Source organism: Thamnophis sirtalis, unplaced genomic scaffold, assembly GCF_051295495.1.
Source record: "Thamnophis sirtalis isolate CommonGarterSnake01/CBP01778 unplaced genomic scaffold, rThaSir2_p1.2 scaffold_5, whole genome shotgun sequence".
Taxonomy (NCBI): domain Eukaryota; kingdom Metazoa; phylum Chordata; class Lepidosauria; order Squamata; family Natricidae; genus Thamnophis; species Thamnophis sirtalis.
In genome coordinates, this window is record NW_028261385.1 from 137827720 (window position 1) to 137899808 (window position 72089).

At 42.3% G+C, this 72089-nt stretch overlaps 2 protein-coding genes across 2 annotated transcripts; both read left to right on the top strand.

Annotated features, from left to right (window-relative positions):
* Positions 1–26347: 26347 nt before the first annotated feature.
* NT5C1B (5'-nucleotidase, cytosolic IB) lies at positions 26348–35498 on the top strand. Its single transcript, XM_087716979.1, has 6 exons — positions 26348–26509; positions 26984–27151; positions 31064–31193; positions 33213–33335; positions 33953–34137; positions 34878–35498. Exons 1-6 carry the CDS (start codon positions 26351–26353, stop codon positions 35238–35240), a joined length of 1128 nt encoding a protein of 375 aa, XP_087573105.1. The 5' UTR covers positions 26348–26350; the 3' UTR covers positions 35241–35498.
* An 8867-nt stretch (positions 35499–44365) lies between these two features.
* Positions 44366–50387, top strand: RDH14 (retinol dehydrogenase 14). The gene is made up of 2 exons (XM_014056261.2): positions 44366–44821; positions 49377–50387. Exons 1-2 carry the CDS (start codon positions 44441–44443, stop codon positions 49992–49994), a joined length of 999 nt encoding a protein of 332 aa, XP_013911736.2. The 5' UTR covers positions 44366–44440; the 3' UTR covers positions 49995–50387.
* Positions 50388–72089: the final 21702 nt, after the last annotated feature.

Below are 72089 nucleotides of genomic sequence, written 5' to 3' on the forward strand. Positions count from 1 at the left end.
GCCACTCCCACAAAGGAGGCCACACCCACAGAGTAGGTTCGAACAATTTTTGAAACCTGCCACTGCTTTATAACATATTCTAATCTGTAAGAATATATTTCATTACCTACTATCACAAATGCAAATTACAAAAGCAAAAAAAAACAACCTAGAAAACATTACCAGTAATAAATGATAACTGGTGGGCTACTGTGAGACATGATCAGTGAAGTAAAGACAAGGATAGAGAAAGCTCGAACAGCATTCTTCGAAATGAAAAAGGTCTTCTGCAGTCACAAAAATAAACCGAAGACTGAATATCAGGCTTGTCAGATGTTACATCTTTTTCTATTCTGTTCTTCGGAGTTGGTCTCTGACAGAAAACCATTTGAAGAAACTAGAAGCATTTGAAATGTGGATTTACAGGTGGCTGGGTTGACAAAATCACAATGCGGAAGTGATAAGCAAAGGGAAATCATCAAAGCCATTAAAAAGCAAAAGTTAGAATATTTCAGAGATGTGATGCGACACCAAGAAAAGTATGGCATACTTCACTTAATCCTCCAGGGAAAAATTGAAGGCAAATGAGGTCCAGGCAGAAGAAGAACATCATGGCTTCAGAATCTAAGGCACTGGTTTGGACAAAACTCAGCAACACTTTTTCATGTGGCTGTTGACAAAAATAGCAATAGCAATAGCAATAGCAGTAGACTTATATACCGCTTCATAGGCCTTTCAGGCCTCTCTAAGCGGTTTACAGAGAGTCAGCATATTGCCCCCAACAATCTGGGTCCTCATTTTACCCACCTCGGAAGGATGGAAGGCTGAGTCAACCCTGAGCCGGTGAGATTTGAACCGCTGACCTGCTGATCTAGCAGTAGCCTGCAGTGCTGCATTTAACCACTGCGCCACCTTGGCTCAGGATTGCCAACATGATCTCCAATGTCAGATGATAGCTAAGGCACAAGAAGAAGAAGAAATGGGTTACTAATAAGAAACTTTTGGTATAATGGTCTTTTTCTATACATCTTAATATTTATAAATTCAGTTTGTATTTTAGAACCTATTTACTAAAAATGAGATGAAAAATGTATGGGACTCCTGAGAAAATGTTTTCGTTTTGAAGCCCATAATGGCACATCCTCTGAAACCTTGCATCTTTCCCAAGAGACCAAAACTGTGATATTTAGGAGTTTCCTAATTGTACATTGTTCAGCAACATTTTTATTATTAATGAACCGGAATTCATCCTATATACTTTGGCATTTCTCGTTTTGTATTTCTGAGAAATATTACCCAAATTGGATCCCCACCACAATACTGAATAATGAACCCATTTAGGCTACTGATAGTGGTTGATTAGTTGTGTTATTATGGCTTTCCTAAACCACACATATTGCTTGAACTTTCTATGGGTTATAAAGAGGGGTAAAATCCAAAGATTGAGAAAGGGAGACAAATATTTGGGGGGTGGTAGAAAAAGTTTCAGATTCCGGTTGATGAGGTAGCTGGGTGGTCTTCCTGTCCTCTCTTTATTGCAAATAAAAGCAACTTATTACACACTTCTCGGTTGCTTAAAAAAGGAAATTGAGAACGTTGAGCACAGTGACATACTGAGCCATTTTGAAAAGATGTTTAAAGCAAGCAAAAATTAGCGTTGACTGTGGTGCCTTGCAGGGGTGGGTTCCGGCAGACTACTGCCAGTTTGCTCAGGGATGAACTGCATGTGTGCACGCGCTTGGTGCATGCTGTGAGCGCATGCGCAGTACAACTAAAATTGCTCTGAGCATGTGCAGAAACAAAAAACAAGATGGCACCGCCTATGGCGTTGTAGGAGAACTGGTTTGGGGATGTGGTAGGCCTGGGTCTCTGCCGGTTCCAGCGACCCAGGCCGCCAAGCTTAAGCCACCTATCGGCCGAACCGGTATAAACCCACCAATGGTGATGTGTGATTTTATACACTGAAAAATTTAATACAAAAATGTTGTCATCCTGTTTGCCATTTGTGTGGGCTTTCCTTTTCCTTTAGCTGTGTACACAGTAGATAACGTCATTGGTCTACCAGTGTGGTGGCATCATATTTCTCAGCCCCATGTCATGTAGTTTGGCCTGTGAATAATGTATACTAGCATTGTGGTTTAGAGGTCAGTACTTCTGGAAAATATCGGTAGCCCAGATTGAGACTGAAATCAAGATAAGGTATTAAATAATTTTTTTAAAAAATCACACCCTTCTCATTTCAATGCCCTTATTTTCATGGTAAATAAGGAAACACTAATCCTGGAAAATATTCAGCCTCTCTCACTATATTCTTCTGGGATGAAATAAGTTAAGAGGTTAATTATATGGTCCACCGTGCTATTTACACTTACTGGAGAACAAGTGAATTTGTCTTGGATGAAGGACCAACAAGGTCTCAATGTGTGTTTGGAAAGTTTGCTTTATTTATGCTACACTGGCAAAACAAGTAAAAACAAACAGGCTTTCATTCAGCAGGCAGTGGTCCAATCCTTAGCTGCAACTTCAGGCAACTCTCTAATATCAGCTAATAAGTAGAAAGTCTAATCTCCTTGCTGTCCCCCCCCCCCGTCCCCAATCTCTCAGAGATTTTCCTAACTTGGTCGAATGTGCTGGACAACATATTTCTGAGCCAATGGTGACACTTCATAGCAACTTTGTGGGTTGACATCCAGAATATCTGGAGGGCAACTGATAGGGGAAGCTTGAAAAGAAATCTTTCCCAGCTGAACTGAAGTCCTTTCGGTTCCACCACAAAACTGCGGACGACAAAATCGCGGTCGACGAAAGCGTGTATGTGACGTCATCACAGGGCGACGAAAAAGATCGAAAAATGTAAAAATAAAGCGAAAACCTTACCCTAACCCCCCCAAACCTAACCCTAAACCTAACCCTAACCCTTAACCTAACCCTAAACCTAACCCTAAACCTAACCCTTAACCTAACAAAAAACCTAACGCTAACCCTTAACCTAACGCTAAACGTAACGCTAACGCTCTAAACCTAACCCTAACCCTTAACCTAACCCTAACCCTAACCCTTAACCTAACCCTTACCTTTATGTGAATCGGCTGGCTGTAATTTAATTTTTATTTCAATTTTTTGATCTTTTTCGTCACGTTGTGATGACGTCACATACGCGATTTCGTCGACCGCGCTTTTGTGGAACGCGGTTTTGACGGGTCACGGTCCTTTCCACTATGAAGAAGAAATAATCATTCCAACATAATATAAAATTTCAAACTCTTGATGTGCATTAATGATTCATACCTGCTTCCCTCCCATGTTTGTTCCACCTCTGCTGAAAATACGACTTTATAAAGATTTGATGAAAAACTTGCAATTCTTACATATGGACAGAATGGCTGGGATGTCTTTTCCATTCTTTTTATGACATTAAACCATCCTGTCCTTACTTGAGTTTCAGCAGTTGTAGCCTTGGTGTATTTGAAGGTATTCGGTTGGACAAGGGTATTTTAAGCAAGGTAGTACAGAAGGTAACCTTAGAAAGAGACTAAACAGTGTAAGTGGCTTAGCGACACAATGGAGCTTTCAGCATCTGAGGGAAGAGGGGGAAAAATAGCATTGCAGAAAGCAGGAAAGAGATTTGGAAGAGGCAAAAAAGAGCAGGACTTTTACAAATTGTTCTTTTCCATCTGCAACTCATCCAGAAAAAAAGGGCTTTGATTCAACGAAGCTCCATCTGAGAGCTCCACACTCAGGCAAGCAAGCATCTGCTGGTAAAATTAATGAAATATCATTTCTTAAAAGAAAACTAAAGGGAGACCCTTTTCAAGGTTGCTGCTTCTGTAAAGTTTTAGCCAGGCAGCTTCAAGGGCTTTACTGAAATGCCTCTTTGACGTTTTACTCCAGCACCTCGTTTTAAAACAGGGGTAGAAGAAAAGGCAGTCCAGCAATCTCCCGAATTCTTCAGGAAAGAACTGATTTTAAAGCTGTGGAGAAACAAGGAAGAAAAATGTTTAAAAATTAAATTTTTGAAAGATCTGAAACTTGTCTTTTCATCGTTTGTTCTTCCGGGTTACCATGCTTGTTGACATGCTTATTGGCAAGGTTAATCTCTTCTGCTTATCATTCAGTATTTGTTATTAGTACAACATTTTTTAAGCCTGAAAAGGTATGGTTTGATCTTAAATATAAATCATGGGACGTAATAATCCTAATCAGAGGTGGGTTCCTGCCAGTTCGCACCTGTACGGTAGAACCGGTTCGTCAAATCTACCGAACCGGTTAGAAGAGGTTCCACCAGTGGACCCGGAAAGCAGGCCACACCTACAGAAGAGGTTCCAAAAAAATTTGAAACCCACCACTGACACACAGACAGACAGACAGACAGACAGACAGACAGACAGACAGACTCACACAGAGAGAGAAAGAGAAAGAAAGGAAGAAAGGAAGAAAGAAAAAAGAAAAAAGAAAAAAGAAAAAAAGAAAAAAGAAAAAAAGAAAAAAGAAAAAAAGAAAAAAAGAAAAAAAGAAAAAAAGAAAAAAAGAAAAAGTGAGAGAGATGAAAGAAAAAAAGGAAAAAGGGACAGAGAGACAAAAGGAAGGAGCGAGAGTGAGAGAGAGAGAGGGGGAAAGAGGAAGGAAGGGAGGGAGAGAAAACACATGGCTGGCAAGCCACTCCTACCAGGTCACATGGCCGGCAAGCCACTCCCACAAAGGAGGCCACACCCACAGAGTAGGTTTGAAAAAATTTTGAAACCCACCACTGATCCTAATTCACTCTTTACACTCACACACAGAGACCATCTCAAGCCCTTTATCCCACTTTTGAAGAGAGATTGAGACAACCCTGAACAAGTTCACTGAAGATGATCAGGTATCATCAGAAACTATTCTGAAAAGAGAAGCTGAAGGAATTTTTCATATTCAGCCTTGAGTAGGAAAGGCTGAGGAAGGATTCATATATCTGGGGACATTTCAACAAAAATATAACATGCTATGAAGATTGAGCATGATAATCAGTAGAGAGCTTCCACCAATCAACATTTGCTTTTTTTTTTAACCAATAGATGAGTACTGTTTTTGAATTATCTATACAGAGAAAGTAATAGATGAAGTATCAATCAATAAATGCTCAGCTATCAATCATGAACTGATTGTATTGTATTGTATTCTACTTCGCTCATCCCCAGAGTTCACACCCACACCCTTTTCCCGTCTTCAAAATAAAAAGAAACGTATTTATATATGCACTCATCCTATACGGTGAGGTGAGGTGAGGCAGGGGGTGGGTCAGCTACAACGGGAAATGGTCAGCCACCCTGTGCTCGCCATTCTTTGTGTGTGGGGAAGGATGGTTTCTGGAGGTAACCCCAGCCTGTCAGCCTCTTAGCTGGCTCACACTGCAGCTCTGGGGCCTGCTGCCACACTGGGCTAGCTGTCCATACGGACTGCTGGATGCGCTTAATCCATCCCACTGTCCGTTTTGGCTTGCGGTTGGAGAGCAGGTCACCACTGGTCATCTCCTCGGCCCCCTCAGGGGTCTTGACTTTGGCCTGTACATGCACAGCCATGCCTGATGCACCTCGGCCACACTGAAAGACTCTCAGCACACCCAGCCAGCCTGAAGCAGGCAAAGTGGCCAGCTAGAAGGGCCGGGTAGAGGTGGCAGAGCATGCTCAGGCCCAAGAGGCAAAAGATGGCCACTGCGAGCAGGGAAAGCCAGATCCCTACCGACGCCATTGCCGCACAGGCCCTGCAAAGATGTGGTGGAGGTATGCTGGGCCTGGGTGACCATGGCACCTATGGGGATCTGGCTTTTCCCACTCGCAGTGGCCACTTTTGCATACTGGTCCTGGGCGTGCTCTACCACCTGTACTCGGCCTTTTTAGCTGCCCACTTCGCCTCCTTCGAGCTGGGCAGGCCTGGTGCTTTAGGTAGTAATGGCAGTGGCGTAATGGACCTATGCAAGCTGTCGATGGCCTCGGTGGTGGCAGTGGCCCACAGGGGTGCCAAGGTGTGTCAGGTGTGCAAGGGGAACACACTCCACATGCGGGCCAAAGGCAGGAGCCACAAGGGGGGCGAGGAGATGACCAGTGGTGACCTGCTCTCCAACCACAAAGAAAAACAGCCAGAATGGGATGGGATGGGCCGAAGCAATGTGAGCCAGACCCTTATCATTTCCAGGATCACCACACAGGCCGAATCCAACCACATCACAGGCAGATCTGGTCCATGGGCCTCTGACCCCTGCCCTATACCATTTCAGGTATGATAGCATGTCTCTGAACTCTTTTAACATTTACTGATAATGGCATACCAATATAATACATTTAAGCATTTTTTTTAAAACTAGTCCAGCCAACCAGCCACTCTGGTCAAAGAATAGGAATTGGGAGACAGGTGAGTTGCAAATCTCCTCCAGTAATAATGCAAACTCTCCCTTCATATGCAAGAAAGGGAGATACATTCATCCATGAAATATTATATAAGTGATACCTATTCTTTGATTGACAGAAAACGGGAAAGAGCAGAACTTCTCACTTTGCAGTACCCTAGCTATGGAGACATTGGATTTTCAGAGCAGGAAAGCAGAGGTCAACGTGATTTCTTATGAGAGCTGCATCCTTCCTGTCTGGAAGAGAATAAAATATCTTAAATTGCACAAGGGCTCTCCCACAGAAAGAACGAGCAAATATTCTGAAGTTCCCCATTTTTTAAAAGTGTAAAATATGTCTGTTACATTAAAAAAAATTATATTTAAAATCTCAAAACTCCCATGACTTCGCTTGCAAAATCATCTGTTGATCAGTTTGAAGAATGTTGAAGAATATAAAAGGAGGACACAGGGCATCCCCTGTGATTTGATCTTGGCATCACCTTTTGAGCCAAGGTGGCGCAGTGGTTAAATGCAGCACTGCAGGCTACTGCTAGATCAGCAGGTCAGCGGTTCAAATCTCACCGGCTCAGGGTTGACTCAGCCTTCCATCCTTCCGAGGTGGGTAAAATGAGGACCCAGATTGTTGGGGGCAATATGCTGACTCTCTGTAAACCGCTTAGAGAGGCCTGAAAGGCCTATGAAGCGGTATATAAGTCTACTGCTATTGCTATTGCTATTTTGACTTTTGCATACGTAGGTGGATGGAAGAAAGGAAGCAGAGAACAGAAGAGATACCGTTTTGTGAATATAAGAGTACACAGGTACACGCTCAAAGGCAATTTGATTCTTCCAGATATTTTAGACTACAACTCTCATAACCCCTAATCATTAGCTATGCTACCAGGATCTTGCTTAATCTTAAGAATGGACCAGGATGAAGAACTTGTGACCTTCTAAATGGTACTGAACTAGAACCTCTAGCTCCTTTTATTGCCGGGTGGAGCTGCTGGGAGATGAAGTTCAACATTATCTAAACAAGATGCTATGACACCAAATTATGCAAAACAGTAGGATGGGAACTCCCCAGAGCTTCAAAAATTTTTTTCCAAAGTAGGTAAGGGAGACTTATTAAAGACAAATACAGCTCATTTTTTAGTCAGTGTAAAGAGATACACACTGGAGAGAGAAGCAAAAAGAAGAGATGAAACTAAAGAACGCATTCTGCAGGGAGACATTGCTCAGAGAGACAAATCAAAGAAGACCTGAAATCTTCTTGGACAACTCAGTAAAAGCTTCAGTTCATTGTATAACTGCTGTAAAGAAAATGGGGTTATTAAGAAAATTAATGATCTTGGAATATGCATATAGTATGGGGCCACTTTGCCTCCAAAATGTTGTTACTCTGAAGTTTGGAAAGATGATGAAATTGGTTCAGATAAACTTAATGTCAGCATTCCAAGTATCATGTAGACATGGCGGACATAAACGCGAGACGCCTGGCCTGTCAGACACAGCAGCGAGAACGTCCCTGCCGCTGCCACGCTCCGCCACCTCCCCCCGCCCCCTGCCTCCTCCGACCCTCATCCACTGTGACTTTGGAGTCTGGCAGCAACTACCTTAGTCTTTTTCCTTTTCATTATTTTTTTATTTTCCTCATGACACTAGTGAGGCCCCGCCTCCCCTGCCTCCCCTGACTGCACGTCCCTGCTACAGAGATATGATATGGTAGATCAGGGGTGGGTTTCTCGCCCCGTTCCAACCGGTTCGGTTGGAACAGGGGCGGCAGCGTCCTCGTGCACACGCGCAGTGCACGCATGCGTACTAGCGTCTGTGCGATGCTCCAGCTGCTCCTGGAGGATCACACATGCGCTGTATGCATCCTGCGCATGCATGGAAGCGCAGAACTCATCAAAACTGGGTAAGAAACGCGGGCGGGTGGACCCTTCGGCGTTCCCGGAAGTTACTTACTTCCGGGTTCGCCGACCAACCGGTTTGCGGGTTCGCCGACCAACCAGTTCGCGGGGACCGCCGCGAACCGCCTGAAACCCACCCCTGGGGTAGATCCCCCACCTATACTGCTGCTTTCTGGACTAGTTACAATTTCTGGACCATCACCAAGGCCCATCCCACAAAGACCACTTTGGAGTAACCCAGCCTTGGATTAGATTCATGCAATAGTGGCTATTTCTTCCTCGGTGAAATCAGGACTGGCCACCACTTTTGGACATTCTCTGTCCCACTTCATTATTTTTATCTTACTTGGCTAGCATGCTGCAAAATAAGTTCCAGCCACGAGCATCTTTTCCTCTAATCCCACCTATGTTTAGAGCAGTCTGGGGAGGCAGTTCAAACCTGCTCTGTGGGTGTGGCCTCCTTTGTGGGAGTGGCTTGCTGCCCGTGTGACTGGATGGGAGTGGCTTGCCACCCATGTGACCGGATATGAAGATGCCGACGACACTTGTCAGAACCACCTTAAATTACCTCACACACAGCACTGGCATGCATAAGAATAGGATGTAAACTTGTTTTTTAAAAGGCATCTTTGGCTTGCGTTAAAACAACTTCAACACACGCAATGTTCTGATTGCACCACAAACGCAGTAGTCATCCTTACCTTTCACAGAGGCACTGAGTTTTATAAATATGAGCATGATAGAGTAGAATAATCATATCCAAGGACCAGTGGTGGGTTTCAAAAAAATTTGGAACCTCTTCTGTAGGTGTGGCCTGCTTTCCGGGTCCACTGGTGGAACCTCTTCTAAGCGGTTCGGTAGATTTGACGAACCGGTTCTACCGAATAGGTGCGAACTGGTAGGAACCCACCTCTGGTTCAGAAACACTCTTAGAAAATCAAAGGTGCAGCCCAAAATTTTCCTTCAAAATAGGTTTCTCTGCCCAGCAAAAAGGTAAGCAGTACAGAAGCAAAATGGGGTGATAGGAAGCAACCACACCTATTTGCATTTTAAGAAATAGGTGTTTTATGCCTGGTTGCTTCCCACAATGGTGTCACCTATAAGAGTCTCCACAACATGCTTCCTAAATCCCAAAATATCCATCAGCCTAGGAAGATTGGGGACGTCTAGTAAGACCTCTGGCAAGTCTGAGCTTCAGAAGCCCCCTCATCCCACAAGAGATTTCTCTGTAACTAAAGTTCCACCAATTTCAAATTAAAACACAGCTCAGCTAATTTTTCTGCCTCGTGAACTATTCATTCATTCTGTTTAGTTGAAAGTTCTTTCCCATCTGCGGATGATGACAGCTGAGTCTTTTGTAAACAAAATGAATGAGAGAAGAAAAAAAAAACCCAACCCACCCGACCACTGGATTAACTTCTGAAATGAATGCTCCGTTTCATTCATGTGTTGCAATTGCTAATTTTGTCTGATTTCTTACCCTTGGTTGCTGGCAGAGGAACTGTTGTGGCAATCTCCTGAAAAGCTCCCTGTTTTCTCCATGGAAAGCACTTGATAATTTGCAATGCATTTCAGCTATTAATCATTTTAAAGAGCTTTAAATGAGCATGGAGCCCTTTGAGCCCCTTCTGCATGTTACAGGCATGGATCAGGGACCTTATTACAAATTGCTTTTGTCTGGCCTCCTAATGCCAAATCAACCTGAGAAGGGGAGAAATATATCACCGTTGAGTTTTATTACGAGGCAGAACTATTACAAACACATCCCAAGAAATGTCTTTGAACCATTCTGCTAATAACGGCGAGGTCTGATTTCTTGGTTTTAACTTACCTCCATTTCACATTTTCTGTGATATTTTCCAGATATAAAATGTTATGATGAAGAGTCGTTCAAGAGAGAGGAAAGCTGCAATTATGTTCTCTTGCACCCCCTTTCTTAAAAAAAAGAGATGGAAGAAAAGAGCAGTGAACAGAAAGATTGGTCTGCATACATCAGTGAAGGACAGTATAACAAAGATCAGTCTGGACTATTTCCCCCCCCTTCCCCCCCTCCCACAATTGACTTATCAGCAACAGCCAATGTAGCAGATTTGGAAATTACATAATAGCCAGGAACCATATATATTTAACTTGGCACAGCCTTGAAGTGTCGCTGATTTATTATTGTAAGAATTTTGTTTTAGAGAAATGAAGAAGTCTTTAATAAAAGAACAATAGAATACCTAGAATACCAGTAGAGAGTGGTGCTTTCAAAGGTACCCTTATCGTGACAGTATAAATAAACTAGGAAAATTATTCAAGATGGCAAAGAAGACACAGCCTTCCCCGCAAGTGAAAACAGTGACATCATCAAAGTTTTATGTTAGTCAATCGTTTGCAGAAGCTAATCACGAGAAGAAAGCGACAGAAAATATTATTTACCAGTTTGGCATATTATGAAGTCTTTTAGAGCCAAGGTGGCGCAGTGGTTAAATGCAGCACTGCAGGCTACTGCTAGATCAGCAGGTCAGCGGTTCAAATCTCACCAGCTCAGGGTTGACTCAGCCTTCCATCCTTCCGAGGTGGGTAAAATGAGGACCCAGATTGTTGGGGGCAATATGCTGACTCTCTGTAAACCGCTTAGAGAGGCCTGAAAGGCCTATGAAGCGGTATATAAGTCTACTGCTATATTTTAATTAACTAACTTGAAGCACCCATTCTTCACTTTTGTGCTTTTTAGCAGGTTATTCAATCCCAAAGGGTGAAAGTTGCCAAAGTTTAAGCCAAGTGAATGTTTTTATTTATCTCATTTATTAATTAAACTTGTTTCCCCTGCAGGGTGACAAACATAAAAAATGTTTGGAAAGAGTGAAAAATATATCTAACAAGATAGTGTTTAATTTACTGAAAATTATTATAAGTACTTTTGTGTCTCCTACTACAAAAATGCAGCAGGACCAAATAATTTGCAATCTCATTGATCAAAAAGAGGAAAAAAAAGTCCTCTTTTCAAAATGTTTTTGCTTCCAATTCATCTAGAAACTAAAGTTTTGTTATTTCTACTTGTAAATGCCACTGAACGGGCATACCTACATTAAACTGCATGTCCCAATGCACACATACTTGGCAATTATTGAGAATGTCACCAATTATGTTTTTGTCAATTTTTAAAATATGGCTTAATAAAGATTATGGTTTTGTATGTTGGTTTCCATTTGTATTTCATTCATTGTTTTTTAACTGTTGTGAGGTACCCAGAATCACATCCATGAGATTTTTTATTTTTTTTTTAGATTTAAAGTTTATTTATATGCCGCCCTTTTCCCTGGGGGGACTCAGGGCGGCTTACAACTTAAAAAGGGGGGGGGAGACAAACTTTTAACATATAAGACAAATACATAATTAAAACACGACATTCATACTATTCGGGCGGGTTGTAGTCTTAACCCCAGGCCTGACGGGATAGCCAGGTTCTGAGGGCTGTGCGGAAGGTCTGGAGGGTGGTGAGGGTACGAATTTCCACGGGGAGATCGTTCCACAGGGTCGGAGCTGCCACCGAGAAGGCTCTCCTCCGCGTAGTTGCCAGTCGACATTGACCGGCAGATGGGACTCGGAGGAGGCCTAACCGGTGAGATCTAATAAGTCGTGTGGAGGTAAGATACCCCCCCCACCATATAAATTGAACAAATAAATAAAAAGAAACCTCACAACTGTGTCTAATAGGACTTCCTACAAGGTAAGAGATCGGGATGCTATGGCCTCCCAAAGTGTTGCTGCAGCTTCAGCTAGCATGGAAAGTGGTGAGGAATTCTGGGAGCCGTAGTTCAGCAGCATCTAAAAGGCAAGAGTTTCTTTATCCTTGCTGCAAAACGTGCAGTCTCAGTCAGTATATCATAAACCAATCAAAATAGGCAGTGGGATCTTCTTAATTGGTGCTACGACTGCTATCTTAAGAGATCAGGTTTTGCTGGTTATATCAAGGCTCTTTCTCCCTCTCTCCAAATGGCCAAAAGGAAGCCAAGGGGGTTAAAAGTTGAACTATGTAGATGACTTAAAATGTGAGCATGACAGCCTCTGCAGTCTGGGAATATTATATAGATTCATGTTTGACAGGGACTATATGAAACCCACAGAATCATATGTCTGGAGTACAGGAACCAAACTCTTGGCTTTGACATATTTAAAAATGCCAGGTTGTCAAAGAATAAGCTGAAAGGCATGCCCTTTGTGATTCATTTTCATCAGAGATTTATTTTGGCAAATTGTTCAAGAGAAGGATTTCCTTCCTGATAAAGCACTCTCTAGGCTGGGGATAGAATTTCCTGGAAATATAGGCATTATCTTCTCTTTAATGGTACCTTGTATTTCCCAAGATGATCAGTTTCAAAAGTTGATGAGGCTCTCAGCAGTTCAAATCAACATAGCCGCTCTCTTTCCCCTATGACCAATAATGTTAAAGGGAAGAGTTACACAATGGTGAGCCAAGAGAGACCAAAATGCAAGCCAAGCATAAGTTGGTGGCGCAGTGGTTAGGGTGCAGTACTGCAGGCCACTTCAGCTGACTGTTATCTGCAGTTCAGCGGTTCTAATCTCACCGGCTCAAGGTTGACTCAGCCTTCCATCCTTCCGAGGTGGGTGAAATGAGGACCCAGACTATGGGGGCGATATGCTGACTCTGTAAACCGCTTAGAGAGGGCTGAAAGCCCTATGAAGCGGTATATAAGTCTAACTGCTATTGCTATTGCTATTGCTATTAAAATGCCAACCTGGAGAAAGTGGACCCAAAACATTTCAATGGAGATATCCCGCCCCCACCTTTGCCAGTACTGTGACACATTTTTAAATTAAGCCCAAAATAGAACTACAGATTGGAATCCTCTGAAAGGTAAGTACAGCATTAAATTTTCCATAACCGGGCTTACTCCCTTGCAATTATTGTGGCCCAGGACTCAAACTTTGAAGAAAGGGTCCAGCTAAACCAGTGGAATGTCAGCCTCGGAAGACACCTGGTCAACACAGGCACCAACAGAACAGCTGGAGCAATCAAATAAGGATGTATTGCATCAAAGCTCTTAGATTCCGATAGCAGAATAAAGACATTCAATAAGGCTCCTTGCCAAGGACAGGAGGAACAAACAGCTGACTATAGCTTCATTTAAAAGATAGCCCTGATCTATGATGGAAATGAGCTCCTGATTTCCAGTTCTGGGGTATTATTCTGTGAAGTTTGCTTGAGAAATTCTGACTCTGGACTGTTGACAAACCCTACTGGGCTCTCTGAATTTTGGACTGGATTTTGACTATTCTTTAGCGTGCTCATTTAAATTGAAAGCACTCAGACAAGCTTTCTTTTCCAGAGACTCTGTTTTGATCTACATTCCTTTCCTTATCTGCTGTTGTCTCTTCAGCCTTGGGTAAATTGCTACTGTCACCTAGTGAGGCCAGTGAGAGTTTGAAACTTGAAACAGGACAAGAGGGGAACTTAGGATGACTGATTATGTGCCGTGAAGTTGTTTTCAACTCCTGGCAACCACATGGATTTTCTTCATGATCACCTCTAACCCCTTTAGTTCTTCCAATGATGCACTGTACTGCCATTGTAACTGGGTCTACCCATTTTGCTTGTAATCATCCTATACTTCTTTTTTCTTCTGTATCTTCCTGCATTACGGCCTATTCTGCCAAATATAACCAATATAGTGGGCAGGTGGTACATAACTTCCAAAGTTGAAGTATGTCCCAACGTTCCAGCCCAGCTCAAGTAAGTTGAAAACTGCACCAACATGCACTAAGACTTGCTAAGTTCATTTATTTATTGCAATATTACAAAATGCAATATAAAATAGCGTATTTAAAACAATAAAACATTAACTTTTAATTAACACTAACTTTTTAAATTATTAATTAATTTTAATTATTTACTTGAGTTATTTCCTCTAGATCAGTGGTTCTCAACCTTTGGGTCAGAACCCCTTTGGGGGGTCAAACGACCCTTTCACAGGGGTCGCCTAAGACCATTGGAAAACACATATTTTCTATGGTTTTAGGAACAGAGATACCAATTTTATGGTTGGGGGTCACCACACAACATAAGGAACTGTATTAAAGGGCCGCGGCATTGGGAAGGTTGAGAACCACTGCTCTAGATCAAGCTGGCGTAGAGGTTGTGCCTTTACCTTGCAATTTCCCCAGAAAAAGTAGCTTTAGAGATTATAATTAGCCCAAAGTACCGGTAGCTAGTGAGCTCTATGGTCAAGTAAGGCCTTGAACCCAGGCCTCCTTTGTCCAGGAGGCACCTCAGCTCAAGATTATACTAGCATTTCTGTTGTGGCCCAGCAGGAGCCATTGGAACTGCCACCAGACTCCGACAGCAAGGGCCCCTATGAGTCGGCCCTGGAGGATGTGGAGGACCCTGGACAGGGTTCAGACTCCGAGCAGGGCACAAAGAGACTGGTTGGCCACCAGGTGGCACCTGAGCCTTGAATCAGTGGGGAGGAGACAAGGGAGAGTGATCCAGAAACCAACAGTGAGTTGTTCCTGGATGCACGCCATCGAAGAGCTACTCGGTGTCAGGAGCAATTACGTAATTACAGGAAGTAATTACGCTCAGCTGATGGTCATTTGGCTCCTCTCCAGACTATAAAAAAGACTGCTTGTGCCACGCCCTTCTTGCAGAAGTCAACGCTTTGACTAAAGAGAAACTAACTTGGCAGGCTGGATTGCTGCCAAGATTTGTCTGAATTGCTGTCAAGGTTTGTCAGACTTGCTGCCAAGGTCCTTATCTGTTTGTTTACTTGGCTGTCAGCCACCGAGATTCTGGTCTTGTTATTAAAGGACGTTCCATTTAAGCTTGTCTCGGCTTTCGTTACTGGATGGGGGAGGGGGTCAGAACACATTTCTCTCTTGGCAAAAAATGTAAGAAAATTATTTTTGTGAAGTTAGATAGGAAGGTTCTGCCCATTGAATCTATGACCATAATTTATCGATGTTCAACTCTTGAATGATATTGATTATGGGGGTGCCTTGTGGTTGGAAGCTTAGGCGGTTTAGAAACTGAAAAGGCTTAAATGCTAAAATATATCTCTATTGTATATAGGGGAAATGTTAATACTTGCCCACATCCTGAGATTCCTTAACTGTAAAGCAGAGACAGCAGAAAACAGAAAGCAAAAGACTTATTGCTGAAGAATTCCTAGACCCAGAAAGCACAGTTCATTGTGGTCTTTCTAGAGTGGAACAAAAATGAGCAAGCACCTGTAATAAATGCAAACTTTTCCCTAGAGCAAGAGGTTTCTATACCCAAAGTATAAGTAATATATTAGGGGGATCAAGAGAAGCAAAGCCAATTTAGGTTTGCAGCAACTTAAATACAGGCTGCAAATCCAGTGACTTATGATGTTGCAAAGCTTTGTGGCTTTTTCTTCTGAAATGTGCAAACCAAATTTCCTTTCATTCCTGTTACCCTTTGAGACAGCCAGTCTTATGCTTCATATTCTCCACATCCCCTTTCTCAATATTTTGTAGATCTTATCCGATTTCTCAATGCCTCCCTTGCTCAAAGTTTGGAGGGGAAATTGTTCTCACCTTTTGTGTTCCTAGTAAAAATGCACAAAGGTCCATTTTTATGCTACATGAAATATGTAAATTATTTCATTATTCTAAATTCATCCTAAAATGATTTTTTAATGATAATATTGCAGCTGAACGTATCTATGAAGAAATTTAGATACAAAGTGGTCTATAAATCCTATTAACACATTTTATTAATTTTCTAGAGCAGCCCAGAGTCATTCTCTTGAATGTCAATCTAGTCATCTTTAGCATTCACAGGTACGTGTGAATAGTACCTACCTACAATTGCAACTTAGTCAATAAATGAGGGATCAAGCAAACTGTGATATAGAATGCTTTGTGAACCCAGTGAATAATTAGGTAATTATTATGCTTAAACAAGGAATGACTTATAAAGAAGACATGAATCAGGCTTCACAGTTTTATGAGATTTCCCCTCAGAGTCAAACAAATAAATGTAGATAGCCTTTAGGCAATCCCAATAATACTGCTGAGAATGAAATGGGGAGAGGGAGGAAAACCCCATACATTTCAATGGTGACTAAGATAAAGGTTCCTCTCACACGTATGTGCTACTCATTCCCGACTCTAGGGGGTGGTGCTCATCTCAGTTTCAAAGCCAAAGAGCCAGCGCTGTCTGAAGACGTCTCTGTGGTCATGTGGCCGGAATGACTAAATGCTGAAGGCGCATGGAACGTTGTTACTTTCCCATCAAAGGTGGTACCTATTTTTCTACTTGCACTTTTTACATGCTTTCGAACTGCTAGGTTGGCAGAAGCTGGGACAAGTAACGGGAGCTCACTCCATTAAACAGCGCTAGGGATTCGAACTGCTGAACTTTCAAATCAACAAGCTCAGTGTCTTAGCCATCTAGCTAAGACACTAGCTATCAATGGTGACTATATTCCTTCAATTAAATGCCTTTTCAAATTGTTATTATGCAAAGGGGGCCAATCCAACCCCAACATTTCAGGGGAAAGGTGCAGCTCTATTTCTTGTTATTTGCTCATTCTTAGGGCGAAACTATACAGTACACAAAATATACAGTATATCATGGAGCTAGCTGACTGGCATATTAAAAACATAAAAATACAGAATGGTACAATTCAACCTAGGATGCTCATATGCAAAGGATGAGTGAAATTTAATTTATCTCTTAGTCCTTTTAAAAATAAAACTTTGTACATCTTGTTGCACACATATAGGATTAATAGTTGATGTTGTTAGTTGCAAAGTCATGTCCCACCCATCGTGACCCCATAGACAATGTTCCTCCAGGCCTTCCTGTCCTCCACCATCCTCTGGAGTCCATTTAAGCTCACGCCTACTGCTTCAGTGACTCCATCCAACCACTTCATTCTCTACCATCCCATTCTTCTTTTGCCCTCAATCTTTCCCAGCATTAGACTCTTCTAAAGTGAGGCCTACCGTCTCATTAGGTGGCCAAAGTATTTGAATTTCATCTTCATGATCTGGCCTTCTAAAGAGCAGTCAGGGTTGATCTCCTCTAATGTGTTTTTAAATTTTTAAATTATTTTTTTTAAATGCATCTACAGTATACTGTATGGGAAAGATTTCACTAATCAAAGACCTTGGGGAAAAAGGCTCCAGTTTTTTAAATGGTGGCACTGGCTCTTATTTGACTACAGTATATTTATTTTAGATTTTTAAATGAAAATATATTTAAACAAGGGAACTTGTGTGAAAATATCATCCTATTTGGTTTCTAGAACTTTCAGCAATGAGTTTGATGCATGGGTGTACTGGTTTAAGTTGGAGAAGGTGCTAAGGTGTTTCTTGCCAATACCTGGGACTAAATCCCATGCAGAATTAGTAAGCAAATCTAGGCCTGTATCAAACTAAAATCCTGCAAGTTAATAAACAAAACTGTCCAATTTACTGAAAATTGCATTAGACTGCATATTGCAAATAGCTTAGGAGGGGAAGACTAAAAGGCAGTCAATCTATTTGGTGTTGGACGTAATTGTGTATTTCTAAAGCAAGCAACAGATTATCTAAAGAATTGTTCAAACTGTGACAGGCAGCAACTAATCTATATTAAGTGATTTTGAGTAATTCTCACAGTATTCATGTCTCATCATAAATAATATGCATTTAGAATGGAAAGGCATTTTACTAGAATGTACTTACTGAAAACAGTTCCCTTGTTTTTATCTGCTGTGTAAAATGCCTACACATTTTTATATTTATTAGCATAATTTCCTACTTCTCCTCATTCGTTTTATGAAGTGTTGAGATTATCTTGGCCTTCCCCAAAATGATGAATTTGCTCTATGGTCTCTTTTCTCTGTCGTGCCAATATTTACAAGTATTCAGTCTTAATCATTAGCATGGGAGAAGGGGTCTTTTGTCTATGTCTAATGACCCAGCAGTTGGAAAGCAGGCAGCCGCAAGCAGATAGATGGGTAACATTTTGGTGGGCAACTTAATGGGGGCATGAAAGGACATCCCTCACCCCCAATCCAGACTCAATGAACTATGCTTCCCTTGCTTTTCTACTCTATACCTCCATACTCCAAGGAATTCCATCCTTAAGATGGAATTTAAGCATCCTTAAATTGCAACAGAGAAACATTGTTCTTTTTGTTACTACATAGCTAAATTATATCAAGTTCTTCCTTGTTACAAACTCTTCATGGATTATAAAAGAAGGTAGAAATGAAAAAGCAATCTGTTCCTTGTTGCTTTGATTGTTCTACATCAGAGCTAGGAATGGCATTAGTAAAGATAAACGTTCCCCTCGCACATATGTGCTAGTCGTTTCTGACTCTAGAGGACAGTGCTCATCTCTGTTTCGAAGCCGAAGAGTCAGCACTGTCCGAAGGCGTCTGCCTTCTGCCATGTGGTCGCCATGACTAAATGCCAAAGGCGCATGGAACGCTGTTACCTTCCCACCAAAGGTGGTTCCTATTTTTCTACTTGTGTTTTTTACATGTTTTCGAACTGTCAGGTTGGCAGAAGCTGGGACAAGTAATGGGAGCTCACTCCGTTATGCAGTGCTAGGGATTCGAACCACCGAACTGCCGACCTTTTTGATCAACTAGTTCAGCATCTTAGCCACTGAGCCACCGTGTCCCTATGAATGGTATTATAATAGGGTAAAAGGAAAGTAAGATCTGTTTTAGGGTCAGAAGAGATACAGTAGGGGGGAAGGCATCTATGGGGGAAAACATCTGGGAAAAGACATGGGGACTAGTAAGAAGGAACAATCCCTAAACCAGTGTTTCTCAACCTTAGCAACTTGAAGATGTCTGGACTTCAACTCCCAGAATTCTCCAGCCAGCGAATGCTGGCTGGGGAATTCTGGGAGTTGAAGTCCGGACATCTTCAAGTTGCCAAGGTTGAGAAACACTGCCCTAAATAAAAAAAGTGGACACTAATAGGCCAGTTCATGAAGGTGAGGCATACCTTCCCTGCATGACTAGGAAGAAGAAACAGAGGAATGACCAGTGAGATCTGGCAGTGCCACAGTCCAATGGCCCATTGGCCCAGCCTGTTTCCAATGCACTACAATCCAGACTAGAGTTTCTGAAGCAGACTTATGAAACAGCTGGGGGCAGGATGCTGAATTTTCAGAAAAGCATTACTGTTCTGACCCCCCTCGTCCCACACCAACACACACTCCGAGCCAAAGATAAGTTATGGCATTTAATGAACAGACAGACAGGTCCTTGGCAGCAAACAGGCACAGACAAGCTTGGGCAGCAATCCAGCACAGATAAGCCGTGGCAGCAATCCAGCCTGCCAAGCTCACAGTAATGTTCTCCGATATTCGTTCCTGCGTTGACTTCTGCAAGAGGGGCATGTGCACAAGCAGTCTTTTTATAGTCTGGAGAGGAGCCTAATGACCACCAGCTGAGTGCAATTACCTCCTGTAACTGCGCAACTGTTCCTTACGCCTATTAGCTCTTCAGTGCCAAGCATCCAGGAACAACTCACTGCTGGCGTGCGGCTCATTCTCCCTTGTCTCCTCCCCACTGGTCCAAGGCTCAGGCACCTCCTGGTGGCCAACCAGCCTCTCTGTGCCCTGCTCGGAGTCGGAACCCTGTCCAGGGTCCTCCACATCCTCCAGAGCCGACTCATAGGGCCCCTCGCTGTCGGAGTCTGGTGGCAGCTCCAACGGCTCCTGCTGGGCCACAACACATTACTATGTATGAACCCAATATTGCTTTAATGGGCATATGAAATACACAACTGTTGCTTCATCACATTTGTGCAAGAAAATTTCCACAGCAATTGGGGGAAACTAATTTTGCAAGTGATCTCATATGGTCATTTCAAACTTAGGAAATGTTACCATCCATATCGAAATTTAACTGGAAGGAAATACTGCATTGAGGGAAGATCTGTAGGTGGTCTAGATTGAGCAGGTATTTAGGGAATGAAGATTATGTGTTACTTTCCTGCATCTCAAGAGTGTTCTGGTGCAATCTTAATTATTAATCTATATCAGGGGAGTCAAACTCGCTGCACACAGGCCAGATGTGTCACATGCTGGCCACGCCCACCCTTTTTAGAGAAGGGGGGGGAAAGTCCCAATACGTCATGTGATGGCAATGTGGCAATGCAAGTTTGACACCCCTGATCTACATAATACAGGTATAAGTAGCTTGAGTGAATTCTCACACACCACAATAATAAAAAGACAACGCCTAAAAGGCGGCAAAATGTTGAAATTTTCATGATCTTGCCATTAAAGAGCAGAAGAATGTATCTCCATATTTTTGCCTGTCACTCATTAAAAAGTAATCCATTGCAATCTCTGCAATTTGCAGTTGCAACATTTCTATCATTTCGTAATTGTCAGCTCTTTGTTATGATTTCTCTTTTCTCCCCATTCAACTGTTGCCTTGGACATGGCATAACAAGGCTCTTCTACAAGTCCTTGATGACATGAACGTCAATTGAGATCAGCTCATTTCTTCTTTGCTTAGCCCTTCTCTCTCTCCTCGGGACACTACAATCTATGGTTATTTGTGGTTGGGCTGCAGAAGAGAGGGGGAACTAGATTTTGCAGAAGCCTTTTGCTTGCATAATGTTTGGCAGGTGAAAACTCCGTCTTGGCAGTTTATGTGAGATCCTTAGTTATGGGAGTTTGCCAGATGGCTAAACGCAGCATTCAAAGCACATATCTACACTTAGCATTATCTCATCACCCTTTAAGGAAGACAATTGATGTTCTTAGTGCCACCTGCAAGTGATCCTCAGTGGGAGGAGAAATGACGCCAAGGGAAAGCACTATTTTAATTTGCTCTATGAGACAATTGTTGAGATAGCATCCCCCCACACCAACACACACACCCAAGCAGACTTGGGTTCAGCCACACTTGTCAAACTAGTAGACATCTCTACTGTCTCAAATATTGGTGAATTGCATTTTAATAAAGGCTTTAGGTTATGCCTTAGTGAGATCTTCCTTAACTTTCCCTAATTTTACCACAGAATGATGAAAACTGTTAATTCCTTTCTCTTTATCCAGGGTTTAAAATGTTGCTTCCATTTAAGCAACAGCTTAATAAACTATTCTTTTATTTTTCCACACATCTGGAAAATGGGAGAGGAAAATTCATGGAGCAGTCAAAAGAAAATGGATTCATCAGTTTGAGACTTTCTAGTAAAAATTAAGTGCAGTTTGACTCCTGGTGGTTTTATAGAGAGGTTCGTGTAGTTTTCTTGGCAACAGTACAGAGAAGTTGCCATTGTCCTTTTAATTTTTTAAGATCTTTGTTTCACAGATACGTAGCTACTACCTGGGCTTTAAGTAGTCCTTTGCTGTCTTACAACCATAACTCACAGGACTGGAGGTAGCCTTCAGTAGAATTCAGAACAAATTTAAATTCTCGTTCCAATTTGTAAGATATGCATATTTATCCTGCTTTCTAGATAATCTAAACTGTGTGGCACAGAGGATTCCCCCCACCACCACCTCGCTTTTCGCTTACCACACTGTTCACTTACTCGCTTGCCAGGCGTGCTCGGTAGCAGGCCCTGCCCACCTGCCCGGATGTCATTTTGCGACACTCTGCGCATGCGCAGAAGGTCCTGCGCATGCTCACGCTCACATTGATAACGAACCGGTAGCAATAGGTAAGTGGATTTCACCCCTGCTCTGAAGGCAACAAGGATGAATTCCGATTTAGGGTTATAAAAATGTGAAATGGAGGCATATGAAATATCTTGAAAAAGCTGCTGGCTATCCCAGATTTGATTTGTGAGCCCAATTCATAGATGAATTACACCAGAATATATTTATTTAAAGGTGCTGAACTATGAAAAATTAGGATTCATTATGAAGTACCCTTTCTCTATGGCAGGAAATCCTGGGAATGGCAGACTCAAGTCTCTCAGTGGAAGGTTGTCAAAATCCAAATCTCAGATCATTTTTTTTAATTTTAGCTGATCTATCATGACATATCAAGTTTCTTTAATAAACTCTGTCAATGGGAGCCCAGATTCATTCAGGATGGTTTAGACACAGTCGGGACAGACAAGCAGATAGAGGTCATCCAATGAAGTATTCTATTTATTGTTTTATACAACACTGGTACTGCTTCAATTTTTACTGATACTCCAGATCAGAGGTGTCAAACTCGTGGGCCAGAGGCATCAGGCACTGGCCACGCCCACCCCCATTTGAGTGAATGGGGGAAAAGTCACAACACATCACTTGACGATGCAAGTTTGACACCACTTGAGATTATTTCCCACAAGCCTATTATATTATTTGCAGAGTTGTTTCTGTTTTCCTCTTAGTTTCATCATCACGTCCCATATAGCATATTGGGCTATACAAATACTTTTCATTTGGTACACTGAAATTAAAAACATACCTTCTGCTTTTATCTCTTGCTTTGCTGTTTTAAATACTGTACTGTAGATATTTTCCTTCCTTGAAACTCTTACTTTGCTGTTTACTATTTGCTTTGCTTTATCTCTTATTTGCTGCTTTAAATCCTGTACTGTATATAGGCATCCTCCCCTCTTTCTTGAAATTGCTTTCACTTTCAATCTGTTTACCCAGTGAAGTATTTTCTTGGCCCCATGGACTCTGTGACAGCCGTTCTCTTTGTCTCTTGGAGATTCCAGATGGCTGAGTCTCTTGGGAAGGCATTTTACCTTTCATCTCAAACTACAGCTTCTTTCACTACTGCTTGCATAAGCTTTCAATGACTCTGCTTTTTTTCTCAAATTCTCACAAATTCTCTAGCCCAGTATTTTCCAAACTTCACAACTTTAAGATGCATGCACTTTAACTCCCAGAATGTGTGCTATATCATGCTGAAACCAGCATGCTGGCTGGTTCTGAATTCTGAGCGTTGAAGTCCACATATCTTAAAAGTTGCTGAGGTTAAGAAACACTGGCTTATAGTATTATCAATTATTTCCAGCTGCTCCTTCCCCCCCAATCCAATAGCATTTCCATTCTCCACTCTATTCAAACCATTCTTAATGCTCTTCACTACTCCAGACTTAACAAGCCAATCAGTACTCACTGCAGCTGACCAATAGGAGGGAGCAATTTTTTTAAAAAAGTCCACACATCTTAAAGTTACCAAATTTGAAAAACATGATGCTAGGCTAATATATGCTTCCAACATACTTCACACTACATCACATTAGCCACTCCGCCACGCAGTCAGCACAGTTGCAGTGAATCAATCAATAAACCTTCTCTCCGACTAGCCACTCTGCTTCCATTATCAGCAACTGGTAACCAGGCAGGGAACCCACAGGGTTAGAATTTCTTTCTTCTAAAAACTAATGAATCTATTCTTTGAGCAACTTGGTTTCTCCCCATCAAGGAAAGGAAGGAAAGACTATTTTTACAATATATTAGTTCTTTTTCTTTACACTTATTTATGAAGGAACAGTTCACATTTTTCAAACTCTTCTAAGAAAGCTTCCTTTACTTTAGTATTTAGTTTTCCTTTCACTGCCAATCCTAAAAACATCTATTAAGGATTTTTTAAAAATGCCTTCAAATCCATTTTTCTAATCCTGGAGATTGTTTGAACTAGTCCCTGCAGGTTTGGGTTGTTGTTTTTTTTAGCAAGAAGTGGTTTACCATTGCCTTCTTTCTAGGACTGATAGGCTTGACTGGCCTAGGATTACCCAGCTGGTTTCATGCCTAAAGTAGAACTCCAATCTCACCTAATTTCTATCCTGATGCCTTAATCGCTACATTTAGTTTTTAAATTAAATATTTTTAATTTATATAATTTAATGCCCTTTAAAAGTTTTAATTGTAATTTCTATGTTTTCCAGACACGTAGTCTGCCTAGGATGAGAAACATTGGGCTAACTTTAAGCTAGGAAATTCTGGGACTTTTATGTTCGCACAACTTAAAGTCATTAAGGTTGAGAAACACAGTTTTAACCTCCTTGGAAAACCTATTTTGGGAAAGATTCACTCGAATGCAATCCCATTTAGTTAGTACACTTCTTGGAGGAAAAAAATCAGCCCTTTTGATGCTTTTTGAAGCACAAGTCCAAACAACACCAATAGCAAAAGCAGAAATACCTGTTGCCTCGTATACTCTCAGCTGACAGAGCTATAAGACCTAAGGTGGATTAAAAAAACAAGAAAAATGAAAATTGCTTCCAGGCTGCTTCTTCAGATTAAAATCCCGTTCCGTTCCCATTTTCCTGAAGGAACCCCCATTATGGAGCTCCTTGGCAGTTATTTTCTAAGTTGGCATTAAAAAGTTCCTAATCCTAACCCAACAGTCAAGAACCACTACTCCCTTTTTGTTCAGATAGATTGAATGGGTTCCACCACAAATCCGCGAAGCCCTTATCCGCGGAGACATAAGCGCGAAGACTAATTCGTGCCGTTCTAAGCGCTAAGGAAAAATCCGACCCTACCGCGATGACATAATCGCGGAGGGCAAATTCGTGCATTCCCAAGCACTCAGTACCCTAAACCTAACCCTAGCCCTAACCCTAACCGTAAACCTAACCCTAACCCTAACCCTAAACCTAACCCTAAAACAAACCCCTAAACCTAACCCTAACCTTTAATTGAAGTCGGCTTTCTGCCGTGGCGCCGTTTTAAAGCGCCCTTCTGTTGCTGCGCTGTTGTCGTGCGCTGATGACGTCACGGCTTTAGCGCCGCGATTTTATCACCGCAATTTTGACTAGTGCGGTTTTGTCGTGCCACGGATTGAATGTATAGGTAGTCCCTGATTTACAACAGTTACAATGTCACTGGGAAAAAAAGTGACTTATGACTGTTTTTCACACAACTGTTGTAGCATTCTCATGGTCACGTGATCAAAAATTTGGACGCTTGTCAACAGGTTCAGTGTCCCAGGGTCATGTGGTCATCTTTTGTGAACCTCTGACAAGCAAATTCACCTGGGAAGCCAGATTCACATGTTACTAACTTAACTGCAGTGATTGGCAGTTAAGTGAAAGAGTTGTGGTGGCACAGTGGCTAGAATGCAGTACTTGCAGATTACTTATGCTGACTGCCGGCTGCCGGCAGTTCGATTCTCACCGGCTTAAGGTTGACTCTGCCATCCATCCTTCCGAGGTCGGTAAAATGAGGACCCCAGATTAGTGCCAGACTAGGTGGCTCAGTGGCTAAGACACTGAGCTTATCGATCAGAAAGGTCAGCAGTTTGGCCGGTTCATATCCCTAGCACAGGTCTCCTGCATGAGCAGGGGGGTTGGACTAGATGACCTCTAAGGTCCCTTCAAACTCTGTTACTGCTACTGAAACTAATTGGGGGCAATATGCTGACTCTGTAAACTGCTTAGAGAGGACTGTGAAGCACATATAAGTGTGATTGCTATTCACTTAACAACTGTGGCAAGAGAAGATCTTGAGAGCCGAGGTGGCGCAGTGGTTAGAGTGCAGTACTGCAGGCTACTTCAGCTGACTGCTAGTTCGGCAGTTCGGCTGTTCAAATCTCACTGGCTCAGGGTTGACTCAGCCTTCCATCCTTCGTAAAATGAGGACCCGGATTGTTGTTGGGGGCAATATGCTGACTCTGTAAACCGCTTAGAGAGGGCTGAAAGCACTATGAAGCGGTATATGTCTAACTGCTATTGCTATTGCTATCTTAAAATGGGGCAAAACTCACCAACAACTGTCTGGCTTAGCAACATCAACGTTAGGCTCAATTGTGGTCGCTAGACGAGGACTACCTGTATTTAATGTTTCCTTTTTTTTAAAAGAAAAAAAAAGAAGACCCAAGAAAGTCGCCCTTGGGGGCTCAGCCGGAGAACTCGTTGCTCCTCACCCGACTCGCCCTTCTCCGCCTCGGCCCAGCTGCAGGTCGAGCGCAAAGGGTGTGGCGAAGCGAGGCATTAAGAGACGCGCGCCGCCCAAGAGAAACTCCGCTGCTCCGGGCGTAAAAAGAGCCGGTTGTGCGGCTTCCTGCTGGAGCGGGCGGGGTCGGGGGATGCCTGGCGGGGTGCGGTTTCCCAGCTTCTTCTTCTTCTCCAGGCCTCGTTGAAGACCCGGGTTTCTTTCTCTCCCGTCTGCCCGAATCCCCCCCCCCAACACACACAAAAAGCCATGAGCGGCTCTAGCCCGGAGAAAGAGGGGGAACCCCAGAAGAATGAGGCGGAGAGCAAAACGGAGCTCCCTCAAGACGAGGCCGACGGAGCCGAGATGGACTGGGAGGCGGCGAAGATTGCCTACGAGAGCCTCGCCAGCACCAAGAGACCCCGGCCGGTGCGTATTGAGGCGGAGGAGGAGGAGGAGGGTGGGCGTTTCCGTCGAGAAGGGACGCTGAGAAGGGCGAGGAGGGACGTCGAGAACGGCGAGCCCAAAGCGCGGGAAGGGTGAGGGGGGGGCGGCTTCGGCGACCCTCTTGCCTCAAGAGGGGCAGGGACCATGCCGGCTTCCCCCCCCCCTTTCCACGCTGTCAAAATGCCCCCGCCGCGTGCGCTTTGTTTTCCCCGCCACTCCTACTTTGGGGGGGGGGCTTCCGTGGAGCTCTCCCCCCTCCCACTCGTGTCCTTGGTTTGTTTTCGTTTTTCTCTAGGCGACACACACACACACACACACACACACACACACCCCGCCACTACCACCACTCTGCGTTGACTTCCCCCAAGAGACTTCCCCGTCTTCGGTTTGTTTTGGGCCCAACCGTTTTAGTTTGGTTCCATCCATACACCCACCCACCCTTCCTCTTTCTTTCAGCCCAAGCCTCAAAATGCCATCACCATCGCCGTGTCTTCCCGAGCTCTCTTCGATATGGTGGAGGAAAGGAAAATTTTTGAAGAGCAAGGTCTGGAAAAATACGTGGAATACCAACAGGCCAACGAGAACGTCACTCTGAAACCTGGCCCTGCTTTTGCCTTTGTCAAGGTAAACCCCAAATAGGGATCTTTCTCTGGTTAGCTCATGCTTCACCCCCCCCCCTTTTTGTTTGTGTGTGCCGCTTCTGATCTTTCTTTCTTTCCTTCCTTCTTTCCTTCCTTCCTACCTTCCTTCCTACCTACCTACCCTCCCTCCCTCCTTTCCTTCTTTCTTTCCTTTCTTTCTTTTTTCTTTTTCCTCCCCTTTCCCTTCCCCTTCCCCTCCTTCCTTCCTTTCTTTCCTTCTTTCTTTCCTTCTTTCTTTCTTTCCTTCTTTCCTTCCTTCCTTCCCGCCCCCCTCCCTTCTTTCTCTCTTTCCTTCTTTCTTTCTTTCTTTCTTTTTTCTTTTTTCTTTTTCCTTCCCTTCCCTTCCCCTTCCCCTCCCCCTCCTTTCTTCCTTTCTTTCTTTCCTTCTTTCTTTCCTTCCTTCCTTGCTCCCTCCTTTCTTTCTTTCTTTCCTTCCTTCCTTCCTTCCATCCCTCCTTTCTTTCCTTCCTTCTTTCTTTCTTTCTTTCTTTCTTTCTTTCCTTCTTTCTTTCTTTTTTCTTTTTCCTTTCCTTCCCCTCCCTTCCTTCCTTCCTTCCTTTCTTTCTTTCTTTCTTTCTTTCTTTCTTTTTTCTTCTTTTTTCTTTTTCCTTCCCTTCCCTTTCCCTTCCCCTTCCCCTCCTTCCTTCCTTCCTTTCTTTCTTTCCTTCTTTCCTTCCTTCCTTGCTCCCTCCTTTCTTTCTTTCTTTCTTTCCTTCTTTCCTTCCTTCCTTCCATCCCTCCCTCCCTCCTTTCTTTCTTTCCATCCTTCTTTCTTTCTTTTTTCTTTTTCCTTTCCTTCCCCTTCCTTCCTTCCTTCCTTTCTTCCTTCCTTTCTTTCTTTCTTTCTCCTGGAGCACATGGCAAATAATATCACTGCATTTCATACTTCTGCCATCTGCCAGACACCAATGGGAGATGCCTCCCAATATTTGGTAATGGGTAGGGAAATTCCTGGTTAATCACAAAGAGATTACAATCTTTAAATCCTATTAAATAAAAAGATGCAGTGAATATGTAGAGAATAGAATTAGAATTAGGAATAGAATTAGGAATAGGATTGAATAACAGAGTTGGAAGGGATCTTGGAGGTCTTCTAGTCCAATCCCCTGCTCATGCCATTTCAGACAAATGGTTATCCAATCTCTTAAAAACTTCCAGTGTTGGAACATTCACAACTTCTGGAGGCAAGTTGTTCCTCTGGTTAATTGTTCTGACTGCCAGGAAATTTCTCCTTATGTCTAGGTTGCTTTTCTCCTTGATTAGTTTCCATTCATTGCTTCCTATCCTACCCTCAGGTGCTTTGGAGAATAGCTTGACTCCCTCCTCTTTGTCGCAACCCTTTGGATATTGGAACATTGCTATCCAAAAATGATGTGTTATTTTATTCATTGTGTAATTTATTTGTCATTATGATGGCTCTTGAGTTATTGGAACACTGTTATCATGCCCTTCTTTTCATTAAACTAGACATCCCAAATTCCAGCAATTGTTCTTTAGATGTTACAGATTTTCTAATGACTAGATTTGTACTTCTAAAAGACTTTGAAATAAAAATTCAGAGAGGTTTTTGTCAAGATGTACATTTATACTAATGGACATTTCCTATTTGCCTATCCTAATTTAAAGTTTTTTTTCAGCTTGCAGAGAGCTTGGTCACTGGAGCTATAAATGGGAAGAGTAGTTGCACATAAATGATTACTCCATTACGTTACACCTCCTGTCTTCTGAAAAAAGGAACAATGTCAAACCTAAAAGTATTAAGTTATTCTATCTGTATTAAATCAATGTACATTTGAATTGCATGGATTTCTACCTTAAAAAGAGATTCTTGCAGACATTAAATCTCATGGATTTCAACAGAATTTAAAACATTTAGACTGCAGCTTTTGGGTCATAATGTCTGTGTGGCAGGACTCAAACATGGGTAAAAAGACCATCTGAGTTGGCAGAGTTACTTGTTAGAAATTTGCCAGTTCCTGTGATGTAAAAGGATTTCAATGCTTAATTTTGTAATCGTGTTCAACATTCCATCAAAAGAGCAGAGTTTTTGTTTTTGTTTTTGTTTTAATTTGGAGTTGTTGCTATTCTTTCTTTCTGTAGAACTTGTTAAATACCTTACTTCCTCCTTTGTGATCTGCTAGAAACTGTTGTGTAAAAAACATGGGGTGAGTTGCACCACTCTCCCTATTTGGTGTTCCCTCAGCTTCTTTATTAGAGAGATAGTCAGCTTCCCATCACTGGCTAGAAGAGACAATTCCTACTGTCATGTCCTTTTCTTTCCAACTTCTCACCTCTTCATTATCAATACTTCATTTTCCATCCATTTCTCAGTATGTACCCTTATTTGAGCCACTGCATCATTTTCACCCTTCTGCCGCAGCCCTAATTTAGGAGCATTAAAAAATTGCTTTAAACTTTAAACTAGGATAGTGTTCCCTTTGTATATCTGCGTTGACTGATGGTGGCTGAAGATATTCAGCTGTGGACCTATTTACCATGCAAGTAGCAATAGCAATAGCAGTTAGACTTATATTCCGCTTCATAGGGCTTTCAGTCATCTCTAAGCGGTTTACAGAGTCAGCCTATCACCCCCACAGTCTGGGTCCTCATTTCACCCACCTCAGAAGGATGGAAGGCTGAGTCAACCTTGAGCCGGTGAGATTTGAACCGCTGAACTGCAGATAACAGTCAGCTGAAGTCTGCAGTACTGCACCCTAACCACTGCGCCACCTTGGTTCTTAATATGCTGTTCCACTGGGCCCTTTCCTGGTGAATTCATCCAACTGGAACCTAGCTAATTCATAGCTCTATCTTAAACTTCCCTTCCTTTTCACCAAGGGGATTATACTATTATTTCAGGGGGGGGGGAGCAGAAAATGGATGATGACAGAAGCTGAGAAAGTGTGCTGAAGCAGATCAGGCAAAGTTTCATGCTCAGCCTCCTAGTTCACCAGGTGAGGTTGAGAAAGACTTGTAAACAAATGCTGATGAGTCACTTTCAGTCTATGCATACAATCAAGGGAAATCTCAACTTTTATTTCCTAAGGCAAAGGGCAACTCCACCCATTCCAGGTGCTTGAAGTTAATCATGCTAGTAATTGACTCTTCAGTCATGCAAATGGATCACTTTCTTCCACATGCTTGGAGAACAAGCTAGCCTAAGGGACACAGGACAGGTCATCTATGTCCAACCCAGGTTGCTGCCTGTTGTGTATCAAGCTACTGCTGCTTGGCACCCATCTCTCTCTGTTCAATGAAGCCATCCCTATTTATGTTCCTCAGCATCTTAGTTACTGTAGTTGTTAAAGGAAGGCAATTGGGTTTGATACTTGAGAGACCGCCTGCTGCCAATTACCTCCCAAAGACCCGTCAGATCTCACAGGGTCGGCCTCCTCCGGGTTCCGTCTACCAGCCAATGCCATCTGGCTACCACCCGGGGGAAGGCCTTCTCTATAGCAGCTCCGGCCCTTTGGAATGAACTCCCCGCGGAGATCCGGACCCTCACCTCTCTCCAGGCCTTCCAGAAAGCCGTCAAAACCTGGCTGTGCCAGCAGGCCTGGGGTTGATGAGTTCCCCTCCCCTCTCGACTGGTATGGCTGTGTGATTTTCGTGTATTTTAATTATGTGTACTGTTGTTTATGTTCCCTTTCCCCTTTTGAGTTGTTCGCCGCCCCGAGTCCCTCCTGGAGAAGGGCGGCATACAAATAAACCAAAACTAAACTAAACTAAACTACATCTCCAGCAAGCCCTAACAGATCCCTGAAGAGAGGTCAAAAAGTGAAGTCATAAGACAGGTTAGACTGGTAAGTGCATTCTTCTCCTAGGCATATCCCACCCAGGCCTCTGGATGAAATAATTGAGCAAATATATCTGTTTATCCACTTGCTCCTCATAGGCGGTGGAACATGTAAATGCACGACTTCGCGAACTTTATCCTGATGACGAAGAGCTGTTTGATATTGTGCTCATGACTAATAATCATGCCCAAGTGGGAGTGAGGCTTATCAACAGCATCAACCACTACGGTGAGTCTGAAGTCTGGTTCCCTATGCATTAGGCTAGGCTACTGTGACATCTTTCATCTTTCAGCATCTTATAGAATTCTAAGACTAAATGAAGGGTGTTTCATTAATTGCTGTTCCGTTTGTGTGAAAAGCAGAGTTGTGAGATAGCAATAGCAATAGCACTTAGACTTATATACCGCTTCATAGGGCTTTCAGCCCTCTCTAAGCGGTTTACAGAGTCAGCATATTTGCCCCCAACAATCTGGGTCCTTATTTTACCCACCTCGGAAGGATGGAAGGCTGAGTCAACCTTGAGCCGGTGAGATTTGAACAGCCGAACTACAGAACTGCAGTCAGCTGAAGTAGCCTGCAGTGCTGCACTCTAACCACTGCGCCACATAGCTTTGTTATATAGTGTGAGGATTCTACTGTCTATTCTGCTATATTGGGACTGTCGGTGAGTCAACTGGTGGCGGGAGAGAGACGACAGCTGCTCTTTAAAAATTATGGTTTAAATTGAGTCGATTTAAACCAAGCCTTTTTACTAGAGATTTAAATCACAATTTAAATTGACTTGATTTAAATCAAGTCCTCCGTGGCAACCGCTTCGGCAAAAGGGAGGAAATGAGACTTCCTGTGGCGCAGTAAAACTTTGAACGCAGAGTTAGGATCCACCTGGTGCCCTGTGAGCGTCTCACAACGGCCGAAGGAGGCATTTTATGGTTTGCTGTGGTTGTTGGATCCAACACCCGGGGGCTCATCACGAGATGAAGATTTGGTGGCACTACAGAGTTGAGTGTAACGTAGGACAGGCCCAAAGGTGCTTTTTTCAAGAGGCAACTGGGCTTTCTGGTTTTTCTTTGAAGACGTTTTTGCTTCTCATCTAAGAGGCTTCTTCAGTTTCTTGAGCACCTTTGGGACAACCATGACCTGGATGACTGAGAATCTCCAAAGGCAAATGTAGGGCAGTGCATCATTGTATTGCAGTTGTTGTTGGCCAAAGAGTTTCATCAGGTTTAGGTAGCATGTCAAAGGTCATACCCCAAAGTAAGGAGAGATGAGTCCACAACCTCCAGTCTGTAGCCTGTTGAGAACTGGGCTGTGCAACCAGCCAGTAAGTACTGGAAACTTAATTTGCACATGTGTGGGATTTAGGTAGCGCATGTGAAACCATGCCCTCCCCCACCGCTGTCAGTCATTGACTAGAAAGGTTGGGAACATCTCTGTTTTAGGCCACCTGCTTTGCCTTTCAATAGTTAGATTTATATACCGCTTCATAGGGCTTTCAGCCCTCTCTAAGCGGTTTACAGAGTCAGCATATTGCCCCCAACAACAATCCGGGTCCTCATTTTACCCACCTCGGAAGGATGGAAGGCTGAGTCAACCTTGAGCCTGGTGAGATTTGAACAGCCGAACTGCTGAACTGCAGTCAGCTGAAGTAGCCTGCAGTGCTGCATTTAACCACTGCGCCACCTTGTATTTTCAAGTCCAAAATACAAAAATGGAGCTCAGATATCTAATCTTAATTACTCTGAGCCATAAAAGGTATGCTGGCCAGTTATGTGTAGCCTATTCCTATTCTTAAAAGTGGAGCTCTACAACTGGTTGCAGCTCAGTCTTCTACACCTAGAAATGTACTCTTCCACATTAAGTCTGTGACCCTTTTTATTTTTATGCTAGCATTACTACCCCTGGATTATACTAGTAAGTAATTATAGTAGCAAAATATCAGTCTGGAAGAAAATAGTTTTTCTCTTGAAACGTTGAGTAGAATCCTGACACAGAGAGATTTTTTTCCAACCTAGCTTGAAAATGTATTCTTTCAACAAGAAATATCTGGTTCTTTTCAGCTGTTTTCTTTTAGCATTTTGCAGCTGGAAAGATTTCAGATATATTGCACATAAATATAATGTCAAGTTAACAGAATGTAAAGCAGATTCAAACTGTTTTTAACTGGGACACAACTATTACATAAATAAGAGCCGCAGGTAAGTGGTTTTTCTGCATGAGTTGGGACTGAGAATTTTTCTTAATATCTAGGTCTTCTAATTGAACGGTTTTGTATGACTGGAGGCAAGAGTCCCATCGGGTACCTGAAAGGATACCTTACCAATCTTTATCTTTCCGCTGACTCTGAAAAAGTCCAGGAAGCCATAGAAGCAGGTTTGGATTGAGTTTTTCATTGCTTTGGTTGAGTACTAAGCAAAGTTTTGATGAATTATTTGCATTTTCAATAAAACCTTTAATTGGGTCAGTTTGTTAATTTTAAAAAATGGAATTTAAAAATATGGGTCTGATCCTACATACTTGAGAATAGTTTAATAAGAAGGCAATGCAGCTGTGTCTTCTGTCTCCAAGTGTACTGGACTCTTGTGTAGTGGTTAGGACACCAATCTAAACACAAGATTGTGAGTTCTAGCCCCACTTTGAGCACAAATCCAGCTGGGTGATCTTGGAATAATCACTTTCTCTCAGCCCTAAGGAGGCAGTGGCAAACCTCTTCTGAAAAACTTTGTCAAGAAAACTGCAGGGACTTGTACAGTCACCGATAAATTGACACAATTGAACAGAAGAAAAAAATGGGTTCCATTTAGTCTAAGTGGGCATGTTCATAATGGCAATTCTAGTTGTCTATGAGAAAGGCAGAAAATTATTAGATCTTGCAATTTTTTGCTCACATAACTAGCTGACAATTTTGTACATTTTGGAAATATTCATTAATGCTGGCCTTGAGATTTAGTAGAAGGCATCCTGAATTGTTTCTTGTAATATTTCTGCAGGAATTGCTGCTGCCACTTTATTTTCTGGAAACAAGAATGTGCCTTATGATGATAAGCAACTCCGAGTAGCCTTCGATGGAGATGCTGTTCTTTTTTCTGATGAGTCGGAAATCATTGTGAAAGAACATGGCCTGGATAGATTTTTTGAGCATGAGAAGATCCATGAGAATACACCTCTGGCAAAGGTAGAGTGACCACCTTCTGCATTTTTTTTGTTCTTATAATGTGGCCTATATTTTGTATTTTGATTTGAATAATTTTTTTTCTGAAAATTTCCTTCTGGGGAATTTGTGTTTTGATTTTAAGTATGAACTCCTTGCTCAAAATGTTTATGAAGCTTTTAAGAACTGCAAATAATTGGGCGGAGATATGCATCTTGTTCATTATTTATGTATTTATTTTAAATATAACCAGTTCAAAGGATCTTATAAGAGACTACTATAGCAAAGTAATATGGCAAAACCAAATAAAATGAGTAATAATTTTTTTAAAATACACAGAATCATAATGACATTGGACTTAAAAATAAAAAAAGACAAAAACGTTGCTGTCAGTTTTTCATTTGGCTGCTAAAATTGGATGATGCCTTTTGGGGGAACATTATGAGCTGAAAGCCACGTGTAGCTACAGATTGCCATCTCTCCTGTTGATAAATAATCTTAACTTCAGGATGGTGTTGGATTCTGACAGTTTATGCACCCTTATTTAATGGATGGATTTTTTTTAATGAAGCCTTTGTCCTCATGGAATTGGCCCCTCAATTGAAATTAAAAAGGCGGTCTAGATATATCTACATATGCGAGGCAGTCAACAAGTTTGCAATGCATTGAAAGTCCCATTAATGATCAGCAATCCTGACTCTTTCTTCAAAGGAAAAAAATGGTATAGAATTCTAAATGTATTTGTGATGTTTTTGCACCTTTAGGGTCCTTTGAAATGTTTCCTGGAAGACCTTGGAAGGCTCCAGAAGAAGTTTTACCTCAAGAACGAACGGTTGGACTCGCCAGTCAGGACTTATCTGGTGACAGCCAGGAGTGCTGCCAGCTCTGGAGCTAGAGTGCTGAAGACTCTTCGGAGCTGGGGAGTGCAGATTGACGAAGCCCTCTTCCTCGCAGGGGCACCCAAGGGTCCGATCTTGGCAAAGATCAGGCCTCACATTTTCTTCGACGATCAGATGTTTCACATTGAAGGAGCACAGCAGCTGGGCACTATTGCTGCGCATGTACCGTATGGCATTGGACAGAAGTACCACAAATCCAAACTGAAAGAGGACCCAGCCAAAAATTAGTTCCCTTTACCTTGCCCATAAATTTGCTATTAAGTTTAATATTTCCACATGTGGGTTTCTATCAAGACTATATTGATGGGGGAGGGGTCACATTTCGATATTCACATTCTTGCACAAACAATAAAACACGTTAAATGCTGCAAAGCTTATTTGTTTTTAGACAACATTTCTAGCTCTGACTTATTTAATGTCGGGAAATAAAGCTATGAAATTTGTACAGCACAGTGCAAAGTTTAATAAACAATCGTTTCCCATAAACTATAATCAGTTTTTATGAAATTTTGCTTATGTTGTTGCAGAGGGAAGCAGCCTGTAGAGCTGGGGGCAGATTTAAACTTTTGTGGAAAAAAAGTTGTAGTAGAAAACTTCCCTCTTCAAAAAAAAATGGCTGCCATCTGACATGGCCAATCACAAAACACCCACTTGCCAAAGATAAATGTGCCCCTAACACTCCCTGGCTTATTCCAGTGAGCCCCAACATACTATTGCAAAGAAGTGTTACGAGAAGCTTGTGTTATGCTTTACAGCTTGGCAGATTAACAGACAGAAAGATGATAGATGGATAGATACCTGATAAATAGATTTTAAAAAAGTTAGATGGGACCGGGAAACTATGTTTCCTACTACTAGATACTGTATTGTAAGATACAGTCTGTCAGACCTTACAGGCTCCCAGTAGAGGCCACGCTCAATAGTGTAGAATGCAATTTTAGGTAGCTGAACTTAGATTCTTGATACAGCTGCTGATCTATATTGTGTGGGATGCAGTTCAGGACTGTGGCTGTGCAAGAATCGGGCGTGTGGCCTCCGGACCCTCAGAAAATGGTGCGAGAATGGGACATTCGTTTGTGAATTTTGCAGAGGCTGCGAAAGGGCCTTCTCCAAAGCTGCTTCAAGAAAGAATGCCTCGTGGGTGAACCAGAACAGGGGCCTCCAACCTTGGCAACTTTAAGCCTGGAGAACTTCAACTCCCAGAATTCCACAGCCAGCTTTGCTCCAGCCTTAAAGTTGCCGAGGTTGGAGACCCCCTGATCCAGAGCAACCTTGGGTAGCCCAGAGGGGCCTTGTCAACAGAAAGAACAGCACCTGAAGTGAAGCAATGTGCAGCAGGTTCTGGGGCACCCTGGGCCATGAGGGCAATAATTCCAACCCCCAAGGCTCACATGTTTTAGGGAACACTGAGGTGGCCTTTTTGAGTAATTGGATTGGATTTATTACATTTATTACATTTATATGCCGCCCTTTTCCCCGAAGGGGACTCAGGGCGGCTCACAATTCAGTCAGGGAAGGGGGTACAGATGGGGGGGATAAAAAGAGGAACATAACAATACAAAAATTTAAAAACATACAACAACCATACCATTCGAGAAGGGGGGCAAAAAGCTCTTTAGCCCCAGGCCTGTCGGAACAGCCAGGTTTTAAGGGCTTTGCGGAAGGCCTGGAGGGTGGTGAGGGTTTGAATCTCCATGGGGAGCTCGTTCCAGAGGGTCGGAGCAGCCACAGAGAAGGCTCTCCTCCAAGTAGTCGCCAGTCGGCATTGGCCGGCGGATGGAATTCGGAGGAGGCCTAATCTGTGGGATCTGATCAGTCTATTGGAGGTTATTGGCAGCAGGCGGTCTCTCAAGTACCCAGGTCCAATACCATGAAGGGCTTTATAAGTGACGACTAGCGCCTTGAAGCGTATCCGAAGACCAATAGGCAGCCAGTGCAGCTCGCGGAGGATAGGTGTTACGTGGGTGAACCGAGGTGCACCCACGATCGCTCGCGCGGCTGCATTCTGGACAAGCTGAAGTCTCCGAATGTTCTTCAAGGGCTGTAATACTAGGGGCAAGGTCTGGGTCTCTACTTGAGGCACAGGCTTGTGGTGCTATTGTTTGGGGTGGTCTAAAAGGGGGTGGATAGCATGGGACATATCAGTAGTCAAGTCAGGCATCTTCTGTATTTTTGACACACCAAGTCCAAAAGGTTTGCCTTTACTTACTTACTTACATACATACCAGGGGTGGGTTTCAACCGGTTCGCACCGGTCCCTGCGATCCGGTTGGTCGCCAAACCCGGAAATAAGTAACTTCCGGGAACGGCGAAGACCCCCCCACGCCCGCGCGCGCCCGCACACCCGCGCCCACTCCTTACCCGGTTTTTACGAATTCTGCGCTTCCACGCATGCGCAGAACGCATATAGCGCCTGCGCGATCCTCCAGGAGCAGCTGGAGCATCACGCAGACGCTAGTACGCATGCGTGCGCTGCGTGCATGTGCGCGCGTGCCGCGTGCGTGCGCGAGGATGTCGCACGCGTGCATGAGGACGCCGCCGGCCTCGTTCCAACCGAACCGGTTGGAACGGGGCGAGAAACCCACCCCTGATACATACATACATACATACATACATACATACATACATACATACATACATACATACATACATACATACTGTTTTAATTTAAACTTCAGAACTTTTAGGTCAACATAATCAGCATTTAATGAATACAGTAGCATACGTGTGGGCTGCTGTTACTGTCCATTCTCATTAATCACCACATAGGAGAACCTGCAAGTAAAGCTCTCCGGTCTTTCAAACAATGAGAAGTAGGGCAGAAAATTCTCAGTGAACATCTCTGCTCTGTGTAATGTGTAGCTATAAATTTCTGATGAGCTTGAGGGAATCTGCCTTGGAAGGATACATAAGCAGCCTATGGTGAACATCTTCCTCCATTTACAGATAGTGAGTGTTATGATTTTTGCTTTTTGCTAAAGTCACTGCAATTGGGAATGTGAGGCCAGTTTTCCTGAAAATTAATAACCTCAAGAGCTTTTCAAACACTTCCTTGGCTTTGTGGAAGTCTGTTATAGCCATAAGCTCAGCACAAACTAAAAATTTACTGCTCAACACCTTCCAAAATTATTGAAAATAACTTGCAGAATTAATAGGAGTATCTACAAATGTAGAACTGTCTATATACATTTTTAAAACAGGTTCAGGTTCAAAGGTTTTAGTGGGATCTGAAGCCCTAGTACCAATTCTACTGGGAAGAAAAAATAATAATAGTTTAAAAGCATACTGCCAAATGAATGTTTAAATTGATCCTGCTCCAGCCCCATATTTCTCAGTGCATTTGACCATTGCAGGACTCCTACCAGAGTTCAAAAATGATTTAGATCCACTTTGATGATACATACATAAATACATATAGCAATATAGCAATAGCAGTAGACTTATATACCGCTTCATAGGCCTTTCAGGCCTCTCTAAGCGGTTTACAGAGTCAGCATATTGCCCCCAACAATCTGGGTCCTCATTTTACCCACCTCGGAAGGATGGAAGGCTGAGTCAACCCTGAGCCGTGCTATTTCCTTTCATGGTAAGTTGTATGATTGTATGAAGAACACAGACACCAATAAGAAATAACAAAAAAAATTATAAAATAAGAAAAAACAAAATACAGGTAACATTGGTCTACATCAAGACTCCAGTATTCCCTACCTGTCTAGCCTTCCAAATTATCCTTCATTCCATTGCCTCCATAGATAGTTTTATATATTGTCTTCATTCATTAAACTCTTCACCTCTTCCAGTCTCAGGACTTTTATCAGTTCCATCTAGCCATGATGTTCTCCGTCTTTCCCTTTTTCTCAACCTATTTACTCTTCCTATTTGTTTTACATTTTGATCTCCATTCATTCTCTCTATGATCAGGCTTTTCTCACAACAGAATCAGATGTAGCTTTGTTTTTATCCCTTTGCTTTCTTAAATGTATTACATTATTTATCCTTCTGAATGATCATGTGATGTGAACTGAAAATCTCAGTTATTATCTTGTTATTTGTAAGCAAACCTCTGTTTAAAACTGCTTTCCCATCTTAATAAAATCTAAATGTTCAGTATTTTTCTACTTAAGAACTTTTCATCAAAGAACGTTCACATTTTAACTAATTATCTTACAGAATTAAACTCTGCACATATATATTGTTTTTCCATAATCAATGAATGACCATTCTCTCAAAGAATAGAATTCCTAATAAATAATTATCAACATTTTATTGTAATAAAAGATAGAAAAGACATTGTATTTCTCCCTCTGCCTTAGTATAAGCATTACTGTTCAATGTTAAATGTTAGTTATCATATGATAAAGATGTAACTTTTCAAATGATTATTGAAAATATCAAGATAGTACTACTATTACAGAGGTGGGATTCAGCCAGTTCACACCTATTCGGGAGAACCGGTTGGTAACTTTCTAAGTAGTTCAGAGAACCGATTGTTGGAAGAAATCTCCTTTTGTTTCTTTCTACTTTACAGGGCAAATCCTGTAAGGAAGGCAGGAAGGAAACATTCTAGTGTTGTTTCTAGCCTAATCTTTATTGACCTGTTTACAGAAACTGCCTCTCCGGTTAACCCTTATGACATTGTAACAGCTAAGGTGAAGCGCCCATCGACCTGAGTGACCTTGAGTTGGCCACGCCCACCCAGTCACATGACCACCGAGCCCCACGTACCCAGTTGGTCATTAGGGCAGAGAACCTGTTGTTAAATTATTTGAATCCCACCACTGTACTATTACATATATAAACTCAGTGGAAAACTAGTGGTTAAAGCACTAGGCTAAAAAGCAGGAGACTGTGAGTTCAGATCCAGCTTAATCATGAAAACTAGCTGTATAACTTTGGTCAGTCACTCTCTTTCAGCCCAACACAGAGGTGGAATTCCACCAGTTCAGACCAGTTCAGCCAAACCAGTAGCTCCGACTATCAGCTGGGAGCGAACCAGTTCGCTCCGACTTTGAAGTGGGCGCGCCCAGGCGCCCCTGTATTATACTCACCTATATTTCCTTTTCCGAAGCCCAGTGGATTGGTGCGGGAGAGTTGATTGCCACGCCTCAGCTGTTTTTTTCTCGCTGGTAATAATGCGGAAGGTGAGATTTCTCTAAACTGCGCACACGTGCGCAGCAAACCGGTTGTTCCCACCCCTGGCCCAATTCATCTCACATGACGGTTATGGGGAAAATAGGAAGATGAAGGTGTGATTTATAAATTATCTGTATGGAATTATTTGTAAAAAATAATAAAATGGGATATAAATAAATAAATGTACAGATTAACTAAATCACAGACTATGATGGATAGGCTAACAATGTTGTGACACATGGTCTAGGGAATCAGGAGGTGAGGCTGAGCCTGTATATTGGTTATGCTGGTTTGTGATTGAGGAGTCTGGTTTTGTCCCAGCTACTCTTTCTACATGTATTTCAGAGGTGGGTTCCTACCAGTTCGCACCTATTCGGTAGAACCGGTTCATCAAATCTACCGAACCGGTTAGAAGAGGTTCCACCAGTGGACCCGGAAAGCAGGCCACACCTACAGAAGAGGTTCCAAAAATTTTTGAAACCACCACTGGTAGATGTGTAATGTCCACACGCATTAATAATGATCTAGTAATATTTCCTTATACATTTTAGGGATCTTTCCTTACGTAATTGGTGTTTTCTTTCATACTTTTGGATTTCTAATTTCTGTTTCCGTTAGTTGGCAATTGCTAAAACCAATCCCCACGTGAAAAAGTATTCAAAGCCTTCTTGATTTTGATTGTCAATTTATTTATTCCTGCACATTGTAATATTTATTCATTTACATATCTCTGTTTTTCCACTGTTGTGCAAACACAATTCCAGCAGCTGCTAACATGTGTAAAATTAAATATATATTATACTCCCTTTCAAATAGCCAACAAAATATTTCTGGTTTTAATTCGGTATCTTGCTTTACGATTGCTTCTAACCTCTAACTTCTAAATAGCTACTTGGACCGACCTAAGTACTAATTCATAATTTCATATCCGGTCACATGGGCGGCAAGCCACTCCCATCTGGTCACATGGGCAGCAAGCCACTCCCATCCGGTCACATGGGTGGCAAGCCACTCCCACAAAGGAGGCCACACCCACAGAGTAGGTTCCAACAATTTTTGAAATCCACCACTGATGTATTTGTTTTTCTGTATTTATATTTTAACATACCTGCCCCTAATTATGAATCTGAGATGGGGCAGCTCTCAATATGGTAATTAATTAATTATCCCAGGTTGCATTATTCACACTGAGCTTATATAGATAAAATAAACTTCAGAAATAGCAACTTTGACTAGCAAACAGAAAATAAAGAATAACAATGCAATGTTAACTAGTCACTTGCTAATATTTATCCAAGCAATATTTCCTTCTTGATTCAATTTTTCTTGTTTTTGTTCTTTTTTTTGAAACCCCAAGCTTAAATCTGATATCTCAGCTTTTACCTTCTACATTAGCACACATGTTTTGTTTTCTTTCTTCCCATATAAGAGCTCTCTCGGTTTCTAAAAAAAGCCTCACGTCTTGGAAAAAGGAGGGGTTGAGGGGAATCTCATTCTGCTTAGTGAGCATGAACTTGTCCCTGGCAAGATCTTGCTTTGAGATAAAGGAGATATGCATTGGGGGAGGTGGGGCTGTTCAGCCACAACCAAAGGCTACACGCTGCTGCTTCTGAGGTTCCACCACAAAACCGCGCTCGACTAAACCGCGTCCGACTAAATCGCGTCGCTGACGTCATCAACAGGGCGACAACAGCACGGAGACAGAAGCACGCTGTAAACCCTAAACCTAATATTAACCCCTAAACCTAAACCTAACCCCCCTAAACCTAATCCTAAACCTAACCCTAAACCTAACCCTAACCCTAACCCTAACCCTTAACCTAACCCTAAACCTAACCCTAAACCTAACCCTAATCCTTAACCTAACCCTAAACCTAACCCTAAACCTAACCCTAAACCTAATCCTAACCCTTAACCTAACCCTAAACCTAACCCTAACCCTAACCCTAACCCTTAACCTAACCCTAACCCTAACCCTAACCCTTAACCTAACCCTAAAGCTAACCCTAAAGCTAACCCTAAACCTAACCCTTACCTTAAGTTGAATCGGCTTGCTTTCAAAGCGCTATTTAAAGCGCCCTTCTTTCTCCGCGCTGGCTGTTGATGACGTCAGCGACGCGGTTTAATCGGGTGCGGCTTAGTCGAGCGCGGTTTTGACGGGTCACGGCTTCTGACACCCCACCCATAGAATCTACCATTGATATTATAAATTAAAAGTGAGGTTGGCAAGGAGTCCGTAAAGTTCACAATACACTTATATTTATTATCACATTTCTAGATGGTCATCTCATCTAAACGATTTTACTACTATTTTTTCCCCAAATAGATAAAACTGGACTTGTAACAATCCTGGGGTGTTGTTTAAAGTTGTTATCCAAAGGTATTACAGTGAAATCTTACCAGATATCAGCACAACAAATATGGCATGCAGCACATCAGATTTCTGCTGCAACCTACCACATTCGAACAATGGCATCTGCAGCAGATTGAAGTGCCCGGTTAAAGGAAAGGGGTTGAGTCTGTGCCCACGTCATGGGTTTTAATAGACAGATAGCTTAGCACAAACCCGCAAGAACATAGGCAGGTATAGGGAAATGTTGGAAGGTACTTGTAGACTGGCACATGTATGTCATAGGTAGGATATAAAAAGAGGCAAGAAAGCAGAGAAGGGATTTTTTTAATTGCAGATATTGCACGACATGTTGCTAGAGAGGACATCACTTGGTAAACATGAAATGATGTGGAGATTACAAGTCCAGAGATTCTGGCAGGCAGGAAGCAGGCCAGGGAGAAAATATAGTGTGTGTTATGCATGCATGAAAAGACCAGAAGAGATTGTGCCATATTTAAGGAATTTCAGATACCGGACAGTGGAAATGTGTGACTAAAGGCTTTGTTTGGCAGTGTTTAGAAAGAACTCTCTCATTTATTTAAGTGCTGTCCCTGTGTGTGACTGTATCACCTCCTATTCTGACCCACCTAATGACAACTTCATTAGAAAGTAATCTAAATGATGCTATTCACATCTCTGATTCACAAATTACATCATCTGCAGCAATTAGTAACTTGTATGACATCAGACCTGATTAAATGATGTCATTTGTTTCATGATGTCATCATTCAAATGACAGAAATTTTCATGATGTCATACTTTTCAAAACCATGGGTATCACTCAGTAATAGTACTATTTCTACCCAAATAGTTGTTTAAATGAGCCTTCATGGGATGTGTGATTACAGATGTGTTTTGTATTACATACACAAGCATAAACATCATTGGTTGAATTTCTAACATTTATTAAATAAAACGTATCCCAAGTAGTAAAAGTATATCTACTTAAGCTGACCTTCCTCACCCTGTAACAGTTGAATGCAGACATCTGGAATTTGTTCTCCTTTAAATAAGTATACTGGAGATCCTAAATCAAACAGGAAACTAGATATGAATAATTTAATCTTTCTGTTTATGCTGCAAACAGAAAAGAAGAATCTGATGGCAATTTTAAACACTAATTTTATTACACCATAAACTGTAGAACAGAATCCAGTTCATCAAATAGATAAAGTGTTATCTTCTACACATGGTACAGAGGAAAAATGTTAAGCAAGTGGAAATTAGATTTAAACAGGTCAGAAGGAAGTTTGAACGTCAACGATTACCAAATTATAAGGACTATATTATAAATTATAAGTAACTATAGACACTGAAGAAAGCAAATTAGCTAAGCAAATTATTTTCCAGCTTTGTTGATGTAAGTCTTTAACAAATAAACCCGGTTTCTTTTTGCACCTGCGCGACTTGTTTTAAAGCGAGATGACAATCATTGAAGCTCATTTATTTGCATAGCAATTTATTTGTTTATTTGTCAGTCGTTTACAATAGGTGTAAGAATAAACATGACCATGAATGAAATGGGTACGTATAAATGGGGACAGTAGCACAGGGGCGGTATGCGACTATGCATGATATTGTTTTATTATTATTTAAATATGTATTATTTTATTTATTATTATCGTGATAATAATGACAAAGATAGAACGTCAAAAAAGAAAAAAAAAGGCAATCAGGACGGAGCAGGGCGGGCGGCGGGTAAAAATCGAATCCCGACTACGTTTCCCAGAATGCCAAGCGAGACCAACGGGCCAACCCTACCGAACTCCCGGAAGTTCCTCGCTCCCTCTCCTCCCCCCCCCCGCCCAGCCCGCCGCGCGATGTCATTGGGTCGTAACTCTTGAATGATCCCTCGGTCGGCCCAGTCCGCGGCCAATCCCGTCCAGCCTGGGGCCTCCAGGCGATGGCCGCGGCTGGGATCCTCCTGGCCGCCGCTGTGGGGGGAGGTTTGCTCTTCATCGTCCGCTGCTTCTCTTCCGTGGCCAGGAAAGCCGCGCTGGCCAAGATGCCGGCCGGCGGCCCGATGGAAGGCAAGACGGCCATCATCACCGGGGCCAACAGCGGCTTGGGGAGGGCCACGGCGGCCGAGCTGCTACGGCAAGGCGCGAGGGTCATCATGGCCTGCCGGGACTGCGGCCGCGCGGAGGAGGCCGCGCGCGAGCTCCGCGCCGAAGTGGGCCTCTGCTCGCGCGGCGGGGGCGAGTGCCGCGGGGAGCTGGTGGTGCACGAGCTCGACCTGGCTTCGCTCCGCTCCGTGCGCAGCTTCTGCCAGCAGGTGCTGCAGGTACGGTCGGGTGGGAGTGGAGGGGGGCCCGTGGGTGGACTTCAACCCATTGGGGGGGATCCCAAATCGAGGCCACCCCGCGGCTGGAGGGGAGGTCTAACAGGGAAGGGTCCTGGGATCCTTCGTGCATGGGACGATCAGGAGGAATCCCGCTGGATCATACTGGAAGAAGGTAAAAAAAGAGGGACCCTCGCCTAATAGGCGCCTGACCGAGGCAGCAACATTTCTTTTGCAGCAGGTTGATGGCTACTCCCAGGCTCCGCATTGCAGCCCTTGGAAGCCAAACCTGATTTCTTTCTCTCCTTCGGTGCGGCTTTTTACATGGGATTCACCTGAAACCTGAGCAGATTATGCCTATGTGCGCCCTAAAATAGGTCAGGCCCTTTGAGGCTAATCCAGTAACAGGAAAAAAAACAAACATGGGTTCTTAATAGAGCCTCTTGATTTCCCATTGCTTTTTCATGGGCATCATCTATCAAATTATAGCAATAGCAGTTAGACTTATATACCGCTTCATAGGGCTTTCAGCCCTCTCTAAGCGGTTTACAGAGTCAGCATATCGCCCCCAACAACAATCCAGGTCCTCATTTTACCCACCTCGGAAGGATGGAAGGCTGAGTCAACCCTGAGCCGGTGAGATTTGAACAGCCGAACTGCAGAACTGCAGTCAGCTGAAGTAGCCTGCAGGGCTACGTTTAACCACTGCGCCACCTCGGCTCTATTATGCATGCATGCTGACTATTATCACTCCCCACTATTTTGGATCCCGACCCCCATTGCTAAAGTAGGAATCTGGAAAATGGCTCTTCTTCATTCGCCTGATTTTCACGTAGGTTCAGTTATGAGCGTAGCAAAGTCATAAGACAGTATCGCCTCCATGTATTATTATCTTGTCACCGACATTTGGGAGGCATTTGGTGCTTGTATCCTTGAATCTCATTATTGTGGTTCAAATGTTTTTCATCTCATCATCAAAATCGTGAGCAGGGTTCGCAGCTGCACGTAACAAGCCATCACTGTTCATGAATATCATATGCAGGTTCTGGCAGCATGGCACAAAGACATACGTGAAGTATAGATCCACATGATTTTCTTACATGGAATCTTTCAGTCCCCATCCCATTAAATAGCTGCAAGCTGCGAGCCAATATTGATCTCACACTGTTGACGTTGCTTTGACACAAAAACATGTTAGCCATATGAAAGCACAATCAGATAACAGAACACATCTGCCTGCTTACAGGGAATCCTGGCAGTCATGATGTGACCATTTTTGGCAGCATGGATCACAAATCTATTTGATCTGTATGACCTCACCATTAAATCCTAGGCCACATTGTGATGATGTAACTGTAGTGCAAACATGTGTATACAAAATATAGAACCTAGGGTTTTTTTGCCTTATTTTACATGAGTTAAACTTAAAGCTGTCAAATCACTGATTACACCCATCTGTATACAATGAGTCATAATAAAAACAGTTCCAACGTGATTTTATGTCATTATTGGATTGTTGCAATGTCTATAATGAACTATCACAAATATGGATTTCAGATCCATATTTGTGATGGTTCATTGTAGACATTGCATTCAGCATGATTGAGTTTTCCTGAAGATTGTATGAAAAAGTGTAGATTTATGAGGGATCATGCCATAGGGTTCACCGACAAATGCGCGCCCGACAAAACCGGGGCGAGAAAACCGCTACGTCGAAATCACGTCGACAAATGCGCGCCAACAAAAGCGCACCAACAAACAATGCGAAAACAACGTAATAACCCTAAACCTAACCCTTACCTTAACCCTAATCGTGCTTTTGTGGGTGCGCTTTCGACGTCACGGTTTTCTCGCCGCGGTTTTGTTGGTGCGCTTTTGTCGGGCGCGCACTTGTCGGGTCACGATGCCATAGAACTAAATTTTTGCACCAGATGATGTCTGGCTCCTACCATAGTAGCAGCCTTTGTTGAGTTAGCCCTAAGAGCAAGTGTCCATATCCTGATTAGTAAAATTTATTATGAAGTATGTTAAATAACAATAATTCCAGTGAGCACTTTCACATGAGCAGTCTAAACATAGGCAAAATATAAACTAGTTCTGCTTTCTCCCCCCTCATGTTTTTCTATGTAACCAAGATTTGTCTGCACCTGTTGTTTTGAAAACCCCTACTGGCCATCCTAATAGCTTGTGAACCAGCTCTTACAAGGTGGTACTTTAAATAGTCAACTCTATGCTTGAGATGACTCATTGCTTGTAGTTGGAAGTTATCTGTAGTATACTTATTGCTTATGTATTCCAAGTAAAAATCATGCAACATTAAGAGCATCCATTTTTACATTCATATTTTTGCAGCATGATGATGCTGAAAATAGATCCACCATAGTTAAAATGTAACTAGACAATAACGCAACCAGTTTACTTTTTAATATTGGATCTTGGTAGGTGCTATTAAAAAAAAAAGTGAAATCAGGAGGCTCCTTTGTATGGGATTTTAAAGATCCAAGTTTTATCCAGCCTCTTCATCAGTGCAAAATGAGCTTTGTTTATCATTCTCTCCTCATCCGTGAGCTGCAGTAAGGAAGCACATGTGTGTGGATTGCTCAGAGAAGTGTATGCTTTGCAGATGTAAATAGGGGTTCCTATCCTTCCACTAGTATCTCCAGAGAAACCACTTCATCTTATGGGAATTAATATCCAGCAGATGTGGAAAAGGCCATAAACACATACATTGCATTGTGTGTATGCAAATTGGAAACTAAAATTAGTTGTGATTTTCCACTGGGAGCATGCAACATCAAGAGACTGTTTTTTCCCCCAGACATTGCTGAAAAAGCGATGAACAGCCTTTCCAACACGAATATTAGCACTGCAGAGTGTTTTAAGTGGTGAGGATAGGATGTGAGGCCTGAAATGCAGACTAGCTCAGAACAATTAAATGCTTCCTAACATCAAGCACCACTTTGGTATTATAAAATTAAGACCGGAACAGTTGTCTGTTGATTTAAAACTGGGTAGATGAGTTAGATATGCTGGTCCTTCAGGCTTCTCGGCTTCTTTTGTATACAAATTGTAAGATGTAAAATTATGTTTATATCTTAGGGAACAGAGGAGGGTGTTTTATTTTTAAATTACCTCAATCAAATAGAAGACTGCGTCAGACTAAGATGTAGGAATGTTTTCATCTCCAGAGCATATGAAGAGACTTACAAAAATATTTAGTAAATATATACGTGAGCAATGTTGGGTTTGCTTTTGCTTTGTTCGATAGAAGTTCAGCTAATAATAGATTTTATCCTGTTGCAGAAATGGAGAACTTGTGCCCACTTCCTGTGGCTGCTGTACTGTAATTCTTCCTGGCCCTAACTGGCACAACTAATAGGGAGGAATGCTGGATAGTCACAAACCTGGGAGCCTCATAAATGTTGTTTACCAATACACTTCATCATGGCTTTGGTGGCTAGGATTTCCAGGAATTGTAACAACTGGATGGCCACCCAATCCTTGCAGCCAGCATGAGAAACACAGGTTCCAAATAGTCTTTCATCTATGGAAACTTTGAGAAACTATTGCTGTTTCTCACCCAGACAATCTCACAAGATAGTTGCTGTGGGAATAAGAGAGAGATCCCTGTTGTGGCCCAGCAGGTGCCGTTGGAGCTGCCACCAGACTCCGACAGCATGGGGCCCTCTGAGTTGGCTCTGGAGAATGTGGAGGACCCTAGACAGGGTTCCGACTCCGAAAAGGGCTCAGAGAGGCTGGTTGGCCACCAGGAGGCACCTGAGCCTTGGACCAGTGGGGAGGAGACAAGGGAGAGTGAGCCGGAGGCCAGCAGTGAGTTGTTCCTGGATGCACGGCACCAAAGAGCTACTAGGCAGCTACTAGGCTCAGGAACAATTATGCAATTACAGGAGATGATTGTACTCAGCTGGTGGTCATTAGGCTCCCCTCCAGACTATAAAAAGCTACTTTTGCACGTGGCCCTCTTTGTAGAAGTCAGTGCAGGATTGAATGTCGGAGGAGAGTACTGGGAGCTTGGCAGGCTGGATTGCTGCCAAGCCTTATCTGTGTTTATTGCTGCCTGAGTTTGTCTGAGTTGCTGCCAAGGTCCTTATATGTTTGTTTTGCTTGGCTTTCAGCCACCGAGGTTTTGGTGTCTTGCTATTAAAGTACATTCCAGTTAAGCTTTTCTCGGCATTTGTTACTGGACAGAGGAGGGGGTCAGAACAGATCCCCATGCAAATTGCTGAAGAAAAGATGCATTGTAATTCTAATAAATGTGTGTCTTAAAAAAAAACACATAAGAATCAAGTCCTCATGAACGAAGCTGTAAGGATTGGCTATGTTCCTTTTGTGTTGTGGTGCTTGACTTTCCTTTGACAGGTTTCTTTTTTTTTCCCCGTCTCAGGAGCTTTTTCTAGGTTTGACAGGCTTTCAAAATTGTGCAGTTAGAAAATTTGGGGAAGAAGGATATCAAAGATGCTTTGTGAACATGAAATATTACCATTTTTTTCCTTTAGAAGACCAGATTTTAATCTCTCTCTCCCCCTCTCTCCTACAGGAAGAGCCAAGACTGGATGTCCTGATCAACAATGCCGGGATATTCCAGTGTCCTTATATGAAGACAGAGGATGGTTTTGAGATGCAGTTTGGCGTCAATCACTTAGGTCACTTTTTGCTCACAAATCTTCTCCTGAGTCTTCTAAAAAGTTCTGCTCCCAGTAGGATTGTAGTGGTATCCTCCAAGCTTTACAAACATGGAGAAATCAACTTTGATGACTTAAACAGCGAACTAAGTTATAACAAAAGCTTTGCCTATAGCCGAAGTAAACTGGCCAACATATTGTTTACCAGGGAGTTAGCCCGACGCATACAAAACACAGGTGTCACTGTGAATGTATTACATCCTGGTATTGTCAGAACAAATCTAGGTCGGTATGTACATATTCCTTTATTAGCCAAGCCCCTTTTCAATTTGGTATCTTGGGCATTCTTCAAGTCTCCGTCAGAAGGAGCCCAGACCATCGTTTATCTGTCCACTTCTCCTGAAGTAGAGGGCGTATCTGGGAAATATTTTGGAGACTGCAAGGAAGAGCAGTTGTTGCCCAAGGCCACAGATGACTTGGTGGCAAGAAAAATGTGGGATATCAGTGAGGTGATGGTGGGGTTATTAAAATAACCTAGAAGAAGCACTTTATCGAAACGATGGTCAGAGCTATTTTGGAGACTTCCGTTATTTTCCTCGGATTTTATCCCCCTCGGTTTTAGAGACACTTATTTTGGGATTCAGAGCAGTCTGTGTCGATTCTTGATTCTTTAAAAAAAATGTGAATAGAAAGAAAACATAATATATAATGAAAAGAGTTAGAGTATAAGAAAAATGTTAATATATTTCAAGAGATATAGATATAACTTTTCTGTGAAAATATGGGGAGTGGGGGAGGAAGAATGGCTATTTTCAAATTGTGTGCTCAGAGTTCAGTGCTTCGTACCTGAATTAGCTGTGCATGGTGCTATATTTGAAATGTGTTGCAGCAATGTTCTATTAAAGAAAAACAACAACAACAACCAAGAGACCTATTTTCTATGTCTCATTCAGCGTGGCCTACATTTCTGCTTTTAAGTAGGAAGCCTAGTCAGAAACTCTGAAGAGAAAATATGGCTTGTGGATACCCCATGCCGGCCTTTCTGCTCTGCCATGAAAGCCCTTCTAGAGCTCTATGGTTGCACTGTGGTTAATCATCTAGGTAGCGTCTGTATTTGCGTAGCGCCCCCACTTGTATTTGTCTCCCTAGATCTTATTCTGAAGCATTTGTTTGTCTTGCCGAATCTTATCCTGTAGTGTGGCACGACAAAACCGGGCTCGACTAAAGCGCGCCCGATTAAACCGCGTCGCTGACGTCATCAACAGGGCGACAAAAGCGAGCGCGGAGAAAGAAGGGCGCTTTAAATAGCGCTTTGAAAGCAAGCCGATTCAAGTTAAGGTAAGGGTTAGGGTTAGGGTTAGGTTTAGGGTTAGGTTAAGGGTTAGGGTTAGGGTTAGGGTTAGGGTTAGGTTAAGGGTTAGGGTTAGGGTTAGGGTTAGGTTAGGGGTTAGGTTAAGGGTTAGGTTTAGGGTTAGGTTTAGGGGTTAATTTTAGGTTTAGCGTTTACAGCGTGCTTCTGTCTCCGCGCTGTTGTCGCCCTGTGATGATGACAGCTACGCGGTTTCGTCGAGCGCACTTTAGTCGAACACGGTTTTGTGGTGGAACCGTTAGGGTTAGCTTTGCTGGCTGTGGAATTCTGGGAGTTGAAGTCCACCCATCTTAAAGCTGCTAAGGTTAAGAAACACTGCTTTAGAACCTCTAAAGCCATTACAAGTAATGAGAGTGGAAAATGGACACCTCTGGTGCCTTTGCTTATTGGAACATTTGTGGAGACGATTTCGTTCTGTTCTTTGCTGTTTGCCACCAATATGCGCTCTCCATGAAGTTTTAAATTCTTCTCCTGGATTCACTCTAATAAGAAAGGCCATTTAAAGTTGTTTGAAGGCTGTTTCTGCGTCTGAAAGATATTACTGCTGCCTTCTCTCTCTCTCTTTTTTGCTGAGGATGTATTTTAGTGCATTTGTTATCAATCCTGGGTTGTCCCATCTTTTTCCTTTTTTTGGGAATATAACCTGTTTGGTCTACCTGTATTATTTCAGAAGTACGGTTTCTCAAGCATTCAGCTCATATTGTGGATGCCGTTTTCTGCTTATCTACACATGCCAGAATCCAGAAAGCAGTCTGGAGGAGAGCCCATTGTGTACCCTCTTGAAGTTCGATTAAGCTAAGCTTGAAGCTTCTTAGAAATATTACGAGTTCAAATTCACCCAACCTTCCTGCCTAATACTTTCTAAGATTAGAATGTTTATCCAGAATCAGTGAGCCATAAGATGGCCAATTGCTTTCTCTTGACAAGTTATTAGGCTATATAAGTAGCCCTTACTAAAGTCTATAGCAGCCCCAAACTGGCAGCCCCTGGGCCAGATGTGTCATGCCAGGCCACGCCCATCCCAGCCCCGTGAATGGGGAAAATGTCGCAAAACGTCACATAACGCAGCGAGTTTGTCGCACCTGTGGTCTGTGGAGATCACTTTCCTTTTATCTTTTCATTCCCTTAGTTTTCTCTTTATATTTGTATTTCCTAAAAAAAGTAGAATATTTATCAGTTGGGTCTAGTATCTTCATGATAATTTTGAATAATATGCAGTGATAAAATATGAATGGGACTTTGACGTGAAGCTAGAAATTAAAATTTAGTCCAAATGCATTTAATTACCAAATGCATAAATAATTCTGCAGAAACTACCTTTCATAAACCACAAAGAATGCCACCTAATACATAACTGTAAAAGTAGGCTGTATTTGGAGGAAACGGCCCTGGACTGTGGTTAGAACTGGAATATCTCCTGGCTATTAAGCACTGCTGCAATGAAACCAATTGCATTCCAAATATTTAAGTCTCAAAAGGAAAGGTGCTGTGTACGAGTGATTCCTAGGGCTTTATCGCAGTATGCAACCTGTCTTCCGCAGCGTTTGAAGTGACAATTTGCTTTATGAATGAATTCATTTAGAGGAGCAGAAATGAAATACACAGACACACACATCTGCACATACAAAATCTATACATGACTGTAGGTATGAGCACGTTATCCAAAATACAGTTAAACTAGTATTGATTTACATCCGTTAATCTCTGCCATGCAGAGCAGTTTATATTTCACATGATTCATTCTTGCTTTAATGTACATTTCATAAATACTGAAATAAAGTATATCAACACGACACCATTCTGTTTCCTCATTTAAGTGAGAAGCTTTGTGCCTTTTCCAGTCAGCTGCCCTGTGCCCGAAAGACAGGGACAGAACTCTACAGTAAAAATGTTTTACGAGAAAGGATGATCTTGCGGATGTTTTGTACAAAATATGAATGTTGTAATAAATAAAAAGACAGCTGAGTAGTTTTTAAAATTAAAAAAGTTCTCAGGATTTTGGGAATATCTGAGGAGAAAAATCCCTGAACAAAGATAAAGGTGTTGTGTATATTTGTATCTATACTGCAGAGATCATACAGACACTTACAGATGTGGGCTGGGAGCGGGGAGGAGGGAATTGATATGGTTCTTGGACCAAAACATGACTCAGAAGAAACACAGGTAAATTCATCTTAGAGGCATGGAGCTCTCTGGTTTGGCCTAGCCTATGTTTCCTTCAGTTCCCTCATGTAGACTTAAGGCAGGGTCAGCAACGCACAGCTCTAGAGCCACATGTGGCTCTTTCATCCCTCTGCTGCAGCTCCCTGTCACTGGTCGGCTCCACAATTCAGTTAGGACAGATAGAGGGGAAAGGATGTCGCACTAGGAGGAGACACTGGTGAGAGAACCAGACTTCAGTCAGCTCCAGAATTGAAGGGGGGGGGGGTTTCTGTTTAGCACCTCTGTGGCTCTTTGAGTCTTTAAGGTTGCTGATCTCTGACTTAGGGGTAGGAAAAAGTCTTGAGTTCTTCCAAACAAAACGTGATTGGGAGTGTGTAGCAGTGAACGATGTTAAATGGGATGCAAAATTTAAGCGTATAAAAAAAATCCACACCAAATAACAGGATTCCTTTCTGTCCTTATCAATGAAGCATAACTCAAACGTCTCAAGCAATTTCAACCAGACTTGGTACACAGATGACTTATTCTCTGGAGAAAAATACTGCGGGGGTAAGACACCCCTAGCACCCCTCGGTGTGTGTTCTGTTAAGATGCAGCCTGCTGTGCCTTTAAATGGCTTCTACTGTACTGCTGTAAAATGGCTTCTACTGTACAGTGCAGTGGAGTTGCCATGGTAACGGCTTCACAGTACTCCACAAGGGGGCTCCCTCTGATAAGGGAAAATCCAACATTAGAGATTATGTTTGGTCCGGACATTTCCCCCCTATAAAAAAATACTCGGGCAACGCCGGGTTATCGGCTAGTTGTCTATAAAGCTAGGGGGAAAAATACAAACAAATACAATACATGATTGTTTTCATGTTCATGTTCACTTTCTGACGGGAACAACCCAAGTAACAGAACTGTCAGTTGCTGTACCAGTTTTTTTTCTTTTTAATCCCAAGAGATTAGTATTATCTGAAGCCAGAAAAAAGATTTGGGGATCGGGGGATGGGGGTGGAATCTTCCTAAGAACCTCTAAATGCTTCTGTTTCCCATCCCTCTTTGTCATCGTGACTTCCTTTTTTCTCCTTCAGGCTAAAGCTGGCATGATACCTCAAGTGATAAGCATTTACAGACCTTTCCAAAAAGAAACAAAAAACGTCCTTCAGAAAATCTTCCTGTAGCCACTATTTTGTCTGCCGTGTCATGTCATAACCTGACTACTTCCTCTTGGCTCCTTTTTCATTAATCGCTATCAGAAAGTTTACCCCACCTACCTTTCTAACTGAAAAAGCACATCCTTCAAAAACCTTCCCCCCCCCCCCAATGACAGTGAAAAGTTACGCTGTTTTATCATTTCCAATTTACTAACTTGCCTCCAAAATTTCAATCCATTATGCTGAGAAAGGGTTTCAATTGTATGTTTTCCCATATTAATCTGAGATAACAGCTTATTTCATAGAACTTTAAAACTGGAGGAAAGGCTTTGTAAGCCTTTCAGTGCATTCCTTGCTCAGGGCAAAATTAAAACATTTATTTACTTGCAATTTCAACGATTATAGCAATAGCAATAGCAGTTAGACTTATATACCGCTTCATAGGGCTTTCATCCCTCTCTAAGTGGTTTACAGAGTCAGCATATCGCCCCCAACAATCCGGGTCCTCATTTCACCCACCTCGGAAGGATGGAAGGCTGAGTCAACCTTGAGCCGGTGAGATTAGAACCGCTGAACTGCAGATAACAGCTGAAATGGCCTGCAGTACTGCACCCTAACCACTGCGCCACCTCGGCTCTGTGCTTGACAGATTCCTTGATGAATCTGTCAAGAAATTTATACTGGGTAAAAAAAGAGATCCTGGTTGTCTGGGCGAACAATTCAACCAATTATAAACCAAATATAATTAAAGAGCGCTTCGCAACCGCCCTACCACATCACCTGTGAGAATAGTCAGGTATTTATTGGGTTAATGAATGTCACAAGGGTGGGAGCTGCACAAATCTCTTAGAGGAATATCATTCCGGAGGGCAGGTGCTGCAACAAAACAAGACTGCTTTGTGGTCCTGTAGAATAAACCTGTTTAATTGATGGGCCCCCCACACACTCCGCCTTCCTGATTGTGTAAACAATTGGAGATAAACAGTCCCTTGTATACAGTAGTCGGGATCTATATCACGAAGGGCTTTAAACATGAAATCAGAAGCTTGAATGGCACCCTGGTAAGTGGCTAACTAGTTTCCATGTCACCGCGCCCAGTGAATGAGAGCCCAAAACCCAGCCTGAAGATGGTGAGTGAGACCTCGCTGAAACGTTGCCAAGACAATCTCAATCTTACGCGGGAAAAGACCCGAATACAACAAGACCAGCATACCTACACCTGTGAAAATCTACGAAAACATATATATTTCTCAACTATGGAAAGTAATGGTTCTGTATATCTTGCATTGCTTAGTCCCACCCCACGAGTTGCATTCTGGCATCAGAGTTGATAAAACAAATTCAAAGAAAGTATCTTGGGTACGGATAAAGGAACCAACATAATTAGCAAATTGGAAAGAAGGAAGGAATTAGGTTAATCTTAAGAAATAAGAATTGATCCAGGAAATCCAGACTCCTGATGAGGATATCTGCCTCTGTTTCTCCTGATCTAATGAGATCAGAAAGGAAGAGTTTGCAGACACTGTTTTTTGAGGAAATTCCATCTATAAAGACTTGGAGATGAGATTTCTCAGTCATAGGCCTGTCAAGGAATCGCTTCCCTCCAGATATCTGATCATGCCCCCCTCCCCCCATAAAGGAGCAAAAAGACTAGTCTTTTAAGGAATGCATTTGAGGGTGGAGAGATTTAGGGATAGACAAATCATAATCTATTGGGTCATTGTTTCAGAATAAGAGAATGATCGAGGGCAAAAAAATTAGTGGGAGAAGGAGCAACTTCCTGCCAACTTGACTGACCACTCTCCAGCAGTCAGTTCTGGCCTAGGCTTTCCCAACAGCACAAAGCCAAATCCTCATCCTGATAAATCCCCTTAATTTAATTTACAGTGAATACCTCTCCAGCAAAGTCCCGGCCCACAGTCTTTCAAGATAGTTTGAGATTTGAGATTTGAGAAGTTTATTTATATGCCGCCCGTTTCCCTGGGGGGACTCAGGGCGGCTTACAACTCGAAAAGAGGGGGGGAACAAACATTTAACACGTAGGACAGTACGTCATTAAAAAATACAACATTCATACCATTCGGGTGGGTTACAGTCTTTAGCCCCAGGCCTGACGGGATAGCCAGATTTTGAGGGCTGTGCGGAAGGTCTGGAGGGTGGTGAGGGTACGAATCTCCACGGGGAGATCGTTCCATAGGGTCGGAGCTGCCACCGAGAAGGCTCTCCTCCGCGTGGTTGCCAGTCGACATTGACCGGCAAATGGGACTCGGAGGAGGCCTAATCTAATCTAAAGAGCCAAGGTGGCGCAGTGGTTAAATGCAACACTGCAGGCTACTGCTAGATCAGCAGTTCAGCGGTTCAAATCTCACCGGCTCAGGGTTGACTCAGCCTTCCATCCTTCCGAGGTGGGTAAAATGAGGACCCAGATTGTTGGGGGCAATATGCTGACTCTCTGTAAACCGCTTAGAGAGGCCTGAAAGGCCTATGAAGCGGTATATAAGTCCACTGCTATTGCTATGGGATCTAATAGGTCGAGTGGAGGTGATTGGCAGTAGGCGGTCTCTCAAGTACCCAGATCCACTACCATGAAGGGCTTTATGGGTGACAAGTAGCACCTTGAAGCGTACCCGGAGATCGACAGGTAGCCAGTGCAGCTCGCGGAGGATAGGTGTTATGTGGGTGAAGTGAGGTGCACCCACAATCGCTCGCGCGGCCGCATTCTGGACTAGCTGAAGTCACCGAATACTCTTCAAGGGCAGCCCCATGTAGAGCACATTGCAGTACTCCAGCCTAGAGGTCACAAGGGCACGAGTGACTGTTGTGAAAGCCTCCCGGTTCAGGTAGGGGCGCAACTGGTGCACCAGGCGAACCTGGGCAAATGCCCCCCTGGTCACAGCTGACAAATGGTGTTCAAAAGTCAGCTGTGGGTCCAGGAGGACTCCCAAGTTGCGGACCCTGTCTGAGGGGTGTAGTGTTTGACCCCCCAGCCTGAGAGATGGAATACTTGCCAAATTAGTGGGAGGGAAACACAACAGCCACTCGGTCTTATCTGGGTTGAGCACGAGTTTGTTAGCCCTCATCCAGTCCCTAACAGCTTCAAGGCCCTGGTTCATCACGTCCACCGCTTCATTGAGTTGGCACGGGGCGGACAGATACAACTGAGTATCGTCCGCATACTGGTGGTATTTTATCCCGTGCCGCCGAATGATCTCGCCCAGCGGTTTCATGTAGATGTTGAAAAGTAGGGGGGACAAGACCGAACCCTGTGGCACCCCATATGTTAGGGGCCTAGGGGTCGATCTCTGCCCTCCAACTAACACCGACTGCGACCTGTCCGAGAGGTAAGAGGAGAACCACCGCAAAACAGTGCCTCCCACCCCCACTTCCCGCAGTCGTCGCAGAAGGATACCATGGTCGATGGTATCGAAAGCCGCTGAGAGGTCAAGGAGAATCAGGATGGAGGCGTAGCCTCCGTCCCTGGCTCTCCAGAGGTCATCAGTCAATGTTCACAATTAGTTCACAATTACCGACCTTTATCAGGCTTGGAGAGTTGCCAGGCCGATATCTTTCAGACGCCACAATACTTGGCAAGAATGCGGGGATGACCTTAATGTCTCTATATATAATTTTGCTGATTTTATCTGTGATGCCTTTGATGTAAGGGAGGAGGGCAATGCCGTTGTCCTGTTCTGTGTCTCGGTTTTGGGGGAAGTCTCCCTTTGGATTAGGTTGGTAATTGTTTTTCTTTGGAATCCTTTGGAGATTAATATTGGAATCCATTTGTGAGAGTGTGTAATTCAGTTTTCAGGTGGTCTTTGTCGGCTAGGCATTTGGTTCTAGAGATGAGGGTCTTGTGCAGAGCTCTCGGGCCACCAAAGTGACATCATACTGACCATACACACACACACACACACACACACACACACACACACACACACGGTCAAACATAACCCTGATATGGCACTCAATGAAATCGAGTTTGACACCCCGGTTCTAGAACTACAAAAGGATTCATTACATTTTATCTCCGGCCCAAATACACACCTATATGGATTATTTCAGAATTATGTTTTCATATCCCGGAGGAGAGCCTTCTCTGTGGCTGCTCCGACCCTCTGGAACGAACTCCCCGTGGAGATTCGAACCCTCACCACCCTCCAGGCCTTCCGCAAAGCCCTTAAAACCTGGCTGTTCCGACAGGCCTGGAGCTAAAAAAGCTGTTGCCCCCGTCTCGAATGGTATGACTGTTGTGTGTTTTTAAATTATGCATTGTTATGTTATGTTTTATTTTTTTTTGTCTGTACCCCCTTCCCTGATTTGAATTGTGAGCCGCCCTGAGTCCCCTTCGGGGGAAAAGGGCGGCATACAAATATAATAAATCAAATCAAATCAAATTTGAGGAAGAGTAGCTTACTCCCGTGTTGAAGTTTATAATGGGGAATATATTCTGTGTGCTTCTCAAAAGGTAACTGGCTCTTTTCAAATACGAAACCACATACCCTAAAGAGGCAATTCTGTGTGCAGAGAATACTTTTCGCAGCTTAAAAGAGTGAGATGTAACAGAGCGGGAAGAGTTATTATAATTGGCAGCCAGACAAAAACAAAACCTTTTTTTAAAATGCCGCTTACACCTGAAAGCCCTCATGTTTTGAATGATACCCTGCCTGTGCAATTTGAAGCAGTTCTAAACATTTGATTGAAAAAACGAGAGAGCAAGAATGCTTAGATACATAACGTATACAGTTGTTTCTGTATATTATGTATCTTTCATTCATCAAGCTATACTATGGGGATACTTGTCGAAGCAGCGAGATTTCCATCTAAGAATTAGATTTAAAAACAGGGTATATCAGGAAATGAGTTGATTTCCAGTTGAGCTACCTTAATTCTTTTCTATTTAAGGTGATGGAAAAAATTAAATTCCAAAAGTATTTCAAATAAATGCAAATCAGCTTCTTTGCCATTCTTCGCTTTTCATGTTGCTTTTTCCCCCCCAAGCCAGCCTTATATGTATTCGTCACCTGGCAAAACAGCTTAAGCAATCTAGACAGCAGGGTATTATTTTTGAGAACGGATCTGTTGTTTGCTATAGAGGAAAATGGCCTTATTCCACCCAGTCTCACAGCAACCACCAGCACCTTCAGGTCTGCTGTGACTGGCCAAAGATCTAAGAACTTCTCTGAATATTAAACAGTGTTCAAACATCCTAAGCAGAACCCCAAAAAAGAAGCAAAGCTTGCTCCGTAAGTGGTCATTCCACAGAAGGCGAGCGCTGCGGTTATTTTTCTAGGCTCAGCAAATTGTCTTATTCCATTTCAGAATAATATATTTTAAAACATCAACTTTAAGCTAAACATAGCTGGTGTGATGCTGGATAAAATCAAAGGCATTTGGCACAGTGGCCATCTACATAGATGCCGAGGTGGCACAGTGGTTAGGGTGCAGAACTGCAGGCCACTTCAGCTGACTGCTATCTGCAGTTCAGCGGTTCTAATCTCACCGGCTCAAGGTTGACTCAGCCTTCCATCCTTCCGAGGTGGGTGAAATGAGGACCCAGACTGTGGGGGTGATATGCTGACTCTGTAAACCGCTTAGAGAGGGCTGAAAGCCCTATGAAGCGGTATATAAGTCTAACTGCTATTGCTAACTGCTATTGCTATTACATGCTTAGGAAATCTCAAGACTGGACCAAGCCTCTTTGTCTAGGTAGACAAAGATTTGAACTGAATCTCTCCAGAAAAACTCCTTATGTACCACATTCTGGTTTATTGGGACAGTATCTGTATCTGGTGCCCTTAAGGCTAGTCTTGAACATCTGGGACAATATCCCTGACTAAAAATAGAATTTTGTATTCCATCAGCTGTCAAACTGATCGTCCCAACCAAACTCCTAATAAAAAGTACGTTCAGATTCCAATAATTTAACAACCAGTTCTCTACCCTAATGATTTCTTCCAAGAGCCACTTCACCACACTGCTCAGAAAGTTAACAACCGGTTCTCCCGAAGTGGTGCGAACCGGCTGAATCCCATCACTGGTTCAGATGTATACATGGGTTGCTGCTGTGGTTCTAGTGTAAGATCTAATGTCCTTTCTTGTAAATTGCTCTCTCCTATTACTCAAAATTTCTCTGACTCCCTCTAGAACGATGGAGGATTCTATTATTTGTCCAGCTGGTTGAGATGCTAAGCGCAAGGGTACTTAGAATTAGGGGTTGATTAAAAATTAATCAGTGGTTTTTTAAAAGTATTTAGCGTTAAATAACATGGAACGGACTTATCTCAGGCACATGGCATGCACTACAGTAGACTCCTCCAAAAGAATTTTGTGAAGCAGTGTTCTCTGTCTGATGAACTCCAGATGACAGCTACAGTTTCCACCATCCCATATTAGCCACTTTTTGGGGCACAATGCTAACTAACCATCATGGATTGGCATCAAATTGGTGGAGATCATGTCCAGACCCTTCCGTCTACCTCCCATCCTCTCAAAAAGTAGCATCATTGAGACTTACTACTTAGACATCTTGTTTAAAAGCAGGCTGCTTTTGGGCCACAGGAATGCCCGCTGTTGAGGAACCGTTGAGCTTCTTGGCAAGGATTGTTTCCTTCTCGCTTTGCATCAGGGTTTCTTCTGAATCCAGGAGTGTGAAGCCTTGGCTTTTATTGAACCAATTAATGTCAAACCCAACTCTGCCATCCCGAGTTGAGAGCTTTCAGCAAGCGGGAACAGCTCGCATGTTCCCTGGAACAAGTGAGCAAGCTGACTGCTTTATGCAAAGCATATTGTTTGCTTTAAAGTTTGCAGTGGGGCATTGCTACTTATTTGCTGATGTGCTTAATGGATGGCTCTGTTTTTTATCGATGTATTTGCAGCGTTGTTTCTCATTTACTGATCTTCGGTCTTATGATTTGATTTGGTTTCTGAGAAAGGATTGTGTTTACTTTCTCAAGCTTTCCCTCATTACACATTTAATATATTTTTGGCTCTTTAGAGTTACTTTTGTAAAAACAACATTGGGTTTCTCAGTTTTGCCTCTCTTTTTCCCCCTTTTTCCCCCTTCCTTTTGCATTTCTCCTGATTTGCCTTCTCCTTTCTTGACAGTAAAAATTCAGACTTGAAGAAATTTGATTTTCCTACTACCCATTTCTAGGCGTCAAATCCAGGCTAGTAGTTTACTGTGTGCTGTATGACTAGTTAAAGTTAATTTTATTATCAAAGTGCGTGTTTTGAGTATCCGTATGTTGCATGTGTAATAGAATCTTGCTAATTTTTAAGATAATAGCATGAAAGTTGCTATGAATAAACAATTCAGGATGACAGATTCTTTGGGGCAGAAATTTTGGCCATTTATTTTACACACATACACACACAATTTTTCCCATGTACTTTAACTATAAATATCTGCAATTTATATACAAATAATGGAAGTATTTGCCAGTTTAAAATCTAAAAGATTCAGTCTAAAGGTAAATAACAGTGATGACGAACAAGCGGGGCGGAAAATCAAGTCTACCTTTTAAGTATATTCCTCACAGTGATTGGGGACTCCTAAATCAGTTGAAATCTAATCATGCTACTTTTGCATAATTTATTGCTGATTCCATTCTCTTTTGCCATTAATATGGGGGTTTTAAAATTTTAAACAGGCCTTTATATGTTTAGATTTTTCTTCAAACTACATTGTTTAAATATTTTGGATGGATTTGGGAAAGTATGCTGTAAAACCCAGGAGAATATCTAAACAGCTTGCAAAAATACATGATATGAGTGGTAATTACATAGAAAAAATATGGTATATTATGGAAAAAGTGCATTCAGAAAATGTAATGCTTTGTTTTAAAGTTCTGTAAACTTTAAAACAAATTGATAGTGAAATGGAATGAAGCCAATATAAAAAACCTGAAACTGTATATAGTACTTAGTACTAATAAAATACCATATGCACAGAAATGTGTATGATGAACAGGTATCAAACGCTGAAACCCTCTTCCCATATAGTAGATACATTTTAATCGTAAAAAAAGTTTACACTTTATAGTAGAGACCTGTAAAAGTTTTCATGAAAGATATAGCTAAGTAATATTAAAATTCCAGTATAAGTACTTTACAAAGGGGAAGATTTGGAAATCCCCAGGGTATCCATGGAGGAAAGCAGTGGGGGGATTCTATCAATTCTGTGGATGTGGCTTGGTGGGTGTAGCAGGGGAAGGTTACTGAAAAATCCCCATTTCCTCCAGATCAGTTGGGACTCGGGAGGCAGAGAATAGATGGGGGTGGAGCCAATCAGAGGTAGTATTTACCGGTTCTCCAAACTACTCAAAACTTCCGCTACCGATTCTCCAGAATTGGTCAGAACCTGCTGATTACCACCTCTGGAAGAGAGGTGTCACAATCTGCAAGATGATGGACATGGCATTACAATTCAAGCCCCAACCTCTATGCTCTTAGAAGAAGACCATGGATCTTCAGACCACAGCCACCATCTCACAGATTTCAATGCTGCTGGCAAATCCCGTTTGTGTTGCCTTCACAATACGGAAGGAAAGCATATGCTTATCATACTCTTTTTAAAATTTCTCAAGGACAAAACAATTCCCTTTTAAAACCCAATATTTGCTTCCCTCATTTTTTTCCCCTCAACTACCTTTTGAGCTGGACAAAACCTCTAGTCTTTTTATTGTTGCCTCTGTTTATTCTATTTGTCCTTCTAAATGAGCTGACAGATTGCTGTTTGTTCCTTTGGTGAGTCTTTAAGGCCACTTAGAAAGCCGTATCTTCATTGCCTTTGCTTTTCTAAGATGTTTTCACACTGCTTGAAAACGACAGGATTTTAAATTCCAGAGTTTGTGTCTTTGGTGAAGCCCTTCAGCGATGCATTCTGCTCAAACACATCGTCATTAAGAATGGCTTCGTTAGAACTAAACAAGGAATCAGGCTCAGGATGAGAAATAATGTACAGAAAAGAAACAGTCGCTGGAATAGTAAAATTAACTCTATGGATGTTAAATTATCAACAGAAGGTAAAGATTTCTACAGCTCTGGAACTCAGGAACTCAGCTGAATTAAAGTTTCTGACTGGGGACAGGATTTTAAACTTAATCAAAGAAAGTCATTTGCAATTCTTTGCATTATCCAGAACACGCGTGGATTTCTTTACAGACCCAAACATCTGAGGATGGGCTCATGAGCATACTCCAATTCCCTTCACACTTGTTAGCCCTGCACATGAGCAAGGGAACGCCCCTCTAAGCCTGAAATAAAATGAAATATCCTTAGAGGATACAGACATGAAAAAGCCTCTTTAAGAGTCACGCTTTTTTAGTTCGTTCATTTGTGTGTGCGTAAAATGCATACTTCAACCCTTACCTGTTATTTCTCCATGCCTCTGAAATGTATTACATAGTTACACCCACCCCCCCCCACCCCCGAATTCTCAAACGAAAACCTCACAGGCACAAAGCAATCACGATGATGGGGGCCAGAAATGCCGAGGAGACACTCTATTAGGTTTCTGTTCCCAATGGGCTAAACTAACTATTATTAATTCAGTGCCTAAAGTATTACAAATGTGCCCCATTAGAGCAATACACCATCTGGCTAGACTCATTGTGTAGGAAGCCAGCTCATTCCAACGAGTCAGACTCCTTGCTATTTTTGTAGTACTGGCAGAAGCCATTGGCACATTACCCAGAAATAACACTAATAATAATAATAAAAAGAGAGAGAGAGAGAGAACAATCATTAATAAGCAACGTCACAATTTTGGAACAGTGCTAAGCCAGCAAACATGGCAGCTCTCGGGGTGCAATGAGCCAGCAGGGGCAGATCCCAAGCAGAATTTGACCAGAAGCTTATAAAATGGTGGAATCAAAAAGTGGAACTAAACAGTAAGGGAAAAACAGAAAATGCTGTGTTCCTTTCACTTTGGGATATCCACTGAAACTGTTTTCTTGCTTGTTTTCATTTTTTGAAGGGGATTGATAAAGGTTTGCTCTGAACACAGCTTAGCCAGATGGAAGGCAGGTTTTTGAAAGCAATTTGGAGCAAAAATGCGGTGGCAGGAGGAATTTAATTCCTTTCTCCTGTCTGCTCCTTCCTTCCTTCTATTCCAGAACAAGAATGGGTCATCATCATGTATGGTAGCCCCGGGCAAAGTTGCTTCTGACCAACCACCTCCCTCCATCCACATGCATACATAGTGAGGTGTTCTGACTCAGCAGATGTTTGCTGTGAGTTGAGTCGGGATGCAGGAATAACAATGCAGTTTTGGGCTCGTTAGTGTGGTCTTCTAGAGATAAAAGGACTGATGGTGCCACGCCCTGGTTGCAGAAGGAATGAGTAGCAGGCTTTCAAATACTGTAAAGCAGAGGCATCAAAATCAAGGCCCGCAGGCCGGATGTAGCTCGGGGGGTGTTTAGATTTGGCCCATGAAACAGCATCAGCCAGTAAAAACGGGCTCCCAATCTTCCTTTTCAGCTGGGACGGCCTCCAGCAACCCTCTGCCAGTGAAAACAGAGCTCAGGAGGATCGCTGGTAGAGCACTCAGGCCACCATAGGTGCCTCTGACATGAGTGATGTCAAGATGCCACGCCCTCCATGGCCCACGAGGTCAAACATAACCCTGATGTGGCCCTCAATGAAACTTGAGTTTGATAGCCCTGCTGTAAAGAATTGTTTCTGAGATGATGCACATACTTGGTTAAGAATTTTTTTTTTCAAAATCAGTATAGCTCCTATTTAAGCAGTATTCTTGAGAGGTTAAGATAATGGAGGAAATAAATCCATCTCATTCTGTATCTTTGAAGTGAAAATTGTTTTCACTCAATTGTTACTCTAATGCAGTGATTCCCAAACTTGGCAACTTTAAGACTTGTGGACTTCAACTCCCAGAATTCTCCAGCTAGCTCTTCTGGCTGGAGAACTCTGGGAGTTGAAGTCCACAAGTCTTAAAGTTGCCAAGTTTGGGAACCACTACTCTAATGAATGACAATGTCCTATATAATAAAAAAATGTTCCCAGTTTCTTCTTGTTTATATATAAGCTGCCTTACAATTGGGAAGATACACGCCACACACATTCTTCCCAGGGGTGGGTTCTGGCAGGCACTACTGCTGGTTCGCTCATGTGCACGCTTGAGGCGCGCTGCGTGCACATGGGCGGTGCAATTAAGATTTTTCTGCACATGCGCAGAAGCGAAAAACAAGATGGCAACAACATAGGCACTGCCCAGAGAACCAGTTCGGGGGCATGGCAGGCCTGGGTCGCTGCCAATTCTAGCGACCCAGGCCGCCAAACCACTACCGGTTCCACCGAACTGGTAGGAACCCACCACTGCTTCTTCCATATCACTATGTGATATATTTATATATAGCACTGCTATAGAAAACCTTTCAAATTATAGTCTCTCTTTTTTCAATTGTTGTAGCCTTCCACTTTAAGCTTAATACTTTAAAAGTTCGAAAACATTAAATCTACATTCAAAGGACCAGAGTCTCTTATCCTTAAATCAGTTCTGAAGGGAAGCATCTTATAAACTCCCGTCTTTCTGTATCTCCAACTCTGCCTTTCCTAAGGCTGCAACCCCGCCATCTGTATAAGCTTCATTCCTCCAATTTCTACAGTTGTTATCACTGAAGATTTCCTCCAGCTATCTTCTCCGCAACTCTCTTATTGTTGTGCCAATTTTGGAACTCTAATCCAGCAACTCTGAAGCAAGGCATGCTGACTTCAAGCAGCAGGAAACCTAGGCCAATGGCTCACCAGTTGCCTTCTGGATCAAGGTCAGAGTGACATCATCTGTCACCAGCGTTGGAGAAACAGCATGCAAACAGTGAAGATGCCTGAACTATGTCACAATATTGGGATCAAAAGAAACATATTGCAAATATTATAATAAGCCCAGTGATTTCGTTTGAAAGGGAATTATTTGAAGTCACAAACATCTGCTTCAAAGTCCAAGGAGATTAGAAATGTCCAGTTATGAAAACATTCCAATTAAGGCCTTGGAATGCCTGGAATATTTTCCTAGCTATGTAAGTTTGACACAACTGATAACAACTGCGATATATTTCCCTTTATGTGGATTCTTTTGTTGGAAGACGTTATAGGTAAACACAAGCTACCTTTTTTTATTTTAAGCTATTACCCTAATGGAAGAATAGCTGATGTACAGTTATACAGTTTGATTAGCAGCCGTTAGTGTTATGTTTTAAAAAGAAAATTTTAAAGAATTTTCTCAACCAAATTACAATGTAAAGAAGAAGTAGAATGGTTTAAAACAGAAGCATCCCTTGATGGTTTTAAATTTTAGTAACTAACAAAACACAATGTTGTCTTGAACTGGGACTGTTAACATTTGTTTTACAAAGGTATATTGTACCTGCAATTTTGTATCAAAAGAAGCCATTCCTATTAAATTCAATGAGGTTTACTTCTTACATAAATACTGTATCAGATGCACCAGATTGGGTTACATGCTAGTTCAGTAATACATTTCCTTTACTGTTGCTAGAAATGAATTGTAATCAGAGGTGAGTTCCTACCTGTTCAGCCTGGTTCAGCCAAACCGGTAGTGGTTTGCCGGCCTGGGTCTCCAGAACCAGCAGTGACCCATGCCTGCCACGTCTCCAAACTAGTCCCCCGGTTGGTATGGATTTTTTTTTTCATTTTTTAATGTTCTGTGCATGCACAGACCTATTTATGGGCAATTGTGCGCACCACAAAATTGTGTGCACATCAAACCAGTAGTAATGCCAGCAGCAACTCCCCCCTGATTCTAACTATTTACAATTCTTGGGAATTTCATTGATGGAAACTAAGTTGCCATTAAGATGTTTGCAATAAACCAGGAGTGTAAAAGACACACAAAAAAAGTAAAGATCTACGGAAGAAAGAAGACATCCCAAAGAGACAATGTGAATACACAGAGGAAACATATACAGAGGAAAAATGAATACACAGAGGAAATATACAAAAGAATACCAAAATTGTTAGCTTTGTCCTTTGAAGCACAGCCTGGCATCCTGGAAAGAAAAGTTAAATGGACCCTTAAAAATATTGCTAATTATAAAAACAGAAAACAAACAAAAATGCAGGAGTGGATAAAGCAGAGCTGTTCAAAATCTTTCAGGATGATGGAGTTAAGTTCTGTTTGCAGTTTGTAAACAAGCATGGAAAATCTTGAATTACATACCAGTAGAAAAAAAAAAGAGAGAGCATTGCTAAAAAGTGCTTGAAATACTTGTGCTTACTGCAATTGAGATTTGCTTGCATAGACACAGAATATGGTTCCACCACAAAACCGCGGACGACAAAATCGCGGTCGACAAAAGCGCGTATGTGACGTCATCACAGTGCGACGAAAAAGATCGAAAAATGTAAAAATAAAGCGAAAACCTTACCCTAACCCCCCAAACCTAACCCTAAACCTAACCCTAAACCTAACCCTTAACCTAACCCTAAACCTAACCCTAAACCTAACCCTAAACCTAACCCTTAACCTAACCCTAAACCTAACCCTAAACCTAACCCTAAACCTAACCCTTAACCTAACCCTAAACCTAACCCTAAACCTAACCCTTAACCTAACCCTAAACCTAACCCTAAACCTAACCCTAAACCTAACCCTAAACCTAACCCTTAACCTAACCCTAAACCTAACCCTAAACCTAACCATTAACGTAACGAAAAACCTAACGCTAACCCTTAACCTAACGCTAAATGTAACGCTAATGCTCTAAAGCTAACCCTAACCCTTAACCCTTAACCTAACCCTAACCCTAACCCTAACCCTTACCTTTATGTGAATCGGCTTTCTGTAATTTAATTGTTATTAATTTTTATTTCAATTTTTCGATCTTTTTCATCGCGCTGTGATGACGTCAAATGTGCGATTTTGTCGATCGCGCTTTTGTGGTCCGCGGTTTTGACGGGTCACGCAGAATATATGAAAGTGGCTAGTTTTATGTCAGGCATCACAAACCCATTAAGCGAGGACATTCTATACATTTTATAATTAAGTCCTCCATCATTGCCACATTTTTCTTACCCTTTTCTGTATAATTGGTTTCGATAACAACATGCATGGGACTGGTGCAATAAAGGCAGAGTGAAAGCAGACTTCCTCCTTAATATCTTATCCTCAAATCATGCATCCCCCCCCACAAAATTTACAGGTGATGGGCTGCCGTCAAGGATGTTCCAGTTTGTTCAGGCCATGTAACCTGTTGTTAAAATGTTTTTTTTGTTTGTTTGCAGAAATAAATAATTTATTGAAAAATTATGATCCATATAAAATTGGATAAGGGATGTTATGAAAACTTGGTTCAACTAAGGGAACAGTGACCGAAAATAACTTGAGAGATGCTGTTGTTGACTCTTTATCCATTTCCAGTAGGTGCATGACCAGTATGAGGCATATTTGACTATATTAGCAAAAAAAATAATGTTTGTACTGCTCAGGTTTTCCAATAGTTCACATACTGTATATTATCTTGGCAGCTGATTACTCAAGAGTGGTAGCTCAGTAGATCTCAAATTCTTAAGGTTCTTTTTTTTTAGTATTTGAAACAATGGCTTTGTTTCAGAGGTGGGTTCCTACCAATTCGCACCTATTCGGTAGAACCAGTTCGTCAAATCTACCGAACCAGTTAGAAGAGGTTCCACCAGTGGACCCGGAAAGCAGGCCACACCTACAGAAGAGGTTCCAAAAATTTTTGAAACCCACCACTGGTGGGTGTGTAATGTCCCGCAGTTATCTACACATTAATAATGATCTAGTAATATTTCCTTATACATTTTAGGGACCTTTCCTTACATAATTGCTGTTTTCTTTCATACTTTTGGATTTCTAATTTCTGTTTCCGTTAGTTGGCAAATGCTAAAACCAATCCCACGTGAAAAAGTATTCAAAGCCTTCTTGATTTTAATTGTCAATTTATTTATTTATTTATTCCTGCACATTGTAATATTTATTCATTTACATATCTCTGATGGAAGTTGATCTTCTGTTGTGTAAACACAATTCCAGCAGCTGCTAACATGTGTAAAATTAAATATATATTATACTCCCTTTCAAATAGCCAACAAAATATTTCTGGTTTTAATTCCATATCTTGCTTTACGATTGCTTCTAACCACTAACTTCTGAATAGCTACTTGGACTGACCTAAGTACTAATTCATAATTTCATATCCGGTCACATGGGCAGCAAGCCACTCCCATCCGGTCACATGGGTTGCAAGCCACTCCCACAAAGGAGGCCACACCCACAGAGTAGGTTCCAACAATTTTTGAAACCCACCACTGCTTTGTTTCCATGGGAATCTGCCTAGGATCCCAACACAATTTTGATTAAACAAAATTTGTGGAAATTCTCTGATTCATGGAGGTCCACAAATGAAGAGAAGGGAATGCCTTCCTTCTCGTTCGCATGATCTTTTATAGTACGAGGAAAGGGGTGGTTGTAGGTTTCCTTTTAAGTTACAACTGTCTTTTGCCTCTTACACCCAACACATTCGATTCCCAGCTATTTAGACACCTACTAATAGTTTGGAAAAGGATACAGTATGTTATCCAGAATTATTTCTCTTTGTATTTCATTATTTTCTGTGAGCAATTTGGATCCAGAGCATAGACTTGTTAAGTAAATTGGAACTTCTTCATCCTAACTGCATCATAAAGGAATGCCTCAAGACAGTAAAAAGTAATAATAATGAAAGATTGACTTTGTGATTTGCTGTTTAGATAAGTTTGTTGTTTTAGAAATGGCTAGTATATAAAATATATAAAACTAAAGAGTTGAGGCTGTGCTGTACTATTTTTATTCTACTGCACTGAAAAAAGTTGGAAGTTAATTTTTTCTTCTTATTTGACCCCCTACCCCGCACTTTTATTTTCCCCATTTCCCTTTCTCATTTCCCTGCTATCTTTATTTTTATTTGTATTGATATTAGAAATTTTAATTTAAAAATTATTATAAAAATAAAGGATTCCCTTTTGATCAGCAAGCCTAAATGCATTAAGGAATATATGCTGCAATTTATCAGGAACAGAGTTCAAAGTTAACGTTATTAAAATGGATCTTAGCCTTACCGTTCTCCTTTCCATTTGATGTTTAAATATTGTCGACGGCAAAAATGTTTAGAAATCTAAGCAGCCTGATTGGCTGCCTACTACAAATTACTAACCAGATCAAAATATCACATGTGAAACAGCGCAGAAGCTAATGCTTGCTTCCCTTCAAAGTTAGGAAGGGAGTTTGGAGATAAAATCCATGTGAAAACCCCAGCATGGGGCAACCGGGTATTTTGCTCCATTCATTTCAATTGCTGTCATGTTATATCAATGTTTTAAAGTCAAGGAATGCAGCAGAAGCCATTGCTGCTCAACAGAAGGCAAGATTGTGATGAACACACCCATAGAGGGAGAAGAAATGGTGCCAATGAAATACAAATGGGAAAGTTAGGCTGACTTTGTTCCCCTGTATTCCTGTACTTGCTATTATTGTATGTGGAGCTTCTTCGAATAATTAAGGATCCTCACAGGAAGGTTACAGAAACTATTTCAAATATATCCCACGTATGTGATTCCTCTTCTACCATTTGCATTTAACCAGGCAAGTGTTTAAAATGTGAGACATGTTTAGACCATACGAAAGATTTCTTAATGTGAAATCTCACTTTTTCCATAATACCTTCAGAGGCAGGATGTTAAGGTCCATTAATTTCATCTTCGGCTCAGCTTTCTTGTTCTGATGTATGGCATTTGAGCTTGATTCAGATCCATAGATTTAACTCCTACAACTGATCAGAATTTTCTTTTGGAACACGTCCCATCTATAAGTTCCTGTGAGAAACATACAGCATTAAAAAAAAAGAGCAAATGTTAAGGGCAATCGGTGGCTGCAGGATTTTCTTTATCCTTTGCTTTTCTTAGTCCAAGAGATCTGATTTATTGTTTTGTACAGAAAACAAAGCCACCATCATTCCATTAAGCCAGTGGTTCCCAAACTTGGCAACTTTAAGACTTGTGGACTTCAACTCCCAGAATTCTCCAGCCAGCTCTGCTGGCTGGAGAATTCTGGGAGTTGAAGTCCACAAGTCTTAAAGTTGCCAAGTTTGGGAACCACTGCATTAAGCTACCAAATTATAAAAAGTTCCTATCAAGTCATCAAGTTGATCAAGATCATTCTCCTTCTCTGCAGAATAGCCAGCTGGATGCCAGGAAGTTCACTGGCACGCCAGTGACCAGCACAGCTGGCGGCAGACCCAGACAGTGAGGAGGTTGGGGAGGAACATGGGCCAGCCGTGGAGTCTGGGGAAGGCTCTGATGAGGGCTCTGTGTCAGAGGCAGAGAGAGGACCAGGCCTGTCCGACAGTTATCAGCTGCCGTCGGAGTCGGAGATCAATGGGGCAGAAGAACAGCTGGAGCCTGATCCTCATGTGCGCATGGGTAGCATACAAGTTTGATAAATATAAATAAGTGAATGAACAGATAAATAGATAGTAAATAAATGTATTAGAATTATTGTCAAAGTAGAGCTGTATTTCAAATCTCCTAAGTGTTTAGGATACTTTTATGAAAACCTTGTTAAGATTTAACAATATTTATTTACACACCTTAATATACAGAGCTTATATGCACAGCCCCTTTATGCAGTTTTTAATATACATCTTCTCAGTATGCCTTTCTATGACAAAATCCCCCATTGTCCTCCTTTGTATAAAATTAAGGTTTTTAAAAGTTACCCAATCAAAAATCAATCTCTCTCTTTCTCTCTCTCCCTCCTTCACCTTGTCTCTCCCCCCCTCTCTCCCCATCCTCCCTCCCTCTCTCTCTCCCCCTCTCTCCAACCACCCTCTCTCTCCCTCCCTCTCCCTCTCCCCCATCCTCCCTCCCTCTCTCCCCCTCTCTCCCCAACCCCCTCTCTCCCTCTCCCCCAGCCTCCCTCTCTC

Excerpts from the sequence above, each read along its gene's own strand:
- NT5C1B (XM_087716979.1), top strand. The coding sequence starts at position 26,351 with ATGAGCGGCTCTAGCCCGGAGAAAGAGGGGGAACCCCAGAAGAATGAG. Across the intron at positions 27,152-31,063 it reads CTGCTTTTGCCTTTGTCAAG|GCGGTGGAACATGTAAATGC; the intron begins GTAAACCCCAAA and ends TGCTCCTCATAG. Across the intron at positions 31,194-33,212 it reads CAACAGCATCAACCACTACG|GTCTTCTAATTGAACGGTTT; the intron begins GTGAGTCTGAAG and ends CTTAATATCTAG.
- RDH14 (XM_014056261.2), top strand. The coding sequence starts at position 44,441 with ATGGCCGCGGCTGGGATCCTCCTGGCCGCCGCTGTGGGGGGAGGTTTG. Across the intron at positions 44,822-49,376 it reads TCTGCCAGCAGGTGCTGCAG|GAAGAGCCAAGACTGGATGT; the intron begins GTACGGTCGGGT and ends TCTCTCCTACAG.